We start from the raw sequence: 72,089 nt of genomic DNA, 5'->3' as shown, positions 1-72,089 counted from the left end.
GTTCGCAGACTTCATTTGGAAAGTCGAATATTTTCCTCGATTTGGGATTCAAGATAAATTGGTGACTTGGGACACCAAAACCCAAACCTTTCCCAAGTGGCGACTCTGAATTAAATAAATAATCTCATTTCGAATATTGTCACTTAAATTGGAAAAACTCCCTCGCGCATTTATCCTTTGGGGTAGGCGCGCAAAAAGGAGGTGTGACAATGATTGGTTGGATGGATTAGGCTGATCAGTCCGAAATGCATGTCATGATCATTGGAGCTTGCTGCTTCCCTCAGATAAGTCTTCTTTTTCTCATTCTTCTTCATATAGTCATCTGTGTTCAAAATTTTCCTTTGTTCCTTTTGTCAAAAATCATTTCACTTTGCTCTTTGAGTCTATCGTTATGGGCCTCTTTCGAGTCAGCCCTTGTTAAACAAGCAAGAAAGAATTTCAAAGCCTACTACTAGTTTCTAAATTGCACAAAACGGAGTGTGGCCAGACACATCACAATTGACTTGATTTAGAATAAGCAGTATGGTGATAACTGGGTTCAGACAATCAAGTGAATCTTGAATTTTGAGAAAATACAAGGATTCAGCAACTTTCAAAATAAAAACACAATGCAACAAGTGAGTGTGAGAGATTCAGGTCATGCAGAGGTTTTGTGGTCCAATTCCAATCAAAAGGTCAAACAACTTCTTGCTAGCCCGAAGCAGCTAATCAGAAGGAATCATAGCAGTGGCGGAAGCAGGCACTCAGCAATGATGCCACAAGCTAACCACCACGTTTTCAAATTAACAAGATTTTATTTGTCTGAAACAGGGGCAAGAAAATTTTTTAATCCACAGGGACCTCCCATGGAAAAGCATGATTCAGGGGGCAAGAAATTCTGTTCAGAATCCTCCAAGAAAAGAGCATGGCTCAGGTAAGTGCATTCTCGTCTTTTCAGGACCCTCCTGAATAATGAGATTTAATTTTAAATTTTCAGGACCCTCCTGGATAATGGGATTTAATTTTTTTAAATTTTCAGGACCCTCCTAGATAATGAGATTTAGTTTTGAATTTTTAGGGCCCCCTGGATAATGGGACTTAATTTTAAATTTTCAGGACCTTCCTGGATAATGGGATTTAATTTAAAATTCTCAGGACCCTCCTGGATAATGGGATTTAATTTAAAATTCTCAGGGCCCTCCTGGATAATGGGACTTAATTTTAAATTTTCAGGACCCTCCTGGATAATGGGATTTAATTTAAAATTCTTAGGTCCCTCCTGGATAATGGGATTAAATTTAAATTTTCAGGGCCCCCCTGGATAATGGGATTTAATTTTAATTTTTCAGGACCCTCCTGGATAATGGGATTTAATTTAAAGTCCCCAAGACCCCCCTGGATAATGAGATTTAATTTAAAATTTTCAAGGGCCCCCTGGATAATGGGACTTAATTTTAAATTTTCAGGACCTTCCTGGATAATGAAATTTAATTTAAAATTCTCAGGACACTCCTGGATAATGGGATTTAATTTAAATTTTCAGGGCCTCCCTGGATAATGGGATTTAATTTTAATTTTTCAGGACCCTCCTAGATAATGAGATTTAATTTAAAGTCCTCAGGACCCCCTGGATAATGAGATTTAATTTAAAATTTTCAGGGCCCCCTGGATAATGGGACTTAATTTTAAATTTTCAGGACCCTCCTGGATAATGGGATTTAATTTAAAATTCTCGGGACCCTCCTGGACAATGAGATTTAATCCCAATCTTCAGGGGGCCCCTGGATAATGGGATTTAATTTTAATTTTTCAGGACCTTCCTGGATAATGAGATTTGATTTAAAGTCCTCAGGACCCCCTGGATAATGAGATTTAATTTAAAATTTTTAGGACCCTCCTGGATAATGAGACTTAATTTTAAGTTTTCAGGACCCTCTTGGATAATGAGATTTAATTTAAAATTCTCAGGACCCTCCTGGATAATGGGATTTAATTTAATTTTTCAGGACCCTCCTGGATAATGAGATTTAATTTAAAGTCCTCAGGACCCCCTGGATAATGACATTTAATTTAAAATTTTTAGGACCCTCCTGGATAATGGGATTTAATTTTTTAAATTTTCAGAACTCTCCTGGATAATGGGAGTTAATTTAAAATTTTCAAGACCCTCCTGAATAATGAGATTTAATTTTAAAAGTTCTCAGGACCCTCCTGGATAATGTGATTTAATTTAAAATTTTCAAGACCCTCCTGGATAATAAGATTTAGTTTTAAGTTTTCAGGACCTTCCTAGATAATGGACTTAGTTTTAAGTTTTAGCATTAGTTCTACCTTTAGGAAATATAATTTAGCTTTAAAGTTATCACTCTTAAGATGAGATTTAATTTAAAGTTTTCAAGGCCCTCTGGATAATGGGATTTAACTTTTAAATTTTTAGAGCTCCTTTAGGTAACTTGATTTCATTAACACTCACAGATGTGCCCAGATACCAAACTGGGGCAGAAAAGTTTCTTTTGTTTTGTCTGTTTTGTTGCAATGGCAGGCGCCCACCTGGATAACGAGGGAATACAGTTTCAAGTTTTAGCAATCAGGCGCTCACCTGGATAACGAGGGAATACAATTTAAACTTGAAACTGTATTCCCTCATTATCCATGTGGGCGCCTGATTGCTAAAACTTGAAATTGTATTCCCTCGTTATCCAGGTGGGTGCCTGATTGCCAGAAACTTAAATTGTATTCCATCATTATCCAGGTGGGTTCCTAGATAACGAGGGAATACAGTTTCAAGTTTTGGCAATCAGGCGCCCACCTGGATAACGAGGGAATACAGTTTCAAGTTTTAGCAATTAGGCGCCCACCTGAACAACGAGGGAATACAATTCAAGTTTTTAGCAAGCAGGCGCCCACCTGGATAACGAGGGAATACAGTTTCAAGTTTTAGCAATCAGGCACCCACCTGGATAACGAGGGAATACAGTCTCAAGTTTTAGCAATCAAGCGCCCACCTGGATAACAAGGGAACACAGTTTCAAGTTTTAGCAATCAGCCGCCCACCGGGATAACGAGGGAATCCATTTCAGAATTATTGTAATTTTCAGGCGCCCACCTGGAAAACGAGGGAATTCATGTTAGAGTTACTTCAATTCGCAAATTCAAGAAGCATCAGGAGCTCGCCTGAGGAACAGGGACCATTTCTCTATTGCATATTGAAGATCAAGTAGAGATTCACGGAAGATTCAAGACAAGAAGTAGATAGGATATTTTATTTTTCTTTTACTTTTGTTGTAATTTTTCCTTTTTATTTTTGATGTAATGGCAGGAACCGCAGACCGGAACCTCGACAGCACTTCACTCGACTCTCCACCTCGGTACTCCATCGTCCTTCTCACTTATGAACTACATGTGACCTGATTCCTTTATAGCCAAGGATATGTAGGCATCTCAGATACCAGGGCTCGGTCACATTCTCTTTCTTTTAGTTTGGTCTCTCTAAATAAGGGTCGGGTCAAAAACATGTCTTGTTGTTCTTTGTCTGAAAACTCCGTATTTTCCGTCAAAGAGGGGCAGCTGTAGACATGTAATTTTGACCCGCGCATTAGAATTACCTCTAATAGTCCTAGTATTTTTTAGGACATTTATTTGAGTTTATTTCTATAGGATTTTACTTTATTACTAATTTTAATTCTATTTTTAAGGCACAAAAATAAAAAATAGTTTCATGTTCTATTTTATTCTATTTAGTTTAGGTTATCAATATTTTATATCCATATCTTTTGTTTTTACCATGATTTTTTCACTTTTATTTTGAATATAATAATTTGTATAAAAATGATATTAAAAAAAATGGTTTCATAGTATGATATATTTAATTTAATTTATATAGTATGATATATTAATTTTTTATATATATATATAGTTCAAGAAATTGGGTTTGTTAGTCAATGGACCTTAGGAATTGAAGAAAAACCAAAATTTTGGCCCAATTTCACGCAAGAACATGGCCCAAATCGGGCAGCCCACACCCTCTTGACCCATGACACATCACCCACCCCATTTCACTTAAAATCTCAATTGTCCATCACCTTTAATCCTACGGACGATATTAATTCGCAAACTCCTTGTAAACCCTAAGGTTACTACATCCCAAACGCATCCCCCCCCTCTTCACATGCCTCTGCCCGTCAACAACACCCCAAAACCCGCAGGAAAAGTCATTTTTCCGGCGTTCGACGTAAGCCCTGGTCCCCCTCGCCTCATCCTCCACGTCACTCAACCATAATGACCTCTGACAGCAGAAGATATTCCATTTTTTCCTTTCCCACGCGCTCTTGCTTCTCTGGGATGGAATTCAGATTAATGGTAGACATAGGATTTGAAGACTTTAAATCCTAGTCTTCCATTTGTCTTAGAACCATCCAGAAAGGAGAACAAGAGGGGATTTTCGTTTGGGGGCAGAAGGTTTTCGGATTTGAGGAGGATCCACACAGATTTTTGGGTTTTCTTGGAAGACAATGATAGAAGGTTCTAGGTTGGCATATATATGGGGGTGGTATTTCAGAATTCAGGGGAGGAGAGAAAAGAAATCAGAAAATCGGGAAGGAGAAAGTTCTAGGGTTTTGATTTTGATATCCAGATTTTTCTCTTCTAATTTTTGGTTTTCGTTCTCCATATATATATAAAAAACAAAGATGAGTTCCTTCTAGTTTCAATTTTGTTTTTAAGTCGAAAAATACAAAAAAAACGGTTTTCTTCTTTTGGATTTTTGATTCTTGGTTTTCCTTCTAGACCTCCATTTTAGTTCATTCAAAAATTAGTTCATTTGAATTTGAATTTCACTTCAAAAATCAGAAAACAAAAACTATATAGTGATTAAAAAAGATTCTATTTTCTTCACTTCTATTTCGGATTCGCAATTCAACTATGGAGTTTGATCGAGGTTTGCCGTGGAGTTGAAGCTGTCTTTCGAGGTCAGCTCGTGGTTCCTTTTACGTCTCGGATTTCAGTAGCGGATTTTGCTTTCAATCTCACTGCTTGGTTTTATGTTGATTGTACCATATTCGAACATCGAAGGATAATCGAAATTTCAGTTTTCAGGTTCATACCTCATCCTCTACTGCTTTTATATGGATCCAAGTACTAAGTTAATCTAGTTTGAACGATTTACCTTCTATGCTTTGGATGTTCTTAGATTCCTTTACATGTTGTATCTTTCAAGGTCAGATTTGTTTAGTTTAAGATGACCGAGTCATTGGCTGCATTTTGTAAGTTTATCTCGTTTGCTTGCTAAGTCTAGTTTGAAGCTGATTTGAAGCTCTCTCTCTAGTGGTTATTCATCTTTGTCAAACTGGTTCATCTGTTTGTGAATGGTAATCGAGTTTTATTCTGTTTGGTTTGGTATGCTTTGACCAAGGTCTAGATGATTGTGTTACTGTCAAGTGGATCATGGCCCGCTGATGTGCTTTTCTTGATGTTGGAGCATAACCCTGTCCATGTTTTAGTAGCTTGGAAAGTCAGTGATTCTAGATTGGGTTAATGGTTTTGTTTCTTCTACAGTCACGACTTAATGCAAGGTTAACTCGTGTGCTTGGTGTCACACCTCCTTTTTACCTATATCCCGCAAAGGGACGTAAAGGGAGTTTTTCCAATTAAAGGACAATCGAAAGGGGATTTGTTTATTTATTTCAGAGTCGCCACTTGGGAGATTTATGGTATCCCAAGTCACCAGTTTAATCCCGAATCGAGGAAAAGAATGACTCTGTATTACAGTCTGCGAACCAGAAATCTGGATAAGGAATTCTGTTAATCCGGGAGAAGGTGTTAGGCATTCCCGAGTTCCGTGGTTCTAGCACGGTCGCTCAATTGTCATATTCGGCTTATTTATCTGATTTTTATTCATATTGAACCTATGTGCAAATTTAAACTTTTTACCGCTTTTATTATTGTTATTTTTCAACGAGAATTGCAACGTCGTGAAAACACATCTCGAACCACGTCACATCAATGCACCCGTGGTTAGAGACACATTTCGACTTTGTTGAGATTTGGATTTGGGTCACATAAATGTGCACCCGGGTTTAAGAAGGTAATGTTACTTAAAGTACGCGCCTAAAGAGACTAACGCGTGGTTATTTTGGGAAAAGGCTGTAAAGTTCGCAAAGCGGTCGATCCCGAATTCTAAGTAATTAATACATATATGTGTGAGGGCCCCGCAATCTGTGCGTTTTGCTAGGCGAGTCTCATTTATTTTAAAAGGAAAATCCTAAAGTGACTACATTTTCTATTAAGTTTGTCTCTAAAAGAAAATCTCCAAATTAATTACATGCTTAAAATAGGGACGTAACTTATTAGTTATTAGTCTAAGACAAATGTAAATGGAAAATTATAATTGAGCTTGTACAAAGGGAGATTATTTCGTATCTTATTCTATAAGTGAATATTACCAAAAAATTGAAATTATAAATAGAAATACAGAATTAATGAACAATAATATCAAAAACGAAACTAATTACTCTTTACCCATTTTAGACCCACTTTACTAATTTCAGTTCAATTTATTTAATACAAGTGAAATTCAGGAATTCCAAAACACTTTCATGTTTCAGCTTGCAGCTGGCCTCTAATCTCACAAATTATACTACGAAACAAAACTAAACTAATACGACTATTACATAATCATATTCCGAGATCCAAACAGTCCCAGTCCAGATTAATTTAACAGTCCAACAAGCTCATTTTTAACTACAGGAATCAGTTACCAAATGCTAACATGTTTTAATAAAAAAATCTCTCATACAACTCCGTTTCAGTCCACTTACTACATACTAACAAGGATCTACCTATCATCAGCGACCGAAGAATCTAAATGCACAAGTCATATTGAAACCAAAGCAGAATTTCAACTCTTCACGTATATTCAAACTTCATATTTTCAGCTTACAAATGCCAAAGTTACAGCTGTGTACCTGGTATTGCCAATACAAGAAGCGGAAGGTCGGCAAAGTAGTATGTAACACAGCAACAACAATAATAACCAGCAACAACCAGCAAATGGGACACCCAGTGACAGATTTGAAAACCAACACGATTCCAACACACTCAATGAAACAATATCAATGCAAACCAATGCAGACCAGGAATAACAACTCAAGAAACCACTTAAAAAACCTCAATTAAATGGTAACAAACTGATTCTGATTTTCAGTAGTAAAGAAGACCTCACTTTTCAGTATTTAGCTCTCAACCTATTGAACTCTTTTTTGGGTAAAAACTCAGCTTGTATTTCACTCTTAAACTTTGAATTTTTGATGTCCAAAATCCGTCCCCCCCTTCTTTTTTTTCCTTTTCGAACTTTTTTTTTCTTTTTCAAAATGAATTCTCCCTCTGTATATCCAGTGTATCCAGAGTGTATATCGGGTGTATACTACTCTCTCTTTAGATTTCCAGAATGTTTTTTCTGTTCCGAAAAATCCCCAATTCTCTCTTAATGTTCAGAAAATCCCCCCCCCCTCCCTTTTAACTTGTGTCAACCTCTTCTTATTTATAGCCAAACTTGAAGCACTTAAATTAATCCCACCATCTTCTCCTCATCCACCTTTTGAATCCCACTACTTAATATTTTGTCCCCCAATATATTAAACAAATATATTAGTTCTCACCACCACATGTCTTGTCCCCCACTATATTAAACAATGCATTATTACCCACTACTATATGTCTTGTCCCCCACTACGTATTATTTTAATATTATTAGTGTCTAGTGGACGGAACACTCAAATTAATCATTTTTTAAGACTCATTTCCCATATTACCCCTGAAACCACTGAAATTACCATTCTACCCCCATCCCTTTCAATTTGTACCAAAACCATATCAGCTATAACCAATTCACCTAATCAATTAATCAAACTACAGCAGCTATAACCAAATCAAGCCTGACAATTGACAAATTAAACACATGAAACTAACTCCCAATTCAGTTTATCATGGTCAGATTCATATCAACAAACTTAATAGGATAAACAAGTAGATTCAAATCACTAAACTCAATCATCAGTTGAACTCAAACTAAGTCAAACAACATCATAACAAAGATGAATGGTTCAAACTAAATCAAAAACTAAGGACCAGCACATAAACATACGACATTAAATCACTTGATGAAAAACTAACGAACTTCAAACAAAAAAAGAACATGAATTATCTCTAATACAAACAAAGATCTGGGTTCGAATTCAAACCAACCCATCGGAACACAAACACAATCAGAGAAAGAAGAAAAGGGGCGGAAGATGAATTCGCTGAACGAAAACTAAAAGAAAAGAGAATGGAAACCTACTGGTTTAAAACCCGGGTTCGAATGGCAACCTCGACACGCCTGAACAAACATCACTGTTTTTAACCCATTTTCATTTTTGATGCAGTGACAATCGAGTTCACTGGTTTGTGGTCGTTCGCGGATGAAGCTGGATGTTGGGTGGTCGAAGAACTGATGGAGTCGACGGTGGTAGTTCATGGCTGGACGTAGCAGAAGCGATGGTGGTCGCTCATGTGGAGTGGTCGTTGCTGGTTTTTTCGGTGACTGGAGGAAATGACAAAGGAGATGAAGTTGGTTGTTTCGACGAGCTGCTGGTCGACGACAAGCTGCTGGTGGCGGCGATGGCAGTTGAAGACGAAGCAGTGGACATGGTGGTCGTGGGGCTGCTCCAGGTTGTCGTGACGATGTTGAAGACGAAGAAGAAGAAACAACAAACATGGTTGCTGGAGATGGAGCTCGTTTTGGACTGGAGGTCGACGTAGTCGTTCATGGTGGTTCGTCCATGGCTAGAGTTGAAGACGAAGCAGAAGAAGCAGCAACCCTGGCGACTGGCTGGAGCTCGATGGACTGTGGTTGTTCATGGCCGGAGGTCGACGAACTGGTTGAGCTGGTCGACGGGACGTGAGGGCTGCTGGTTTGGCGATGAAGAAGACGAAGCAAAAAAAAAGGGGGGGTGTTTTTTAGGGTTTCTTTTGTTAGGGATGAGAAGTGAAAAATGAAATGGAAGAAAGGGGGAGTCGTTTGGGTTATGGGGCGGACCGGGTCGGTGGGTTTTTTGGGTTGGATAAGGGGTTATTTGGTTTGGGCCTGTGGTTTAAAATTGAAGAAAAGGCCCGATCCGATTTTCTTCTTCTTTTATTTCCATTTTGCTTCTTTTTCTTTTTTTCTTAAAATTCTAACAATTTTAAATTAACCTATAGAACTAAATTAATTGATAAAAAGTACTAATTAACTCTTAATAACAATTAAGACACAATTACATAACAATTAACGATAAAATCACACAATTTGGACATTAAATGCCAATAAAGTGACGTACATTATTTTTGTGATTTTTCATTTTTGTAAAACAAACTTAATTGCTCCTAATCACAGAACTAAATCCTAAATGCGAATGCGACATATTTTTTGTATTTTTATTTATTTAACAAATAAATATGCACAAACAAATACTAATAATTATCCAAAAATGCCATGAAAATTCTCAAAATTGCACACAAAGGAAAATTATTTTATTTTGAATTTTTGGGAGTAATTCTCACATAGGGCAAAAATCACGTGCTCACACTTGGTTCATTCCTAAATTCTTGAGTTGACACCCACTTAGCTTCACTACTAGGCCACAGAATTTGATGTTCCTATCCACGAAAGTTCTGCCTAGGCAGTCTGGATGCGTCGACGTGAATCCTTCGTTATTATTCTTCAAGTTCGTCGTGTTTAAATATCATTAGAAGGTATCATTGGTGTCATGAAGTTTGAGAGTTTTTGTGTCTTGAAATGAGAACTTAAGTTGAAGTCCTTTTCCTTTATTTTTGTCGACAATCATTAAGTGAAATGCCTTGTGAAGGTTCTGTGATCTTTCTTAACTAACATTTGGATCAGCTAAAGGGCCCCAATGTCTTGTTAAATTGACGAATTGGCAGACTGTTACTTAGGTAAACTCTGTTAATCAGTGAATTTTCTCATGCCTAGTTTTACTTTTATTAGAAGTGTTCTTTGCGTCTAAAAATAGAAAGTTGAGGAATAAGGCAGTGATGTAAGGTCTGTCACATATTGGCTCTTGAATTCATGTGTGCAGGATTTGTTTGAGGTTGGATTAAATTAAAATCAACACTTTAAAACTATCTGGTGTGGATTAGCTTAGTGGGTGGCGTAGGTTTTCAATTGTAGCATGGGTATTGTTATTATTTGATGTGTTCAAGCAAGTTCTGGGAAGTTTAAAAAAGAGAATAAGGGTTAGCTAAACTCTAAATGGCTTTCATCACATTCTGATTCATCTGAACATTCTTGCCCTTTTATGTTATTCTGCCTTGTCAATTGTGATCCCTTTCTTTTCTTCTAGGTGTTTTCTGTGTTGAATACATGAATTATCTTGTATGATTGTTTGGTTGTGGGGATAGGGAAAAGACTAGCCTACTAGTGTTTAAACTTATTTGCATGCTAGGATTGGGCTTGGCCTAGCAAAAGGAAATCAATTGTAAAATATGAGTATGATTTAGAATTTTCTTTTCTTTTATTTGCTTATTTTGTTACATTGTTCGTTAGGAGCATGTTTAGGCCGACCACACTTGGGTAGGCAAGCCTTAGGATTTTTGTTAATTTTGAGGCGAGAGGTCGTTCCCTTAGTTAAATTTATCCGGGGAATGCCCCGAGGGATTTGTATATATTTTATTTCGAGGGTATGCCCCGAAGTGAATGTAATTGGAGGCCATGGCGAACATCGTAGAAGAAATAGTGTAGGATAGAACTTTAATATTTTCTTTTATTTATTTTTATCTTTTTAGGTGGGGACGACCTCGAGCCTCTTTGTGTTTGTTTTCCTTTTCTGTGTTATTACCTCAATTGAATAATTTAAAAGCCAACTAGATCGAGTACGCAACCGTGACCTTCACGGGATTTGGGGAGTGCCTAACACCTTCTCCCCGAGTCAAATGAACCCCCTTACCCAAATCTCTGGTGCGGACTTGGTTTTAGAGTCCAAGTGTTTTAAAAGGAAAATTATTTTTTAAAAAAACGGTGACCTGGCACATCGAAATCAATGTCAGGTGGCGACTCTGAGTAATTTCTTTTTGCACAAAATTTCGTCATTTACTAATTGAAAACCCTTTTCAAGCTTTATAAATTCTTTTTATTTATTTAAGAGGGGTTAGTGAAGTTTGGTTAAAAAAAGGGTGTGACAGCAAGGTTATTGCATATGCTTTGCGGCAGTTGAAGATTCATGAGAAGAATTATCCAGTTCATGATTTGGAGCTAGCAACCATTGTTCATGCGCTGAAGATTTGGAGGTATTATTTATATGGCTTTCGTGTGAGGTGTTCACGAATCATAAGAGTTTGCAGTATTTTGTTCAAGTAGAAGGAGCTCAATTTTAGGTAGAGAAGGTTGTTGGAGCTATCGAAAGATTATGATATCACCATCTTGTATCATCACGGGAAGCCCAATGTGGTGGCCGATGCTTTGAGTAGGAAGCCAGCCAGTATGGGTAGTCTTGCGTACATTCCAGTCGGTGAGTGACCGCTTGCTTTAGAAGTTCAGGCTTTGTCTAATCAATTCGTGAGGCTGAATATTTCCGAGCCCAATCGTGTTTTTTCTTGCACAGTCGCTCGACCCTCCTTGTTTGAGCGTATAAGGGAAAGGCAGTATGATGATCCTCATTTACTTGTCCTTAGGGACACAGTGCGGTACGGTGATGCCAAGCAGGTTATAGTTGGAGATGATAGAATTTTGAGGATGCAAGGTCGTGTTTGTGTGCCTAATGTGGATAGGATTTGTGAGTTTATTCTAGAGGAGGCCCATAGTTCCGGTATCCTATTCATTCGGGCGTCGCTAAGATGTACCAGGACTTGCAGCAACATTATTGGTGGAGGAGGATGAAGAAGGATATTGTTGCATATGTAGCTCGGTGTTTGAATTGTCAGCAGGTAAACTACGAGCATCAGAGACCTAGTGGTTTGCTTTAGAAGATTGAGATTCCTGAGTGGAAGTGGGAGCGTATCACTATGGATTTCGTTGTTGGACTCCCACGAACTCAGAGGAAGTTTGATGCAGTATGGGTTATTGTGGATAGGCTGACTAAGTCAGCACATTTCATTCCTGTGGCAGTTTCCTATTCTTTGGAGCGGTTGGTAGAGATCTATATCCGTGAGATTATCTATCTTCATGGTGTACCCGTGTCTATCATTTCTGACCGAGGTACACAGTTTACCTCGTATTTCTGGAGGGTGTGAGTTGGGTACGCGGGTCGAGTTGAGCACAACATTTCATCCTCGGATGGACGGTCAGTCCGAGCGTACTATTCAAATTTTGGAGGATATGCTCGCGCCTGTGTCATTGACTTTGGAGGTTCTTTGGATCAATTCTTGCCATTAGCGGAGTTTTCCTACAACAACAATTATCAGTCGAGCATCCAAATGGCTCCCTACGAGGCATTATATGGTAAATGGTGTCGATCGCCAATTGGGTGGTTTGAGCCGGGGAGGCTTGGTTGTTGGGTACAATTTTAGTACAGGATGCCTTGGATAAGGTTAAGATCATTCAGGATAGACTTTGTACAGCTCAGTCTAGGGGTGTGCATTCGATTTATCGATTCCATTTTGACCTGTATTGATAATTACTTATCGATTATCGATTTGTACATATGCTTATCGTTATCATTTCAATAAGGTTTCAATTTTTTTGATTTTGATATATCGATTTTTGGGGCTTATCAATTCGGTTATCGATTACACCAATAAGAAAATTTGCGGGATTCCACGGAAAGTATATCGATATAAACACACCTAACTAATATGGACAAAAAGAAGCTAAAATAAGACGAACACCGTTTATAACATAAAAATTGTGTCAACAAGCACATGCAACAAAACTAAAGTAAGGGATCAAATGTATGCTACCAACACTCCAATGGTATAAAAAAATACATCATCACGGCTAATTCTATTTTCCATTAATTTGAACTTCATTCCCTTGAGCTTTAAATATGATCATTCCTTAAATGTGGTAGATGAAATAATAGGGTTAGGGACTTAGGGTAAAGGAAAGGGTATTATAGAATAAGGGTTAAAAAATAATTTTTTTAGTATATCTTATCAGTTTATCGATAAACCGATAACCGAAGAGGACAAAATCGAAATCAAAATCGATAACTCGATAAGGAAAATTTCGAAATCGAAATCGATAAATCGATAAACCGATAACAAATAATCGATTCGATTTATCGATAAACCGATCCGAATGCACACCCATAGCTTAGTCCAGGCAAAAGAGTTATGTCGACCGTAAGGTTCGTGATGTGGTATTCATGGTCGGAGAGCAAGTGTTGCTCCGAGTGTCACCCATGAAGGGCATGATGAGATTTGGGAAGAAGGGAAAGCTAAGCCCTAGGTTCATCGGGCCTTTTGAGATCCTTGATCGAGTGGGAGAGGTGGCTTACAGACTTGCGTTGCTGCTAGGTTTATCAACTGTACATCTAGTGTTTCATATGTTCATGCTTCGGAAGTATCACGGCGATCCATCCCACGTGATAGATTTCAGCACTGTCCAATTGGACAAGGATTTGACCTACGAGGAGGAGTCGGTAGCTATTCTAGACCGGCAGGTTTGACAGTTGAGATCGAAGAGATACCCTTCGGTTCGTGTGCAGTGGAGAGGTCAGCCTATTGAGGCAGCTACCTGAGAGTCCGAGTTCGATATGCGGAGCAGATATCCCCATCTTTTCACTGACTCAGGTACTTTTCTATGTCCGTTCGTCCTCAAACGGTTGTTTTAGAGGTGGAGAATATGATGACCCAAAAGGTCTTCTTCTATTTTAGAATCCGACTTTGTGTTCCGAGGCCTTGAAACCCTCATTTTATCTCTCTTCGATTTGCGTGTGTAGTCCGGGAGCAATTCCGGAAAGCTTTTATGTGAAAATTCGAGAAAATAATAATTTTTACCTTTAAAGTTTATTTTAGTTGACTTCGATCAACATTTTGGGTAAACGGACCCGGACCTGTGTTCCGACAGTTCCGGAGGGTCCGTAGTAAAATATGGGGCCTGGGCGTATGCCCGGAATCGTATTTTGAGGTCCCTAACCCGAGAAATGAATTTTTGAAAGATGAAATTTATAAGACTGAAAATACAATAAAAAAAGATTTGATCTTATTAGTATCAGGCCCGTATTTTGGTTCTGGAGCCTGGTACATGTCTGTTATGATATTTAAACCTTATATGTGAAATTTGGTGAAAAACGGAAGTGATTTGATGTGATTCAGACCTTTGGTTGAGAAAATAAAAGTTTTAAAACTATCTTGAAAATTTCATGTTTTTTGGTATTGAATTCGTAGTTCTATGTGTTATTTTGGTGATTTGATCACGCGAACAAGTTCGTATGATGTTTTAATACTGGTGTGCATGTTTGGTTTGGAGCCCCGAGGACTCGGGTGAGTTTTGGATAGGCTACGGAGTGATTTTGGAACTTAGAGAATTGCTGGTGTGATTGTTATCTGTTGCAGGCCTCGGATCTCGTAATTGCGAGATCAGGCTTCACAAATGCGAGCAAAACAAACATGGCAATTGCGAGGTCTTTATTGCAATTACGAAGAAATCCTGGGACAGCAAAGTTCGCAAATGCGAACATATCTTCGCAATTGCGAAGAGAGTCTAGGAAGGGGTGTGATCGCAGATGTGATCTTTTCATCGCATTTGCGGAGGTTCCTGATCGTAATTGCGATCATTACCTTCGCAATTGCGAAGGCAGCAGAAATGTGGGGAACTTCGCATTTGTTATGGTTCTTTGCATTTGCGAGCTTCGCATTTGCGAGCTTCGCATTTGCGAAGCTCAGGTCTCAATTACTACATCTGCAGCTGAGTAAAAGGGTCTTAGACGGAATTTTCTCTCATTCTTCACATTTTTCAAATCCTAGAACCCTAGAGGCGATTCTCCCAAGACCAAACCTTCCCCAAAATTTTGGTAAGTGATCCTAACCCACTTTCTTTCACTTTCCCATCACATTTCATGAATTTTCAACCAAAAATCTAAGATTTCTATGGTAGAAATTGGGGGTTTGGGTAGAATTAGGGATTTTTATAAATTGGGAATTTAGACCTTGATTTGAGGTCGAATTCTAAAACCAACTGTATATCCGGGCTTGGGGGTATATGGATAATCAGATTTTGGTTCGAATTTCGAGTTTAGACCAAGCGGGTCTGGGGTCAGGTTTTGACTTTTTGGAGAAAATATTGGAAAACCTATAATTATTGATTTCTTTAGCATTTATTAATGTTATTAAGTTAATTATGACTAGATACGAGTGGATTGGTGGAGGAATCGAGAGGTAACACGGTAATTGAGCTTTGAAATACCCGTTTGCTTGGGGTAAGTGTTTGGCCTAACTTCGACTTGAGGGATTAGGGATCCCCGACTTATTTTCTATATGAAATTCCATGTGTGTGGCGTATAGGTGTGGTGACGAGTACCTATACGCCGCTAAATTATCTATTTAGCTTGTTCCCTTCCCCGTTTCCTTATATATTGTTTTTCCTATCTTAACCGCTACTTGCTTATTGATGTTTCCATGTCTAATTGCTTATAGTTAACCGTTGTTGTCTCTATTGAAGGTATTGATTGTTCCGTAGTTTCATTATGCTATATTGTTGGTTTACGTTGGTTTATTGATACTTCATGGTACACTCTGGTTGGTCTCATTGTGTAGTATTAACTGTTGAAGTTTCATAATGATATAAACCTCCCGTTGTGATGATTTGAGGTATAAATGTTGTGGGGGTTTGAGCTAAACTGTGAAATACTTATTTTATTTTTGTGATTGGTACTGATATGATGGGATCGGGTTGCACGCCGCAACAGGAGAAATAAGGGTGAAATGTGATTGTCTGGTGGGATCGGGTTGCCCTCCGCAACAAAGAGTAATAAGGGTGGACATGTGGGATCGGATTGTACGCCGCAACAGGAGGAATAAGGGTGATATATTGAGGAGTAATAAGGGTGGACTGGTGGGATCTGGTTGCATGCCGCAACAAAGAGTAATAAGGGTGAATATTCATATTGTCCTTGATTATATGGTGGGATCGGGGTGCGCGCCGCATCATCTGTTGTTTATGTATTCATCTTCTGTTGAAATTCATTACTGTGGTGTTGAAACTCTCTTGAGGATTGGTTATAAATGAGTATTGGTAGAACGATTGGGTTCCATATTTATTAAATGCAAGTTATTGTCCTATTTCACTCCGTATTTTCTTTTTGCCTTATTATAAACTGTTGCAGTATATTATTTATGCCTCGCCGTAGCCTCGTCATTACTTCGTCGAGGTTAGGCTCGACACTTACCAGTACATGGGGTCGATTGTATTGATACTGCACTCTGCACTTTTTGTGCAGATTTCGAAGCTGGTAGTGGCTGATCGAGAGGTCGGTTGCTGATACTTCACTCAGGAGACCCAAGGTAGTCCTGTAGGCGTCCTTTGGCCCTGGCGTCCGCTCTTATCTTTACTTCATTTCTTTTTTATCTTCTTCGAGACGAATGTATTTTCGTTCAAACCATTACATGTAGTATTCATAGAATGTTCGTGAGTTGTGACATCAATTTTTGGGTGGTATTTATTTCGGCTTTCATTAATAGTATATGAGTAATCATTTAAATCATGTACTTTCGCTTTTATTTTTGCTGATTTAATTTTGTTAAATTTTAATTATAAAAGGATAAAGAAAAAAAGTGAAATATTCTGTAACGTTGGCTTGCCTAGCGAGTGCAATATTAGGCGTCATCACGATCCCGAAGATGAAAAATTCAGATCGTGACATTAGATCATACTTATGGTTTGGTACCTGCTGAAACTCATAATATTTAGCAACCATGTTAGAAATAAAAGAACAGGAAACTCGCAAGTTGCAAAAAATTGAGGCGAAAAATAAAATAAGTACGGCAATCCTAAAAAGTTCAACATCAGTTATTAGGATTATTTATTACCTTTTCTAAATTTTTTATTAAAAATAAATTCTAATAAATATTGTAGTTTATTTTCTATGATTAACTTAACCAAATTTGGTGTATACACCGGGTGTAGGTAAGTTTTTTCCGTAAAGAAGGTGGGCTTTTCCTAGTCTTTCGTTGGGGGAAGTGCACGGTTAATCACTAATAACACATGTATTTACTTTTAAGCCACTGTTTAAAATATCTTTAGTCTTTAGCCACTGCTTTAATAAACTTTTTCTGCCCGGACGAAAACACCCTTCTGCTCATAAAGTTTAGGACTTAGTGTCCTTAACTTTTGAACTTGCAACTCTAAGTTCAGGACTTCGGGACTACATGTCCTTAACGTTTGAACTTGCAACTCTAAGTTCACGACTTCAGGACTACATGTCCTTAACTTTTGAACTTAGAACTCGAAATTCAGGACCACCTGTCCTTAAATTTTGTGCTTGTAACTCTAAGTTAAAGACTACTTGTCCTTAACTTTTGAACTTGTAAGTCTAAGTCCAAGACCTATTGTCCTTAACTTTTGAGCTTGTTAGTCTAAGTTCAGGACATTTTTGAGCTTGTTAGTCTAAGTTCATGATCTATTGTCCTTAACGTTTGGGCTTGTTAGTCTAAGTTTAGGACATATTGTCATTAACTTCTGAGCTTGTTAGTCTAAGTTCAGGACTTCAGGACCTATTGTCCTTAACTTTTGAACTTGTAACTGTAAGTTCAGGACCTATAGTCCTTAACTTTTGAGCTTGTTAGTCTAAGTTCAGGACCAAGTGTCCTTAACTTTTGAACTTGTAATTCTAAGTTCAGAACCAAGTGTCCTTAACTTTTGAAACTGGAACTCGAAGTTAAGGACCAAGTGTCCTTAACTTTTGAACTTAAATACATATATTTTAAATATTTTATCCTTTTTTGATAAATTCACTTTTTTCTTCCGTTTTGACTGAAGGTATACCCAATTTAAAAATCATAACAGGTAAAAGTCAAAAGAGAGGGAGAATTAAAAAGTGATCATGACTTACCACCTAATTCCCTCTTCATAGGATCTCAAGGCACAATAGGTATAGTAGTAGAGCAGTGAAAAAAATACAGTGAATTTCTATTGCTTATATGCAGGAGTATGCCTTGTATTTTTCTTTGACTCAATCTGCCATTCTCCATTAACTACATACTTTGACATAGCTTTTCTGAGATCATAAAAAAGGAGTCACTTTTCAACGACAAAGACAAAGCAAAATATACAAGAAGAAGGCTATAAAGAAAAAGAAAGAAAATGGAGGTTCAGAATGGAAGAAGAATATGTAGAGAGAATAGCCCAGAAAGAATATGCAGAGAGAATAGCCCAGAAAAAGAATCTGAAAATGGCGTATCTATCCAACCTGTAATACCACTGTATTTCCGTTTGGGAAGGAAAGGGTAACAATGTCCTTTCATATTAATTTTAACAATCTAGTGGCTATTTTTGCTCAGCATTAAAAATATTGGATAAAAGGTTAATACCACTTTAAATAGTGGCTACCCATATAATTTTTACTCTTTCGTTTCTGTTGGACACGTGAAGACGACTGGTTGTATCCACAAAATTATTTGGGTTCATAGAACTTGGGCTAAAACTAACGCCTTGCTCTACAATTTTGGAAAGGGCACACGAATTCCGAAGAAGATGATTTCCTCTAATTTTGCGTTTGGTTTGGATTCTAATTACTAGTTATTGTTGGTCTTTTGTTTGTCAATATCCCCAGATATTTTATTCAACAAACCCATTTTTTTTCTTTTTGAAATTTTGTCATTCCATATGTGAGGAGTTAGAGATGGCAACGGGTGCGTGCGGGACAATGCGGGTTTGAGAATTTGCGAGGCAGTGTGGGTTTGAGAGTTTGCGGTTGTGGGGCAAGATTGGGTGAGTTCATTTTTAAAAAAAAATTATGTGGGATAGGGCGGGGCGCGAGTTTGAATAATTTTTTGAACTAACACACGTAAAGGCTAAACGTTAAAACCCTAGTCCCTATTTCACTCTATTGACCTAGTCAAGTGCTCTCTCACTCTCTCGACAGCTCATCTCTCTGCTTTCTTTCGTTGATCAGAGAGAGTTGAGGACGTTCCAAAAAGTAACAAGAATCAATGAGTAGTGTTCACTCCTGATACCATATTTGTTATAATCCAAAACATAATTTTAACCTAATAAATGGCATGAATTCGTCGTTCAAACTATGTTACATCAAATATAAAAACAATCATTTTTCTTAATTGTCATAAAATGATCATCTTGGTTAATACTTTTATTGACGGATGTTTTGTTACACTTATATTTACCCTAAAAAATAAAAATTAATTATATATAATATTTACGTCGCGAACGTCATTATCACTTTTTTCCTAAGTGGGTAGATGAAAACAAATCGGAGTAATAGCTTTGCAGAGAAACTTGCTGGATAACTAAAGTTGGTCAAAAAGATTAAGGTACAGACACGTGAATATCATATGAAAAGTAGTTGGCTTTTTCCCAAATCCTTAATTCATTTCCTTTTGGCCACGTGAAGAGTGGTGTATCCACAAAATTTGGTTCCTATAACTTTGGCTAAAAATTTTATGGCAGACTACCTCAACCTTTTTTTGTTTACGCTTGATGTCCGCTATATGTATTAGAGTTCGATAAAATTCAAATTCATGCTGAAAATTTCAAATTAAAGAAAAAATGTTCCTAAACAAAGATGACTCATACAAAGAGCTCGAACCCGAAATCTCCAGTGACTACTTTAAGCTTTACAAAAGAATGGCATGGTTCTTGAATTTTGAATGTTGGTTCGACTTCTTTTATACAATAATGTATGCAAGAATTTGGACAAATTATATCGATTTATTACTGAAGGGAAGTCTTGACGTAATTGGTAAAATTGTTGTTATGTGACCAGGAGGTCTCGAGTTAGACCTATAAAAACAGTCTCTTGCAGAAATATAGGATAAAGTTGCGTACAATAGACCCTTGTTGTTACACCCTATGTTTTCGTATGTTAGAGTATCCGTAAATCAATTGATGTAAGCTCAGAAATGAGATCAACTTTGAAAGTACGTAAAGTAAGTTAATCCTTTTATAATGGAGGTTACAAATCTTTATGATCATGAATAACGAGTACCAAAAGGGTTGGAAAGCTTAGGCGCTAAATGAATTAAAAAAAATAAGTTTCGTCGAATGTCGACAAGTTTGGAATGTTATAACCTATACTTTTGGGGTGAGACAAGGGTGATTAACATGATTATGAGGTTATGTTATGAGTTAGTTTAGTCGTATGATAGTCGTGTGTTATGTTTTTAAGTCAAGCAAGTTGTGGAACAAAAGTTGGAAAAGGTCATCACAAGTTACATTCAAAAATGAGTTGAAACCTAGGTTAAATGTAGCTGAGCTTTTCTCTTAACATACTTTGAATCAAGGGATGATCTACATATGAAATTTAAGATCTATGAGTCTAGTTTTCAACTCATTAAATCGTTTATCAATACGATCTCGGAGTATAGAGATATTCGCATTTTTGCGAGACCGCGCAGCTAGTAGGTGACAAGTAGGTGCATCACCTACTTGCCAAAAAGAGAGGCCTCAACTAAGTCGGTCAAGAGGGGACTTTTAAGGGATTATAAACTCAGTTATTTCACCTATCTTTCAGACCAAGAAAACCTAATTGAACCCCTGCAACTCCTCCCCAAAAATCCCACACAAACCCTAGGGTATTCCGGGTGTTACGACGCGATTCTAGTGCTGAAAAGTCCGGACAGCTTGCTAGTTTCTCTTTCTCCTTTTTGCAGCCGTGTTGAGGAACTTATTTTTGATGAAAAAGGACCAGGTTTCGTGGGTTATACTCAGTACAATGTAATTTTATGCTTCTCCTTCCATTATCTATGCGTTTGCGAGTTGTAACTCGATCGTAAAGAATAGACCTAGCTAGTTTCGAAAGAATGGTATGTTGTTTGTTATTGTGTAATGGTTGCCTGGTTGTAAACTTATTTTTAAGTTGAATTCATGGCTGGTTTATTGGATAAGAGGTATAATGATGTACTTTTGGTTGTATTTCCCAATTTGAAAGAAAAGACAAGTCGAAACGTGTTTAAGTAAACTGAAAAATTATTTTTGAGTTGATGAACTTGTGGGAATATTTTTGGTCTGTTTCGTGTTGGTATTGGGTTGTCTCTTTTACTAATATTTTTATGGATTTGAGAGGAGGAAGGTTGTGGAGAAACACCACATAATGACAAGGTTGTTTGTTGGTCGTTCGTCGTAACATTTTCGGGTTGGTTGACACTATTATGGTTGTCGTATTGTGTATGAAGTGATTGGGGTATGTTGGGCTGTTTGTGATTGTTTTGACTAGTGTGAAGTCATATATATAGGGGAGGTTCTGTCCATTTCATTGTAAAATATGTTGTGGTCGATACATAATAGTTACGACGCTTAAACGATAACGAGAGTGTCATTTCTCTTATTGTAGACTAAGGAGCCGTGAAATGGCATAGCTTGAGGTTGGGAAGAATATACAAGGTATGTTAAGGCACTTACTTCTTTCTTTTGGCATGATCTAAAGTGACATGAACATAAACGGTACGCTAATTTATAACTGATCTACTCCTAGAAACTAAGGTTGTTCATGTTGTTCTTTCCTTATAAAGTTATTCTAAACAAGTGTGTATGATCCTTAAATCCTACTAAGGTTCATATTGATGGTGGGGATGCCCATAATGACCTTAAGTCACTCTAAAAGGTTTAGAACGTGATTCTATGAGTCTAGCATGCATTATATATAGTATCTATTTTACTCTACCGAGCCGCGCTATAGTCGGTCGGGTATGGCACCTATTGTGCAACCACTGATCAGTTGGGTTTACCGAGCTCCACGTGGCCAGGTACGATTCTACCGAGCCTTATAATGGTCGGGTACGTTTTTACTGAATCCTCTTTGAGGCCGGGTACGATATGATGATGATGATGCCCACAGAGGCGAATGTTTTTAAAAAGTTCATGTATATATATGTATTATGCATTTCATGTCAGTAGCCCCCAGAGGCACTCAGATGTTACAGGTTGTATCTCCTCTATCTCTCTTTACATTACTGTTCTTGTTTATGCTTTCCTGCCTTACATACTCGGTACTTTATTCGTACTGACATCCCTTTTGCTTGGGGATGCTGCGTGTCATGCCCGCAGGTCCCGATTGATAGGTTGACAGTCCTCCTAGTAGGCTATCAGCTCAGCGAAGGTGTTGGTGCACTCCACTTGCTCCGGAGTTGCCTAGTTGGTCAGTATGCTTTGGATATGTATTGATTGGTATGGCGGGGCCCTGTCCCGATCTTTATGATTTTATGTACTCTTAGAGGCTTGTAGACAGATGTCAGGTGTAGGGACACTTGTATGGCCTTGTCGGCCTATGTTTTGAGTTTACAAATGGTCATGTCGGCCTTATAGGCCCGTATGTCACATATATAAGTTTGTATATCATTTTGGGTCTTCATATGTTGAGTATTCCCTTATGTTTTATTCTTGTTATCTCATGACCGGTTTTCTGGCTCATTTACTCATGATAGTATGATAAGAAAGATATGTTATGTTGGTACTCGGTTGAGTAAAGCACCGGGTGCTCGTCGCAGCCCTCTGATTCGGGTCGTGACACTTGTGGTTCGGCCCTTTCCCGAACACCGCACATAACAGGAACTTAATGCACTGGGCTGCCCTTATATCGATTTATTACTATAGTTCAGTTAGTTTAAATTTTAAATTAGATGAACACACCCTTCAACAGTATTAAATAACATAAGAATTTACTTTTTTAAATAAAATAATTTAAATAATTTGACGCGATATTAAAGATTGGAAAAATGACATTGTATAGCCATTCTCAAAATAATAGCCGAATAAATATATAAATTTTTTTATATATATACATTATGTATGTTATATACAAAAATTACAAATTTTATACATTTTCTCACTACCAAATATAATTAGTTTCTGGCATGGGCTAAAAGAGATAATACCCCATTAAAGATTAGTGTATGATAAACCCATATGTGTATCTTGAAATTAGAGCTGTCAAAACGGGTCAGCCCAACCCAAACCTCGCCGGCTTTTAATTTGGAGGGATAGGACGGGCCGGCCCGCCACTTGAACGGGCCTTAAAATGGCCAGCCAAACCCATCCCTAAGAGGGCCGCGGGCTAGGCCGGGCCGACCCTTCAATTTTTTTTAAGAAAAAAAAATTTCTTTAAATCCTTAAATATTTTTTAGTGACATAATCGATTAATCATGTAAATAACTTCTGTTTGCTTAGAGCGTAAAAAAAAGCTTGATATTTGATGAGAAATCTTGTAATTGAAATACAAATTCTATATATCTCTAACTCTTCTTTTTTAAAATTACATGAATAGTTTCTTAATGCTTTTCTTTCATTTTCCTCAGATTCAGGGATTGCTTCAATAAATTTGAATGCTGAGATTTTTAAATTTAGGATTAATATCATTTGCTAATTTTATCATTATAGATCATAAATTTTTTAAAATTCCTGAAATTTACTAGTGGTCAATTTTTTTTGGTGTATTCAAAAATGATTTTTTTCTATACTAAAGAGCAGTTTAAATATTAATAGTATATTAAAGTAATCTAAACTGATCATTGGCCACTTAAAGTAATATTTTCTTTTGAAAATTGATTATTATCGTTAAAACTTTTCGAGTTCGTTATTAATTAAGCAAAAGAAAAACTAATTTTGTCATATTACATGCATGTCAAAAATGTAAATTCTAGTTGATATGGAAGGGTAAATGAGCAATCTAGGGTTGGGGAATGGGGATTATTGTCACGACCCGAATTTTCCACCCTCGGGAGTCGTGATGACGCCTACTAATAAAAGCTAAGCAAAACAACTATTCCGTTTTAATTACCCCTTACAAGTCTCTAAGTCCTTATGATTTCAAAATAACATACCAAAACAGCGAAAATAATAATATCAATAACAAAGCGGAAGACGAAATCTGATAATTTAACTTAATATAAACTGCAGAAGTCTAAATACAACTCTACCCAGAATTTAGTGTCACAATTTCACAGATTGTCTAAGATTACTACAAATAAAGTCTGAATAGAAATACACGAATTTATCTCTGAATAAGTAAAAACGGAAAAGAAATGATAGAAGGAGACACCAAGGCCCGCGGACACCTGCAGGATTATCTCGGGTCGCCTGTTGGACTGAAGGCAGCAACCTCACTGCGGTGCAAACGCTCTGGTACCAGTATATGCACACAATGCAGAGTGTAGTATTCGCACAACCGACCTCATATGCTGGTAAGTGCCTACCCTAACCTCGCCGAAGTAGTGACGAGGCTAGGACCAGACTACCAAATAAACATGTGCAGTTAAATCATATACAACAGAAAATAAAAGCAGATATTCACAGTAAAGATGGAGGGGAAAATATGCTACGGGGAGTATCAGATAACAACAAAGTACCAAAGAGGAATGTAAAGAAACCATAATTTAGTTTCCAACAATAATGAGGAAGACAAACACAATATCCACTTTCATTTCTTTCTTGTTGCAGGCGTGCAATCCGATCCCATTTCATATATCTCGTTGCAGGCGTGCAACCCGCTCCCATTTCATTTATCTCGTTGCAGACATGCAACCCGATCCCATTTCATATATCTCGTTGCAGGCGTGCAACCCGCTCCCATTTCATATATCTTGTTGCAGGCGTGCAGCCCGCTACCATTTCATATATTTCCGTGGCGGCGTGCCACCCGATACCATTTACAACTCAACATCAATCACAAAAGAATCCCGGCAAGGGAACAAGAGTATAACAACAATATCCCCGCAAGGAAAATAATATCGTAAACAATAACATACCGGCAAGGGAGACAATGTCATAAACAATAATATCCCGGCAAGGGAGACAATATTATAAACAATAATATCCCGGCAAGGGAACCAACAATGATAATCAACATATTAAGCATGAATAAATCTCAACGGAGTCGCAACAATTACAACAATAGACCCACGTGCATGCTTGACACCGACGTATAAATACTCGTCACCATGCCTATACGTCGTGCTTCACAATTAACACATAGCAAATTAGACACAACTCCTAATCCATCAAGCTAAGGTTAGGCCAAACACTTACCTCGATGCCACGAACACAATTTAAGCCTCAAACACCACTTTTTCTTTAGAATTCGCCTCCAAATTACTTGTATCTAGCCCAAATTAATTTAAACTACATCAATAAATGCTAAAGAATTCATACCCAATGCTTAATTATAGGTTTTCTATCATTTTCCACAAAAGTTCAAAAATCGCCCCCGGACCCGCTTGGTCGAAACTCGAGGTTCAGGCCAAAATCCAATAACTCATTCACCCACGAGCCCAAATATGCAATTAGTTTCGAAAATCGAACCCAAAACGAGGTCTAAATTTCAGTTATTCAAAAAGCCCTAACTCTACCCAAAATCCCAATTTCTACCATGGAAGAACAATATTTAAGCCTAGAAATCTAATGGGCGTTGATGGAAAAATGAAGGAGATGGGTATAGGAACACATGCCTATGATTTGGTGTTGATTTTACTCTTCAAAAATCGCCTAGGTTCTGATTTTGGGGAAGGAGATGTGAGAAAAATGGTTTATTCCCGTTTCTGTTACTGTTTAAAAGAGTTGGGCGACAATGTTCATCGCGTTCATGAGAACACTGTCTCGCGAAGAGCTGCCAAAAGTGGACTTACGCGATCGCGAGTCCTCCTACGCGATCGCGAGGGGTTGCCCCCTGACCTTCGCGTTCGCGGACCAGTGTACGCGTTAGCGTAGAAGAACGACAACATCCCAGACCAGCCCTCATTTTACACTACGTGTTCACGGGACGAGAGTCTCGTTCGCGTAGAGCAGCACCCCAGTACTCCGCATTCACGTCCCTTACTTCGCGTTCGCATAGAACAAGTTCACCCTAGCCCCTATTTCCCTTTCGCGATCACGTGAAAGGCTTCGCGATCGTGAAACACAGAATGTCTTTGCATTAGAAACAACATTTCTGCAACTCTCCCAAGTATAAAAATCTTCCAACATCTATCCGAAAATCACTGAGCCCTCGGGGCTCCAAACCAAACATGCATACTAATTCAAAAACATCATATGGACTTACTCGTGCGATCAAATCGCCAAATTAACAGCTTTAACAACGAATTTAGCATCAAAATCAAAGGAAAATCTCAAGAACACTTAAGTTTCAAATTTCACAACCGAGGGTCCGATTCACGTCATTTCAAGTCCGTTTCTTACCAAATTTTACAGGCTCAATCCTAACACCATGTAAGACTTGTACCGGGTTCTGAAACCAAGATACGGGCCCGATACCATCAATTTCAAATACATTAAAATTTCCAAAAACTCTTAAAATTTCATTTAAATAATTATCTTCAAAAATTCATTTCTCGGGTTTGGGATCTCGGAATTCAATTTCGGGCATACACCCAAGTCCCATATTTTCTACGGACTCTCATGGATAGTCAAATCACGGATTCGGGTCCATTTACCAAAAATGTTGACCGAGGTCAACTTAAATTAAATTTTAAAGGCCAAATTAATATTTTCATCAAATTTCCACATAAAAGCGTTCCGGGTATACGCCGTGATCGTGCACGCAAATCGAGGTGAGGAAAAGGAGGCTTCTAAGGCCTCGGAATATAGAATTTACTTGCAAATCAAGTGATGACCTTTTGGGTCATCACAATTATAGTTAATAGTTTTTTTAGGGAAAAATTCATAAGTACCCCCTGACCTATACCCGGATTTCCAACTACATATTTTTCTTTGCGGGAATTATATTATCCCCCTAAAATTATTTTAAAATAGAATTATTTGCACCCTTAACGCTAACGTGGCAGAATGTGTGTATTTCATTCTCCCAAAGGAGATGAGAAGCAAGAAAAAATAATTTTCAGATTATTTTTTATTCTTTTTTTTACCATTTTTTCTTACTTTTTTTTCTTTTTCCTTTTCCTTTTTCTTTGTCTTTTTTCTTTTACTTTTTTTTTTCGTTTCTTCTCTAATTCCAGTGGATATTCATTCACCGGCGACTTTGTCTAACCATTTTTCTTCCATTTTTTCTTTTCACACACAAATTAAACTCTTAAAAAGATCTATTCATAAGTAAATCAAAATACACTCAGATTTGGGGGAAAAATTTTTATCATCGGAAAACCTTCTCACGCCGAAAAAAAATAATGTATTGAAATTTTAACTGGAAAAAGTTTTCTCAGCTTATATTCATTTTTATTTCTTTTGCTCTTCCTCCCACTCATAAATTACAATTTCAAAAAAAGAAAAAAAAAATATATATATATATAACACTTAGATCGGGATAAAAATCTGTCGCCAGAAAAAATGATGTTTGTGAAATTACGACGACCACCATTTTATGCCGCCAGTGACCAAAATAAAAAAGAAAGAGAATGAAATAATCAAAAAAAAATGTGAATAATAAGAAATAAGAAAAAGGATAAGAAAAAGAAGAAAGAATAAAAAAAGTACTAAAAATACATGTGCGGGCGCGTGTAGCTCACCACTTGCCAAGAGTTTGGTTGTCTAGTTTTAGGGTGCAGATAACTCCATTTAAAATAAGTTTAGGAGGGTAATAGGATTCCCACAAAGAAAAAGTGTATAGTTGGGAATTCGGGTATAGGTCAGGGGGGTACTTATGCATTTTCCCTTTAGTTTTTACTTTTTTCAATATTAAATATTTAATAGTTAATTAATTTGTTAATTTTTAGCCCACGGGCCGGGCTGGCCCAGGCCCAGCCTCGATCAAACCTCAAGGGCCAGCAGACTGACTTAGGCCGGGCTTGTAAGCCTCAGTTTTAGATAGGCTAAAAAATTCTATTCCCAACCCTACCAAAAATAACGGGCTGGGTTGGACTAGCCTTAGGAGCTAAGCCCATTTTGACGACTCTACGTGAAATGCTTAAAAGATACTACGTAATATCACACGTTTAATTTGTTTATTAAGATATTCAATATGATTTCATAAAATTCTTGAATTACTCTAGAGAGTTCCAAGAACGAGAAGATATTTGTACTCCTTTTTCCTCAATCAAAGATCTCGGATTCAAATTCTAAGTATGAAATCAATCAATCATTTTTGTTAAGGAGCGCTTTACCCTTCAATATAGGGCTTCCCGATAAAATATCGGATTTAGCCAAGCTCCAATGCAGATATCGAATCCCAGTTGAGAATTAAAAAAAAAAAAAGGAAGATATTTGAGAAATCTCCGGAAAGCAGCAGGCCAAGTGGTTAATGATCCTTTTGTAGTCAATGCCTTACTGATGTGAAATTTTGATTAAATCCTTATATTCTTTTTTTTTAATACTCCCTACGGTCCAAAATAAGTGATTTTTTTAGCTGTTTTCATACAGATTAAGAAATATACCTTTTAATATTAATTAACAATAAAATTGACTATATTAACCTTTACTATCTCTTCACATAAATACTCCAACACTATTTACTCCAAGGGCAATGTAGGAAAAAAATAATTAATTCATTCTTGAAATTTAAAAAGATTACTTATTTTGGACCACAAAAAAAGACCAAAAAATCATTTATTTTGGACCGGAAGAAGTAGTGTTACTTGTATTTTAATTTGGTAAAGATGAATTAATCAAAGTTAATGCTTGATTTTTCCAATTGCATGCATACCACAGCTAATCTTTATAACTTCCCAGTTTTCTAATCTCTCTATATATAAATAAAATATACTATAAAAGAGGGACATGTTGTAATAAAAGAGGCACGAAATGTATTAATTCTTCAATTATTTCCATATGTTCAAATTTTAATGGATAAAGTTATTCAGTAGATTTGTTGGTGAGATATAGCAATAATTCCATTAAATTAATTGAAGTACACACAAATCGGCCCAAGCCCCAAGATTATACAAAAACAAATATAACAAACAGATTGACAATTCAGTATATTACTATATAACAGATTGACAGATTGACAAATATAACAATTCAGTATATTTTTAACAAATTTTTGTTGTTTTCGAGATACCATTCACAAAACTGACCCCCCGGAACTCCTCTCCATCTCATTGTCACCATTTAATATTTTTCATGTAAATATATTTTTAAATCTATATTATCTGTGAAGAACTTTAAGAATGTTTCAGTAATTATAATAGAATGTTAATTGCTTATTATCATATTCAGCCTTGTAATCGAGCTTGTCAAATCCAATAAAAGAGGCTCTTGAAAGAGATCAGCTTAGACACAGAACATGATTGTTGACTTTAATTTTCTTTTATTAATTCATACTTATCATGTTATCATATCCATTTAATTAAGTTTGTGAGGCATTGTTCTTTTTGATAAATTAATCTTATAGATTTGTTCATTCTCCTAAGATATTAATTTGCCAATGTCATGAATTTTTATTCTTTTGTATATTAGCTCTATGAACTTCTTATTTATATTTATAATATTGGGGCACATAGTTGATACGCTTTTAACTGATATTGATGTTTGACTAGTCTGCAATTGTTGAATTCACCAAATTAAAAAATTAATTCAGCAAGTCTAGTGGATGAGAAGCAAGTTGATTTTGGTCATATAAATTGCCAAAAATTGTACCAACTTTTGTGTAGGTCAGACCACATAACTTTCTTTTGGATTTTTTTTTTTTAAATTTTACGTATCCGATTTAAGGCTTCAGCCGATCCCAATCCGCGCCGCATGAGGATCATTAAAGGAAAATTCGCCCTTAACGAAATTTAAAAATAGTCAGATTTATAACTGGTCATTCAAAAATAGCCACAGTTTCAAAAGTAATTGAAATTTAGTCACTTTTCATGTAAAGATAAATCTGAGCGAAAATACTGTTCAAAACCCGGAAAATATGTCTGTATATTATACTGGAGTTCCAGCATAAGTATGCTTGAACTCCAGCATATTATACGGGAGTTCCAGGATAACTATGCTGGAACTCCAGCATAATATGTTGGAGTTCCAGCATAAGTACACTAGAACTCCAGCATAATATACGGGAGTTCCAGCAAGTATAAATGTCCAGTATAATATACTGGAGTTTGGAGCACCGGTGCTCCAGTCTCCCGTATATTATACAGGAGTCAGCAAAGTATACCGGTCCAGCATAATATGCTGGAGTTCGTACACAGATATACCGAACTCCCGTATATTATACGGGACCGGTCTCTGTTGCAGCAAAATAATGGCTTTATATATAAAATATTGTTGGGATTTCAAAAACTTCCAGCTGGTCACCTTATTTCTTCGCTGAAGGTGCGATCCCCCGTTCCATATTTTTCATTGATTTCGTAAACGATAGCTATTTTTGATTGACCAATCCGAAAATTGGCTATACCGTACTATTTTGACAGAAATTTTTCATAATCAAGGTTCAAATAAGAGATTACTAGTTAAAGAGTAGAAGATTCTATTCCTTCCACATAACGCTAGTTGGTGGTCAGACTCACTGGTGGCTCTAAAGCATTATATATGAATTTTTGAGAACCCAATAACTTTTGCATAGACTCCTCTATTTTTGTTAAAGAAATAAATAAAATATTTATATAAATATTTGAATTACTGTGAACCCAATTTTTATTGTATATTATTTTGAGATTACAATAGGGATCAAAGGCGAATTCAGGATTTAAACTCTATGAGTTTAAGTTTTAAGGTTTTTAAAATTGAACACATTATATCAATTTTATGTAATGTCCAATCAAATGATGACATGTGTACCTGTTAATCAATTTTAAAATTATTTTTGTAACTTCCACTTGCCCTTAAGAGAGTGTGCACACTCTCTACGCCACGTCAGCGCTTAGGGTGGTGTTTATTACACTTTAAAATAGTTCAGGAGGGTAATAGGACCCCCGAAAAGAAAAAGTGTGTAGTTGATAATATGGTCATAGGTCGGGGAGGATTTTATGCATTATCCCTATTTTTTAAGTTATGGGTTTATATTTACTAATTTTGTAATTTTAATGAATTTTTGAATATAAACTTTTACTTTCGCTTCGAAAGTTATGGATTCAGTTGAACCCATAACTAGCACACTCTACATCCGTCCCTGAAACTCATACACTTCAAATTCTAAAAGGAGAACCTAGGACTTTTGTAGTCCTAGTAAAAGTTTCCGATAAAATGTAAACTTTTTAATTAATTACTTTTAGGTGTTAACCTTATTTTTTAAAGTCAAATTTATATATATATCTTGTGTCCTTCTAGCATAGTGTATACATGCACAAAAAGTATCTCCATTTAAGACCAACCAAATAAGATATATTTCTTTATTCTCTTTATATGAATTATTATAACACTTAGTGGGATGATCAAAGTTTCGCAATATGTAGTAGAAGAATCCTTTGGTACAAATGGATAAAACATTATCTTCTTCTACTTGTTCATTTCTTGATTGGAATCATTGGAATAAAGAATCGAAAAGAAGTGAAAGTTTGAGATAACGATTTTTTCTCCCTCTTTTTGAACCCTAAAGTTGATAGAGACGTGACTTGTATATACTATATTCTCTCTGTCTCAAATTATCTGCCGTATTTCTCTTTTACACGTTCTTTAAGAAAATATTAAATATAATATATTTTGACTATCTTACCCTTATTTATATTTTAAAATATAATTTTTCTTCTTTAATATTTTAGTCATAATTGATCAAGTGTTTGTAATCTTCAAAGATAATTATTATTAATGGTAAAAAAAAAATAATTTTATTTTGAACTTTTAAAATGACAAACAATTCAAGATAACTATTTTTAATAACCACGACCGATGATATGAGGTGGAAGGAGTAGTGATTAATAATGTTATCATTTTATGTACTTAGTCCAAAGTTTTAGAAACAAGAAATAATTTTCTTGTTGCCACTTGGATAAAAGATAGTGAAGAGGGTTGTGGGGGTCATTTTTGGGAAAGACACATCTTCTCTTATATTGAGCGAAGGTTTCTTCTTAGAATAGACACGTAAGAGAGTAGAACAAAGAAATGGGTCCATGGCTTAAATGGGATATATAATTGGTGACAAAATGGACGTGCATGAATTTGAGTTGGAACAATTATATGTACCATCAAGTAGCCCACTGGAATACTATCCGTTTTGGTCTAAGTCTGCACGGATTTAAAAAGTATTACTAAGATCTAAAATTTGTTTACTTATGTATTCACCATATTTTTCGTATTTTGTCAATGTGGAATTCAGCTAAAATATCACATGTTCTAAATAATATCATTTTTTTTCTTTCGTCATTAATTTGGCATTCGAAATTTTCTGATTCAATGACTAATTTGAATTAGTGTGAAAATCTCATGAACATTGATAGAGCTCAGTTAGAAATCATAAGGTTATAAGAGCCCGTTTGGATTAGCTGATTGTAAATAGTTGATAAACTTGAAGTGCTGAAAAATATTTTTAAATATTGAAACTGATTGTTTAAATAAGCATTTACGTGTTTGGATAGACGTGCTGAAACTGATAATAAGCAGTTAGTGTGTTTGGTAGAAAAAAGCTGATAAGTTGTTCTTTTATTAAAATGACTAAAATATCCTTAAAAACTTTACAAAAGATTATAAATTAAAAAGTTTCTTTTGTAAAGAAACAAACAAACAATAAATATGGAATTAAAATAAAGTTAGAAAATTTATTTTGGGAAAAAATATTTTGTGAATTAGAAAATATTATTAAGGGTAAACTAGTAAAAGCCTTGGTCTAATTAAAAGTACTTATAAGCTTAAAACCATAAGTTGGGGGTGACCAACTTATGACTTATGGCGGATTTTAGTTTATAAGCACTTTGGGTGTTTACCACATGCATAGATAAGCCAAAAGGTGCTTATAAGTCAGTTTAACCAGCTTATAAGCTTAGCCAAACACCCTCTAAGTCATGCATGAAATTGTGCTCCGAAATAATCTGAGAATGAGTTAAGTTTTATTCGCTGACAATGTAAACAAAAATTATACCATAGCTTACTTAACAACTAATTATAAGCAATAGTTTTGGGTGGATAACATAAACATAGGATAGATAATATGGTAAAATCATTCAAATTAAATTGATGGTGTAAAGATTCTTTACTATTCTGTTAGGCAAAAGTATGTGCGGAGGGTTAGAGAATTAGAGTCTCTTAATGAAAAGAAAATGGGTCGAGTCCTATTGTTTTGGACTTAGGCAATCTTTCAAGATATAAAAGGATAAACCAAAATTCAAAATAACAATTAAAATGCATAAAATATTTATAATTATTTACAAAAAAATATTATATTGTATATAAATAATTATTAAATTTTGTATATAATTAGTCGGTTTGGTTCGGTTTATTTTTTGATTTTTTAAAATAGAACCAAAATCAAACCAAATATTATCGGTTTTTCAAATTTAAAACCAAAACCAATTCAAATTAAGAAAAATATCGGTTTACTTAAATCGGTTTGGTTCGGTTTTTGGTTTGGATCGGTTTTCCGTGAAACCGTGAACACCCCTACTTATGCTGGAACTCCATTATATTATGCTGGACTTATGCTGGAACTCCAGTATATATAATATACTAGAGTATTTTTCGGATTTTGAACAATGTTTTCGTTCAAATTTGTCTTTACATAAAAATTGACTAAATTTTGATTACTTGTGAAAACGTGGCTGTTTTTGAATAATCACTTATAAATCTAACTATTTTTGAATTTCTCTCCTCAAATTTATAGCTTATGGTCTTAAACCCTAACTCCAATCCAACAATACAAGGGGGGAAATACTTTCTACGAGGGATTTCTTCGTTCTCATGATTCTATATGAGACGTCTAGTTAAAGATAGTGTAAAAATATATCTCATCCATCATACTATACCACTGGACGCTTAGTAATATGTTTAATCGAAATTACATATAAAAATCCGTAAACTGTTAGTGAATTAAATAATATCATTTGCGTATTGATTAATTTGGTGCTAATTCACCACTTCCACTTTTCCTTTTGGTTCTTTGTTTTGATAATACAACGCAATTTCTAGAACATTCCGAAATGACCTTATGTGTATAATCCTCCTAAAATATCTAAAGAAGATTGAGAGAAGGGAATAGAGAGGTGTTCCTCTTGGACTCTTATGTTGATATTTTGTTAAATCCACTAATAACTTTTGGTTATATTGTGGTACATATTAGGCGGGCTAAGATTTAAGTTTATGAGTTCCGAATAAGTATTAAATTTATAGCTCGTCTTCGTTACTGAATTCGTAATAAAAAATTTATAATAAATTTAATGAATTTTTAATATAAATACATGGTCTACGCAAAGGCTAACTGGGTTCATTCGAACCTGTACCCAATTCTCTTTAAGTCAACCGAGCTTCTACTCTAAGAAAAAAGATAAATCATCATATCAGAATTTGGAAAAGCATTATATGAGGCAACTTACTAATTTTTTTCTGTGAAATGGACAATTTTTCAAATTTAAAAAGTTGCAAAAATTTAATAAAAAATCTCAAACATTGAGCAATAATCCAAATGACAAAGATGAGAATACTTCAGCCAATGACACTTTTGCTTAGTGCCATCAAATGTGAGTTTAGCCTAATTTTAATATTTCTATTCTTGTTGTTTGACGAAAAAAAAAGAGCATAACCATACTTAAGTGGAAGATAGTGAGGTAAAAGCTAAGAAGTCTAAAGAGATTATTACTTATAATAAAGAAAGACTATGATTTAGTTGTAAACGTCTATTTAAGAGAGGAAAGCGCTTCCTATAAAAAAATTTCTTTAATTTAGGACTCGAATCTAAAACTTTAGACTCTCATTTATCCTAGGCCACACTCATTATTGATCCCGTATATGAGTTTAAGAATTTGAATAATATTAAATGTAAGTACTTGCTATGTTTCATTTTAAATGATACTGTTAATATGTTTAAAAAGAAAACAAATATTAGTAGCATACACAAAAAAGTATCTATCGAACTTGTGATCTTAAATGTCATAATATTTTTATGATTCGATGAATTAAAATATTATTTTAAAATTGAAGTAAAGGAAAAAAAAAAGATATATTATAATCCATAAAGAAAACATGGAAGGAAGGAAAACGACAAATTAAAGGGCAATTCGGTGCACGAAACATATCGCATTCATGGTGAATTCGAGAAATGACTGCATTCCAAGAGGGGCTGATATAGACAGCCTACCCAAGAGGTGAACCCATGATTTGAAGGTCGGGGTGCACTTTTAAATTCAACCAAAATCTGTTTTATATAGAGGGTTCCCATTACTAATATATCATTATTTTCTAACGATATATATATGTATACATGAAATTTTTGCTGAACTTTATTGGTGCCGATAACCTCTTTCAGTATAATATAGATCCGCCTCTTGCATATCCGAATACAAGTACTCATGACCTAGAACGCCTCTTGCATATCCTAATACAAGTACCCCCGACCTATAAGTTATAATGAGATAACTTTATTGTTGCTCCGTCCAAAACAAGACAATTTGTGGTGTGTATAAATAGGAGAGAGTCATTGGAGGTGAACATCATCAGCTTTATTAACACTGTCCCAGTCCTTTAGGATCCTATGAATCTCTTCTTTCAACTCCACCCTTAAAAAGAACTACTCCTCCCTTAAAGAGAACTACTCCTCTACCAAAATCTTTAAGTCCCTTCTGCTCTTGCAAATTACAATTACAATACATATATAATAACAAACAATTGCTTACTTTTATTTGCAAAACAAGAAGTCAAGTTCTTCTACCTTCTCTACCTATTATATTAGGTACCCTTTTATCTCTTTCTTTTTATTTTTGGTTCACAACCTCTTTACTTATTTAACTGTTGTTTTGAAGAAGAAAAAATGCCTTCTTTTTCACCTAATTATGCTTGAAATTAGTATGATTTGTAATCAGATCTCAAAAATTTCAAGATTTTTTTATAAATCTTCTGTTTCTGCTCATTTTTCACCTGATTATGCTTTCATTTGATGTTGGGTTCTCCTTTTTTTTTTTAAAAAAAAAAAATCCTTCTACATGATATAAATGATATTTCTTGGAACTTGGAAATGGTTAATTTTATCTTGGATCTTTATATTTTGTTCAATAATAATATGTGTCTTCTTTGATTGTCTCACTGTTTTTGACCTGCAAATTTTTCTTTGTATTATATAACTTATTATTATGTTGCTTCTTTGTTCTGTGCAAATTCAGTACATTGAGCTCTTCCAAAAGTTTCTGAAGAAATAATCATCATTTTAACATTAGGTAAACTTTTGTGTCAATTACTTAACTTTTGATTATAAGGAGATAATATTACTTGACTTGATTATATGTTGTCTGGTTTTCTCTTTGATTACATAACTTGATGTGTTTAAGGCTCTAAATTATGGACAATTTTGAAAAGAATTTAACTTATATCGGTGTTAATTTACTTGTCGTAGTTCGTTACGTGCTGTATTTTCTAGGTTACTAATTCAATTAATTATAGGCAATTACCTGTAGTTATCTTTTAAGTGATTGATAGTGTAAAAGATCTTTTGTCAGTAGAAATTCTAGTTAAATCTGGAGTATTTCTTCTACCTATATAAATATGGTGTTTCCCAATGGGGCTACACTATTATTCCCTCCGTTCAATCTATGTGGTGTAACTTTATTCGGCAGAGAGTTTAAGAAAAAAAAGAAACATTTGAAACTTGTGCTTTAAAAAGCTTAAAGCGTAAAAGCTTTTGTGGGACCTTCAATTTGTGTTATTATAAAAGCTTTCTCATTAAGGGTAAATTAGGTAAAATAAAAAAGTTTTGTTTTCAAATATAGAAATGTATCATTCTTTTTTAAACAGATTTATAAGGAAAATATGTCAGATAAATTGAAACGGAAGGATTATATCTTTTGTCGTGGACCAATTTAGTCTTCCTTGTTTCTGTTTTAGTGGTTGATGTATTCATTCATTGACTAGGTTCCAGTCCAATATGGGCCTCTCACAATATCCAGCTCCAGCAGATGCAGGAGTACTGTGTGTGATTCTTGTAAACACAGCCATATCTATTTCCATTGTCAAGGAGATAGTCCGATCGATCCTTCACGTTATTGGCATCCATATCGCATCATGGGAAGATTATTCTTTTGAAGGATCATTTGAATGCCGCGGAAGCCCATCAGAGTCATACATGGAGGAGTTTAGAAGCCGAACACCTGCATTTCGTTATGACTCGGTGTGTATCTCTAACCACCCTGAGCAAGAATGCTCTGTGTGCCTGACTAAATTCGAGCCTGACACAGAGATAAACCGTCTCTCCTGTGGCCATGTTTTCCATAAGCTGTGTCTAGAGAAGTGGCTCAAGTATTGGCATGTAACTTGCCCTCTTTGCAGGAAACACATGATGCCTCACGAGCAAGAGGACGATACATGTCCAATGTGAGATTAAGTGTTTTATGATGCCACTTCATCCTTTTGAGGATGTTCTTATGTACAGCTTAGTAGTGTGTACAAGCTGAGTATGTGGATGCTTGATCTTTGGCGCAATGTAGTCCTATAGCTTGTTATATTTTGTGATGCTTTGCGTCCTCTCTGAGTGACGGGTCTCTTTGTTGTGACCAAAAACTTATACATTGTTGTACATAATGTAGTCCTATAGCTGGTTATATTTGTGATGCTTCGCGTCCTCTCTGAGTGACGGGTCTCTTTGGTGTGACCAAGAACTTATACATTGTTGTACATATATTACCGAAGCTGTCTCTTATGTTCAATCTTCTACAACCAAACTAAGGCAATTGTATCTCTCAATTTGCTAGATAGAGTGAAATCTCACATGATTCTGATAGTTTCTTTGTATGAAAATCACCAGAAAAAGGTGAACAAAGAAGGTTGAAAAGGAATTTTCAGGTTCAAGTAAAATGCATCTTCTTGATATATTTGTTTTTGGTTTAAGCTTGATTTGCTTCTCTTTTAACTTTCTTTTTAATGCACTAACAAAGTTAAAAAAGGCAGCCCGCTGCACTAAGCTCTCGCTATGTGCGAAATCTGGGGAAGGGCCGGACCACAAGTCTATTGTACGCGTACAGCCTTATCCTCCATTTCTACAAGAGGTTGTTTCCACGGCTCGAACCCGTAACATCCTGGTCACATGGCAACAACTTTACCAGTTACACCAATGCACTAACAAAGTTGCTTCATATTTTCTTCCTTTTGACTGCAGCAACCAAGAAAAGAGGTAAAACACTCCTTTTTCTTTTTTGGTTATCTTAAAGGTGGGGGTTTATGAATTGTATAAAAGAAACATGTGCAACCATTTAACTAAGAATCAACCACGATATAGATACACAACCTATCATTCTTCATCAATTTACAATCTCAGTTATCAATTAACACAGTTCTTAATGAGTAAGTAAAAAAGATAAAATATTATGAAAGGACAGCTACAAAGCAAATTATTAGATGCTTAATGCTTTTCATCTGTGAGAGAGCCTTAATTGGTGAAGCTACCCTGTGCTGAACATGCTATGAGTAGGTCATTTTCCAGCTATGTTGCGCGAACTCTCCAAAATGCTACCGCATTTATGTTGGATCCTCCAAAAATGCACTACTTTTGGAGGATCCGACATGTGCCTGATGACATTTTCGGAGAATCTGAGCAACATTGCTTTCCAGTAGCCAACTCAGAGAGTTTCGAGCCAACTGACATGCTAGTGCGAGTCAACGCAGGGTTCCTGTGGTATCTGCACCTGAAAGAACCTGCATGTGTAGTTGGTGAGCACAAGCAGCTGTACCTTACACTTGATGTCTTTCGCAATGCTGACGGTGAAGAAGGCGTCGAGGATGGTAATGGTGGTGAGTTCTTCACTGCCTCGAGGCATATATGTGGTAGATTTAACTTCTTCTTCTTAGTTTGTTCAATATTGTGAACTGATTGTTCAGCCATAGTTGGTTGTGGTTGTTCAGCCATCCTTCAGCAGATTCTGCAGAAGAAATTAATAGATATGAACAAGAAATTCTGGATTGACTATGAGGTAGAGTAGGGTGGGGTCATGTTATGCATGAATATTCTTATGTGTCATGTGAAATCTTGATTCCTGAATTAAACATCCTAGTTCACGGGTTCGAGCCATGGAACCAGACACTAAAGCTTGCATTAGGATAGGCTGTCTATATCACATCCCTAGGGGCGCGGCCCTTCCCCAATCCCGCGTAAATGCGAGATGTTTTATGCATCGGGCTGCACCTTTTAGTTCAATGTGTATGACATTGATGCACAAACAAAAATTAGTCCCTGTCTCAAAATAAGAGATTGATGTTTTATTTTGTAGATGTCATTCCTTCTTCTTTTTTCTTTCGTTTGTACCGGAATGATTGAAATTCATTAGAAATAGCCCCTTTATCTCCGAGAGGCAGGGTAAAGTTTGCGTACATACTACCCTCCAAACACCACTATGTGAGATTACACTGAATTTGTCGTTGTTGTTGATTAAAATTCATTAGATAAATCTTACTGGAAGCATCGAATTCAGTAGATACTAAATCCTATCTTGAAAATGTGTTTTCTTCTCTTTGATTTTCTTACCGATCTTCTCCAGTTTGACAGAAAAATATGAAAAGTATGGTAAAAGAGTTAAAATTATCTGATGGAGTATCCATGCATTTTTTAAGGATCCGAGTCAGCACACCATATAATCTTATAATGTTGCCATCAAGAAAATTTCTCATAACACTTCAGAAGGAAAGGGAAGAGATTGTAAGAATACAAATCCCATCTTCAGAATATTGCCAAGAAAAATAAGGAACATGAAAAGTACGCCTCCCTTTTAAACAAGTTAGAATTGGCTATATGAATTTTCACAATCTATATACTCCATTTAAGCCCGTCTCACAAGGGAATTATAAGACGGAAAAAATAACAAAGAAATTAAAAGGACCAAGAGATATAAAAATCAAAACAAGAATAAATAAACAAAAAATAGAACTGGAATATTGAAAAGTTAATTTAATACCTGGAAAATACAAAGGCTGGAGAATGTGAGATGCAAAAAGGGGTTAATTAGATGAAAATATTATACTCCTATATGAAAGGAAATTGAAGAAGAAAAGAGAGAGAGAAGAGGAATGTTTTGTATTGTTTAATTAGGACTCTTTTAGTTAATCAAAAACTAATTCCTTTCCGTATTTGACTCTTTCTTAGTTTGAGATTTGAGGTTTTCTCCAGATCCTTGCCTCACTCTGAGGTTGATCTCTTTTCTTTTTTCTACACCACTATTTTTCTATTTTAAATAAATCTTGTATTATAATTGTATGGATTTAACTTATACACGCTAAAAGTTTTAAGAATATTATCAGTATATTTTAACTTTTTATAGCAGTTACATAGTACATTATTTTTCAGGTTCCTAATCCCACTTTTTACGGACCGTTAATTATAATTATTTTTTAGGTGATATGGAATTGTAAAAATTCTTCTCCGTGCATTATACATGTTTTACATCAAATTTAGGAATCTTTATTTTCATTATTTCATATATTTCTTTGAATGCATATCAAGTATTTTTCTAAATTTTCTTAATTATTATTCCAGTAATGCCAGATTTATGTATTCAGTCAATAAGATCCTATTAATCTCACTCAAAAAGACACTGATTGCGAAATTCTATATTTGATTAGAATTTGCAAATTTTATTGAGAAAAACAAAAGTGAATTATTTTGTTAAGGAACTCCTCATTTTGCATATTTGTCATTATAGATGCAAACTAGAAATGATTTTAAGATAGTGGAAAGTTGCTAAAGCTATAAAAATTATTCCTCTTTTTCTCTTTATCAATTTTCTACTATTAGTTGTCACTATATCATTAGCCAAAAGAAGAAAATTTCCATGGATAAAAAGAAAGAAGAAATTTTTTTATGCATTTTTCACTTTACGTCCTCGTCTTCCTATATTTACTTCGAGAATAAATGGCCATTTTCCTTTATTTGACGTCAACTTATATATACTTTGAGAATAAATGGTCCTTTTCCTTTATTTGACGTGGATTGTAGTAGGTTGACGGCCGACATAAAACTAGTTAATTTATGATAAATCTTCACAATATAAAATGTGTTGGGATGTGCTCACCTAACTATACTTAACACATAAAATGAACAGCGAGAATTGATATAATAAATTCCAATTTGGGATTGAGGCGTCGCCATTGTATAATAAGGTAGGAAGGAATAGCTTGTCAGGTGAGGGGAGTAGTATGGGAAAAGAATTGAATTCGGATTAATCAGACCAGTAGATTTCAGATAATTCCTACCACATCTATTAGCCTGTCCTATACAAAAAATCTCACATACACAAATTGTCAAAAATAGAATAAAATGACATTTCAGACACAAATGATTTGGACGTTAATTTACCTTATCAAAAAAGAAAAGGGGAGGGGGGGGGGGTGTTTGCAAATTCTCAAGTGATTGGATTCATCACTCAATATACTGGTTCTTTGCAATACAAATAGGTAACTAGGCCTCATTTTTATCCTTTCTTATCTCAAGTTCAAGATAAAGGCTATAACTACTCGGAATTCCACAGAAAACCATCAAAGTTCCAAAAACTGCAGATTTTATCAAATATTTTTCTTTGATGCAAAGGCGAACCTTGGAGCAACGGAGAAGTATTGGCATTTCTACAGGTGACAAGAGTTCGTATATTGGAAGCAGCCTCTCCAATAAGGAAGTAATGCAGTCTATATTTGCCTTTCCCCGAGCCAACCTGGACAAGAGCGCCTTCTGTCGCTGGACAGTGGCGTAGCCACATAGAGGGAAGGATGGTCAGTTGAACACCCTTCATTCGAAAATTATACTGTGCAAATAGAAAATTGTATTATGTATATAGGTCAAAAGTTACTTCTTGTACATATACATTAAACATCGAACACCTTTAGCAAAATTTCTAGTTTCGTCACTGTTGTTGGAGTCCGCCATATGCTGCTCTTTCGCATGATAAAGAAGTTGATGTATGAGATATTGAGTTTGTCATTAAAAGCCATAGCACATAGTTATTAATAGGATTTCTCATGTCTTCTTTTATCTTCAGCCAAAGGTCTATCGGAAACAGCCTCTCTACCCCCACCAGGGGAGAGGGGAGGGGTAAGGTCTGTGTACACACTACCCTCCCCAGACCCCACTTGTGAGATTATACTGGGTTGTTGTTGTCGTCGTCGTCTCATGTCTTCTTTTAGCACAATAAAAGATGGGTAACTACTTCCTGTTATTTTCAGCTACAGCTTCAAATCCACCTCTTCAGAGAGTTTATAATGTACTGAGAGACAAATGCCAATAATTACAATGGATTCTAATTCCTTAAGAAATGAGAAGATGCACTTTAGACAATCTGCCCATCTTAATAACACAGCAAAAGTAAGAACTTCATTTTCCTTTTGCATGATCCTCTTTATGTTAACAACTTGAATAATAGCATTACTTTATTGAAGGTAGGGTGTACGCAGACCTTACCCCTACCCTGGAAGGGTAGAGAGGTTATTTCCATTAGACCCACGGCTAAAAAAAAAAAGATGAAAAGAAGCAGCGGCAACAAGCAATAGCAACAATAAGATATTAACAAGACCGAAGCGAAAAGATAGCAATCAAACAGTAGGTAGGGACAGCGATCCAAGATAGGAACACAAATAACATTTTGATTACCAAATGAAGGATGTGCAAGTGTGAATCAGACGTCTATAACAAAACTGAAGAGGTACAAACTAATGTAACAATTTTTACTTTTCAGAAAAGAAACTAATACCAAAATTTTCCTAAAACATAGAGACGTACATACATGGATTAGCTGGAAGAAGTGCATGTATTGATCCCATCCTTGCAATCTTTAGTGAGATCGTTAAACGTCTCAATCTGTTTTTTACCCCTCAAGAAAACTTCTGTATCTACTGAAACCCTCATGTAACCATCAAATTCGACAGGACTCCCACCATTAAGCTTTGCTGTCTCCGCGTACCATTCACTGTTTTCGTCCCAGAGATCTCTATAGTCATTGAGGAAATGTGTGGAATATTTATCCTTTAAAGGATTAAAAAAGGATGTATCGGGCTCATTTGTCGCGATATACAGGTTCCTTCCATCGTCAACCTTGTCTTGCAAGCTAGAGAGAAGAGCCTCCGGAGCAGTGTCTTCAGCAAGATGTGGCCATAATTCCCTGTTCCTCGCCTTCTCCCCTCTCACAACGTGAACTGAGTCGTAATCCCAATTCAACCTTGAAGCAATAGCCGAAACAATATCCATCAGTCGCCTTGACTTCCATACCAGATGCCACGGCCGTTGAACAACGGATTCAGTCTCACCTTCACATACCCTGTACCAGTAATTATCTGGTTCCACGTTACCGAACTTCCTCATGATTAAGGTATCCTTCAGTCCAGATAACTTCATGGGTGTAACTCTAAAATCTTCTACGAGATGGAGAGTTAATCCATCTTTTTGGTGCCATTTTTCCCAATCAGACCAAAACTGTTCCTGATCAAGAACTGATGCCGAATCCTTTAAATGCTCAAAGTCAAAGTAAAACCTGAAATCCTTTCCTTCCTCATCTACACCTGATGAAGTGTATATCTTGGATAAACAAATGCTCAAGTCCATTATCAACGTCCTGTTCAAATATTGTGCCTCGCCTAACGCACACATAAAGCTCCAGAGATAATGGTTCATGCTCTTGCACCTATCCCCACCTCCATGATAAATTAAATACTTCCCACGACTGAACGAACTCTCCGATTCCACCACAGGAAGTGAGTCATTCACAGCTTCACCGACCTCGGGAAGAACAATATTTTGTCCCCCTACCTTGGCCGCTGCCTTCTCAAATCCCTCATCTAACTTACCTGAAGTTTTGTCCTTATTCTTTCGCTTCCTTTTCCGAGCATTCCCACCAGAATGATAATCACCAATGCTAACCACACTAAGCGTACAGTTCTCCGACCTAGAAACCACAAACTCGCGGTAATCCTTGTAAAATGCAGCAGTCTTTCCCTCCTTAGGCCTAAATCGCCAAGCCATGTGGCAGGAACTATCATTCGATCCACGGACCGACTTCCCAAATCTATAAAAATGTATATCCTTAAATTTCTCAATGGCAGCCTTCATTAACAAATGAAACACATCCGGGTCAGTGCAATCAATGGGTTCATCAGTTTTTCCCTGACAATCAAGATTACCTTCAATGCCACTATCAGTGGCGGGGAGCGAAACGTCGACATCTGTTAGGTTTATAAAGGTAGCAAATGCTGTCTGATTTGCACCAATAAAGTCCTCACCAGTCTTCATAACAGTGTCATCAGCTTTGAATGTGGCATCGGATTTAGATGTAAGGAAATTAGTGATTTTTGTCGAAGGGTGGAATAAAGGGTCTTCAGGCTCATAAGTTGCGGCAATTATAGTGAAAATCAAAACCCCAACTACAAATATAGTGAAACAGAGATTCCCTATCATTGCCAATGCATTTTGCCCCAGATTTTCAGGCCTAAAACTTCCACTACGGGACAGCAAACTTGGCGACCGCCCCGCCATATTACACTCTTTCCAATCACAATCACCAGAAAGAAGTTCACAAAAATCTCTAAGGCCTAAAAAACAAAGACATTAAGAACAGAACTTCACAAATAGAAGTAAAGGGTGCTCGAAAAATGTAAACTTTGACAAATTAAAGCCAGGAGTTCATATAATCACACAAAGACATAAAAATCTTTAAAATGCAACATTAAACAACATAACTCCACAAATGGAAGTAAAGGGTGCTCGAAAAATGTTAAATTTGACAAAACAAAGCCAAAAAATCATAAAAACTCTAAAAGGGCAGCCCGGTGCACAACGCATTAGCATTTATGTAGGGTCCGGGAAAGTGTCGCAATGATGTAGATAGCCTAGCCTGATGCAAGCATTAGTGTCTGCAAAATGTGTAACATATAATAATAGAGCTCCACAAATTGAAGTAATGGGTGTTCAAAAGTGAAAACTTTGACAAAATAAAGCCAAGCATTCATAAAAACTTCTAAGGCCTAAAACACAAAGACATTAAAATCTTTAAAATATGCAACATTAAACAACAGAACTCCACAAATAGAAGTAAAGGGTGCTCGAAAAATGTCAAATTTGACAAAACAAAGCCAAAACTTCATAAAAACTCCAAGGCCTAAAGCACAAAGACATAAAAAAAACTTCAAAATATACAACATTAAAGAACAGAACTCCATAAATAAAAGTAAAGGGTGTACAAAAAATGTAAACTTTAACAAAATAAAGCCAAGAATTTATAGATCTGGACAAATCTTGAATTAAGCATTAATGGTGTTAATGGTAAAATGATGAATAAATCAATACATACAGAAGCTTTGTATATAAAATAATAATTGCTTTACCTCATGCAACTTGAAGATTGATTAAGAACCCTTTAGCTCAAAATGGATTTTAGCATTATTTCTAAAAGGTGCTCGATTTGCTAATTTTTTGAGTCAGATGTAAAGTTTCATAATTAGCGGACTACAAGGGTGTTTGCTAAAATGCGCAGGTCATGTTGTGTAATTGAGAATCTGACTTGGACAGGTTGAATCTATTGAATCTTGGTGTTATACACACTAGGCGCATTTTGGTTACTTCACTGAATATTTTAGTGATAGGAAATTAGTGTCATGACACGACACACCGACAAAATCGCTGAGTTATTTGTCTAATTAGGTAATTTTTTGTTTGAGATTGTGATTATTCTGCCCCTTAACATTTCCTTATTAGCCAATTTGTACTAAAAAATATTATTTTGCAAACATTTCCTTATTAGTCAATTGTATTTTTTCTTTTTGTATATTAAGGGAAATGAGTCATAAAAATGAAAAGAAATAGTACCTCTTTGTTTTAATTGATGTGATAATTTAACTCATCACGATTTTTCTTAAAAAAGTTAGCATTTGTCTTAAATATGTCATAATATTTGTGTGATTATAAAATCTTTTCATTTGTAATAAGTGTAACCTGGTAGGTTTCCTTTGTTTTGTACATATTACTGGTGATTAAAAATATTATTTTAATTCTCAAAAAATAGCTTCTCATTAAGGAGAAAATAAGAAATATATAGTTAATTGTTTTCACATTTTTAAAGTGTGTCAATTATTTTGAAACGGGCTAAAAAATGTGTAACATAAGCGGGAACAAGGGAGTACATAAAAGTAAGGAAAAAAGAGAACAAGAAGAGATTAATCTTGAAGATTTTTCAGAAATGACTATTGTTTAGTGGCTATTAACTTGCTATAACTACCATTTACTTAATTAGTTCCTATAGCTATGTTTTCACTTGTTATACAGTGTGTTTGATGTATTCAAGCTACTGTATTCATGAATACGGTAGCAAAACTTGGCAGAAAATAAGAAAGTCCAACTAAACATGGACTGTATTCATACGTATTCGCGAGCTGTATTCGTGTATACAGTAACGGAAATGTGCGAAAAAAGTCTTCAGCTGTTTAAAAACGGTAAGTGAATCAATTAACGCGATAAACTCCTAATATAACTCAACAAACTCAATTATAACACGTAAAATTTGTATTTCCAGTTATAAAAAAGATTCTCAGCCGAAAAACATCCCAAAAACATAGCAATCTTCAGAGATTCAATCCATCCTTTTTTTAGTGGTATCTTTACTAAAATATTTTTTAGTGGTATCTTTACAAATAGATTTATATATTGAAATTATATAATTACATTGAATACGGTTAAATACATAAAAATACATTAAATACATAGCATGTCATCTATAGTGCAAAAACATATGAACATACTACAGATACATTTGAATTCATATATACATCTGAATGCATAAATTATATTAATTAAAAAATATATGAATACATTCAACAATACATTGAATACAGTTAAATATATTGAAAAAGTAGAAAAAATTAAAGATACAATAAAATACATGGAATACAACGAGATACATTGAATACAATGAAATTAAAGGTAACGGATTCTTCAAGTTCCTCAGCCCCAAACTCCGTCCCCAATCCACCGATATCCAGGCCGCCGCCATGTGGGGCGTCGGTGCCTGTACCGGCGCCCTCTGGGTTGTCCAGGTAGTGAATCTCTCATTTCTGCTTTGAAAATTTTGAGATATGCACTTGTATTTATCCATATCTTTGTTTCTCCTTTACCTTTTTCTGTTTCGTTTTATCTTGTTTTCTCCATTCAATTCCGATACCAGTGAAAATCTATCAACTTTAACAATTACCACAACTTTTTGGAGCAAAAAAATTTGAAAATTTTGCGAGACAATGGAAATGAATTAGTGGAGAATCGTGGTTGTATTCATGGAAAAGTTTTGAAATACTGGTTTCAACCGAGATGCACTCCAATAATCCAATCTGCACTCGATGGTAGCCTTATGATGATTACTGAATAGTTAATTTGACGATGCATGTTCAGTCAAGATGTTGGTTCAATTTGACGATCCAATCTGCACTCCAATACAACGATGCTTGTTCAAGAAACTGGTGTTGAAAGGGGGATAGAGAGATCGTGGTTAAGTTGTATACGGAAAGTAGGAGAGAGAAAAATATTACCCAATGTAGTTGTAAATGCCTAATTTTCGCCTTATATATATATATATATATATATATATATATATATATATATATATATATATATATATATATAATATGTATGTGTGTGTGTGTGTTCTTATTTGTGTATGTATAGGTTTTAAGAGTTGAGTAATGGTTTGATAAATGGGGTAGGGTTTGGGCTAGTGTAACTTAATTAAAATTGTGCCAAAATTGGCCCAAAATTTGAGCCCAAAGAGCCCAAACCCGGTCCAAAAGGGTGCTGCCAAGAAGAGTTTAAAACGACGTAGTTTTGTCTTGAAACTACGTCGTTTTGGTTACGTGACAAGATTCAATCTCATCCACCCATCTTGATTTAATCCAACGGTCCTAGTTTGATCTTCATCCTAGGTATTTAAAGCCTAAAATCCCCAAAAATTTGCCCCATTTCCCCATTTTTTCCTCTCTATTCTTTCCTTCTCATCACTCTCTCTTCTCTCTCCCCCAAAGCCGCTACCGCCGCCCCACCGCCGCCGGCCGGAAATCGCCGCCGACGACGGACCACCTCCAAACACCTCCAAATTCACACCATGTAATCTCCACAACTTCCTCTTTCCATATCTCCAAACCAAATCCTTCAAAAATCCCTCAAACTCCTTGAATCTTAGATCTAGGAAACTTTTCTGTCACTTTTTTGCCCAAATTATTGAAGCTCCAACCACTACCACCCCACAATACCTACATCAATGGATAGAGCTCCTCAAGACCTAGCTATTGATGCCAATTTCACCCTGAAAATTCGGCGACCAAAATCCGGTCAAATTCCGGCGACCTCCCCGAACACCCTCTTTTGGCATACCTCCATTTTTTCGGCCACTTAAATTGTAAAATGGTAAAATCCTATTCTTTTTCATGGTTGATTTTTATTTTTAAGATTTTATTTTGTCTATTATTAATTATTTTAGCATTAGTTTTTGAAGTTTGAAATGTTAAATTTTCTGTGTTTGCTCTTGTTGAAGTAGTAAAATAGTTTTGTATTGATAAAAGTGAGGTAATGAAAAATACTTAAGAGTATATGGTACTTGTTGGGTTGTTTATTTGCTGCTGAAGGCTCTTTGAGTACAACACTCGAAAGTCAAATTGTTTGGTAAGAAAATGTAGATCTTTGGACAGTGTTTGAATAAAAGTCTGTCTTTGAATAATGGAGAGCATATTTGTTTGAAATACTTGACAAGATTTGAACCAAAAAGTCTGGCCTTTTGAATTTAAGAGCAGATTTTGTAGAAAAATCTGTCAAAAAGATTGATTTTTAATTTTTTGAAATAGCTGTTTGTTTTGATATATAGGGGGGACTCCATCACACTTCGAGGGGGCATTTTTTATAATTGCTTTGTCATAAAAATAAAAAAAATTCAGCAGTTGAACACATGAAAAGTAACCTGAAATGGTGAGCTTTGAGAGTGGATCTTAGAGTGCAAACTTTTAAAAAATTATAAGTCCTCTTTAGAGTTCGTTTCTGGGTTCCCTCTCTAAGTTTTCGGGTTGTTTTAACACGGATTTGTTGCTGGTTTTGCTGTTGTTTTGCTGCTGTTTTTATGCTGCTTTAGTTGTTGAACTCTTTCTAAAAAAAAATTCTTTCTTCTTTTGAATCCTTTCTTTCTACCAAAAAAAAATCCAAAATTATTTTCCTTGTTAGGAGCTTTCGTGGAGTTATTTGTATATGAGTAAAAAACGAGAGTTAGTTTGTGTACTTTATTCTTGATTTTTTATGAACTACGTAATGATCTGATTCATGTGGCGTCATGATACGTAGGCAATCGCCATCGGATTCGATCATAACCATAGAATTAACTGAGGAAAAAATAAACTAAAAAAAAAGAAAGAAAATAAAAAAAGAGAGAGAAGAAAAAGAGAGTGACAAAAATAAAAGAGTGGCCAAAAAAAAAGGAGAATGCCAAAATATAAAAAGCGACAAAGATGAAAAAAAATCAAGAGTGATTAAATAGAGGTAGAAATAAAAGAAAAGAGGTACATACTTAAAGAGTTAGTTAAGGCCGGGATGAAACATGTAACCGTTCAAACACATGGTAGAAATATTTAACTATTAGGTGCATTACATCCCCAACGTGCGATTTCCTATGTGTTAAATATCTCAAAACTAACGAGGTTGTGGTGTGAGCAAATTAGTCAGGTTCTGTTCAGATGGTTGGTTTTGTTGGTATGCAGTGATGAACGCGCAACCTTGCACGCGGCCACAACATTATACACAAAACCGAGCTCCACCTCCCAGAAATGCACATCCTTACACAGCTCCATATAATCCCCAACCAAATGATCTCCGATACAATCCTCGCCCAAGAGAGCCTTTAAGAAAGAATCAGTTCACCCCTATTGGTGAATCGTATTCAAGCTTGTTCCAAAAGCTAGTCAGGCTAGATCTATTGCAGCCAGTGGCCCCGAAATGGCCGAACCCCGAGTCCCCCTCGCACCGAGCTGATGTTAGATGTGAATACCACTCTAGATCAGTGGGACACAGTACAGAGGATCGTTGGACCCTCAAAAGGGTAGTTGAAGATTTGATTGAAACTGAAAGAATCGTTTTTCGGGATGAAGAAGCTTCTGATGTGATGAACAATCTGTTGCCTGCCCACAACATTGGGCCAATGGTCAGAATGATTTGTGAAGCTGAGGAATTTGATCCGGCACCGAAGGCCGTTGCAGCCTTTGCCGAGATAGAAGAAAAGCCAAAAATGGTCGCCAAGCATGAAAGTTCCCCATCAAACGGGAGTCTTAGTGGCCAGTCTTGCTATCCTTTCTGCATCCGGATTATCTCAGGGTGTGATCCAGATGTTTTACCTTATTGTCTTACTTTCTGATGCAAACCCTTCTATCTTCAAAAAAAATTGAAAAAAAAAGTCAAAAATCAAAAAATCAAATGAAATTAATATTTTATTTTCCAGGAATGTCTCTTTTCTTAATCTTGTCATTTTTCTTTCTTATTCTCTTTTTAGTTCTGTTAAATGCAGATTTCAATAACATGACATGCTTGCGGACTTCATGCCCAGATCCTGAAAGCTGTCAGGCCTCGAAATAATGAATCAAGGATTAGATCGCAATGAAGATAAAGTTTAAGGAAATAAAACAAAGAGTTGGAACAACTGAAGGAAAATTGGTTCCCGGATTGGAAAGGTCTGTACGTTGCAACAAGAGTACTACCAAAATAGTGCGTTGCACTTGGGACACATCGAAGGAAATGTCCCTGAAATAACTGTCAATGCAAATGCAGTCAAAAGGTACTATGTCAGATCCTCCATATAGTACTAATATTCTCCAATTGGGATGACGAAGTCTTTCATTCTTGCTAACCAAACACTATCAACCCTTTGCAAACCCTTTGATCTGACTCCCATTCTTTGATCACCCTCTTTGGAAATTGAAAGTGTTATTGAAAAATGAAATGAAAAAAAGAAGAAGAAAAAGAAAAAAAATGTACAAAAAAGAGAGGAAGAAAAGACAAAGAAAAAGAAAAATAAAAGAGGAAAAGGAAAGGAAAAAGAAAGAGCAAACAAAACAAAACAGAAAAACGAAAGAAAAAAAAGTTCCCTGAACTACGTTCGACTTGATTCCGAAAGGATACGTAGGCAATCTCTCTCTGGGGTTCAGTCACACCAAAATAAAAATCCAAATTCCCCCCAAAAGTGAAACTGGGGCAGATGTTGTAATGGTCCGACGATGATCCCGCCTGAATGGTTCCAAAGTTGTAATTCGATCCAAATCATTTTTACCCAAATCCTTTCAAGTCCTTCCGATCAATCGGTGAGAATGTTCAAGGATCAGATAATACGACTACTTGGATCCGATGCAATAAAAATGAGAGAAATAAAATAAGAGAGTCTTATTGGTGAAAACCCACACGGGCACCATGAGGCGATGATAAGAAGAGAAATGAAAAATAAGAGAGTCTTTCTAGTGAAAACTCGTAAAGAACACTATAAGGCGAGAAGAAAAATGAGAGAGGTCAGCTCGTGAAAACCCGCAAAGGGCTCCCCTGATCGAAAAGAGGATCCTCATAGCCATCGGCACCGACAAAGTCCTGGCAAGGTTTCTCGGTTTTGAGGAAAAAATTATGATGAATTTCTGAGAGTCGGATGGTTTACACAGATCAGGCATCTAGTCCAAAAGGCATGTCATGTTCATTGAAGTCCGCATGTACTCCAGATAAGTCCTTCTTTCCTTTCCCCGGAAGGGACACATCTTGTTTTAAACTCATTCTCCATTCCATTGTTTGTTTTCTTTGAATCCCTTTCGGTCTAACACTGTTCCGAAACTAAGACAAAGAAAGGATGACAAGACTGATTTATAGGGTTCTCATTTGGTGCGAGCTAATGTGCAGAAAGGCACCCAGCCTCGTACGGGCATCAAGTCGACCCCGACTAGCCATGGCGGTCGATGCTTCGAAATCAAAACTGTTGGAAAGAGAAATCAAATGGAGTGCCTATAAAGGCAAATGAAGTTGAAAAGGTTGAGTCCCACGTGGCTAACCGTCTCGGCAAAGAGTTGAAAAAAGCCAAGGCATCCCAAATGCTTTGAATTTTAAGTTGGGAGAACGAAGCCAGAAAAGAAAGGCCGACGAAGACGAAATAAAATTGGAAAAGGTTAAGTCCCATGCGGCTAGCCGTTGCAGCAAAGTTTGAGGAACCGAAAGTTCCTCAATGTTCCAAAGAAATAAAAGAAAAAAAATGATGAAAAAAAAAATATAAAAAAAAAGAAGAAAAAAATAGAGAAATCAGAAGGAAAAGGCCTACGAAAGCAAGATAAAGTCGAAAAGGTTGAGTTCCACCAACCAATCATCATGACAAAGTCTAGATAAGCTAGAGTTTCTCCAGAGTCAGAAAGGCAATCGATATTCAGGAAGCAACCAGTTTCAGTTGAAAGGGATGAGATCAAGTGATCAAAACAATCAAGGCCACAAAACCAACCACCACTTTGAAAACTCACAAATTATTCTTTGTTTGAAGCAGGAATAAAGCATGCAGAATGGTGATTCTAAAAGAAGGAATGTCACCAAACGTAAGCTCCTTAAAATCTCCATTTTTCTTTTACTTTCGGCATACATCACTATTGTTCACACCTCCTATTTTTATGTAGCTTAACCCAGGTAGAACCGTTTCTCCTAGGGGGATCCAGATTCTAGTTTCTGGGTAGAAGTACTCTTCGCTCAGGTTATTTTTACGTAGCTTAACCCAGGTAGAACCATTTCGCCTAGAGGGATCCAACTCATAGTTCCGAGTAGAAGTACTCTTCGCTCAGGGTGTTTTACGCAGCTTAACCCAGGTAGAACCGTTTCGCCTAGGGGGATCCAGCTCATAGTTTCCGGGTAGAAGTACTCTTTGCTCAGGGTGTTTTACGTATCTTAACCCATGTAGAACCTTTTCGCCTAGGGGGATCCCGCTCATAATTCCGGGTAGAAGTACTCTTCGCTCAGACTATTTTACGCAGCTTAACTCAGGTAGAACCGTTTCGCCTAGGGGGATCAAGTTCATAGTTCCGGGTAGAAGTACTCTTCGCTCAGGTTGTTTTGCGCAGCTTAACTCAGGTAGAACTATTTCGCCTAGGGGGATCCAGCTCATAGTTTCCGGGTAGAAGTACTCTTCGCTCAGGTTGTTTTACATTAGCTTAACCCAGGTAGAACCTTTTCGCCTAGGGGAATCCAGCTCATAGTTTCCGGGTAGAAGTACTTTTTGCTCAGGGTGTTTTACGTAACTTAACCCAGGTAGAACTGTTTTGCCTAGGGGGATCCTGCTCATAGTTCAGGATAGAAGTACTCTTCGCTCAGGTTGTTTTATGCATCTTAACCTAGGTAGAACCTTTTCGCCTAGAGGGATCAAGCTCATAGTTCTGGGGTAGAAGTACTCTTCGCTCAGGTTGTTTTACATTAGCTTAACCTAGGTAGAACATTTTTGCCTAGAGGGATCCAGCTCATAGTTCCGAGTAGAAGTACTCTTCGCTCAGGTTGTTTTTACGAAGCTTAACCCAGGTAGAACCGTTTTGCCTAGGGGGATCAAGCTCATAGTTCAGGGTAGAAGTACTCTTCGCTCAGGTTGTTTTACATTAGCTTAACCCAGGTAGAACATTTTCGCCTAGGGGGATCCAGCTCATAGTTCCGGGTAGAAGTACTCTTCGCTCAGGTTGTTTTTACGTAGCTTAACCCAGGTAGAACATTTTTGCCTAGGGGGATCCAACTCATAGTTCCGAGTAGAAGTACTCTTCGCTCAGGTTGTGTTTTATGCAGCTTAACCTAGGTAGAACCTTTTCGCCTAGGGGGATCAAGCTCATAGTTCCGGGTAGAAGTACTCTTCGCTCAGGTTGTTTTACATTAGCTTAACCCAGGTAGAACATTTTCGCCTAGGGGGATCCAGCTCATAGTTCCGGGTAGAAGTACTCTTCGCTCAGGTTGTTTTTACGTAGCTTAACCCAGGTAGAACCGTTTCACCTAGGGGGATCCAGCTCATAGTTTTCGGTAGAAGTACTCTTCGCTCGAGTTGTTTTACATTAGCTTAACCCAGGTAAAACATTTTCGCCTAGGGGGATCCAACTCATAGTTCCGGGTAGAAGTACTCTTTGCTCAGGTTGTTTTTACGTAGCTTAACCTAGGTAGAACCGTTTCGCCTAGGGGGATCCAGCTCATAGTTTTCGGTAGAAGTACTCTTCGCTCAGGGTGTTTTACATAGCTTAATCCAGGTAGAATCGTTTTGCCTAGGGGGATCTAGCTCATAGTTTCCAGGTAGAAGTACTCTTCGCTCAGGGTGTTTTACGTAGCTTAACCCAGGTAGAACCATTTCGCCTTGGGGGATCTAGTTCGTAGTTCCGGGTAGAAGTAATCTTCGCTCAGGTTGTTTAAATACAGTTTAACTCAGATCGAACCATTTCGCCTAGAGGGATTCAACACTTTATCGATAATACATGGTGCTAACACCCGATTCTATTTCCTTATAGTAAGAGAGGGTACCATCCTATGATTACATTTCCTTTCAGTTGCACAAGGTACCGATCCCTGGTTAAACTATCCTTCGTTACCAAATTTTATCTCTTTCAGCTAGTTTATACTACTGTTTCTATCTGCCTTTTCAATAAATTAGATAATTTACAGATTTCTCTAATAACTCATAGAATTTTCCTAGTGCCAGACCGGGACAGAAAAATTTTGTTCGTTTTTGTTTGTCTTTGATGGCTTTGCAGGCTCTGCCGTATAGCACAAGTGACAATTAAAGCTTGCAGTTTCAGTATCTCATCAGAAGAAAGAAATCCTTTGATCACAAGATAGTCGGAGTTTAGCTTTGATAATGTGTCAGCAACCCAGCTTCTCAAGATTCATCTTCTCAAATTCTGATCCAGAAATCAAGCCATCGAGATTGAGTCATAATCTTTTCTTCAAAAGAATTAAGATCCAATCTAAGGTAACACAAGCGAGCAGGTCAAGAATCAAGATTTGACTCTAGAAGACACATGGATAGAAATTTTTGTACTCTTAGTTTGCAGACAAATGTAGTGCTCTTCTCTTTTTCTTCTGATGTAAGAAGCAGTAACGGTAAGAGTAACAACAACAACAGTCTTAACTCCAGTGTTTGGTAGTCCCACCTACCAAATTTTCCCAAAACTACACTGACCTGATTCCTTTATAGCCAAGGATATGTAGGCAACCTCAGAAGCAAGGTTTGGTCACCACCTTTTTCAAAATGCTTTCACTAGAGTGAATGTGAGCAAAAAATTATCCATGGCATTTATTTGTCTTTGCACGAAAACTCTTCATGTTCTCGAGCAAAGAAGGGCAGCTGTAAATGCCTAATTTTTGCCTTATATATATATATAATATGTATGTGTGTGTGTGTGTGTTTGTTCTTATTTGTGTATGTATAGGTTTTAAGAGTTGAGTAACGGTTTGATAAATGGGGTAGGGTTTGGGCTAGTGTAACTTAATTAAAATTGTGCCAAAATTAGCCCAAAATTTGAGCCCAAAGAGCACAAACCTGGTCCAAAAGGGGGCTGCCAAAAAGAGTTTAAAACGACGTAGTTTTGTCTTGAAACTACGTCGTTTTGGTTAAGTGACAATATTCAATCTCATCCACCCATCTTGATTTAATTCAACGGTCCTAGTTTGATCTTCATCCTAGGTATTTAAATCCTAAAATCCCCAAAAATTTGCCCCATTTCCCCATTATTTCCTCTCTCTTCTTTCCCTCTCATCACTCTCTCTTCTCTCTCCCCCCAAGCCGTTGCCGCCGCCGGCGGCAGACCACCTCCAAACACCTCCAAATTCACACCATGTAATCTCCACAGCTTCCTCTTTCCATATCTCCAAACCAAATCCTTCAAAAATCCCTCAAATTCCTTGAACCTTAGATCTAGGAAACTTTTCCGTCAATTTTTTGCCAAAATTATTGAAGCTCCAACCACTACCACCCCACAATACCTACATCAATGGATAGAGCTCCTCAAGACCTAGCTATTGATGCCAGTTTCACCCTGAAAATCCAGCGACCAAAATCCGGCCAAATTCCGGCGACCTCCCCGAACACCCTCTTTTGGCATACCACCATTTTTTCGGCCACTTAAATTGTAAAATGGTAATCCTATTCTTTTTCATGGCTGATTTTTTATTTTTATTTTTATTTTTAAGATTTTATTTTGTCTATTATTAATTATTTTAGCATTAGTTTTTGAAGTTTGAAATGTTAAATTTTCTGTGTTTGCTCTTGTTGAAGTAGTAAAATAGTTTTGTATTGATAAAAGTGAGGTAATGAAAAATACTTAAGAGTATATGGTACTTGTTGGGTTGTTTATTTGCTGCTGAAGGCTCTTTGAGTACAACACTCGAAAGTCAAATTGTTTGGTAAGAAAATGTAGATCTTTGGACAGTGTTTGAATAAAAGTCTGTCTTTGAATAATGGAGAGCATATTTGTTTGAAATACTTGACAAGATTTGAACCAAAAAGTCTGGCCTTTTGAATTTAAGAGCAGATTTTGTAGAAAAATCTGTCAAAAAGATTGATTTTTAATTTTTTGAAATAGCTGTTTGTTTTGATATATAGGGGGGACTCCATCACACTTCGAGGGGGCATTTTTTATAATTGCTTTGTCATAAAAACAAAAAAAATTCAGCAGTTGAACACATGAAAAGTAACCTGAAATGGTGAGCTTTGGGAGTGGACCTTAGAGTGCAAACTTTTAAAAAAGTATAAGTCCTCTTTAGAGTTCGTTTCTAGGTTCCCTCTCTAAGTTTTCGGGTTGTTTTAACACGGATTTGTTGCTGGTTTTGTTGTTGTTTTGCTGCTGTTTTTATGCTGTTTTAGTTGCTGAACTACTGTTTATTCTTTTGCTACCAGGTAATCCTTTAAGACTCGTAATGTACGTATTTTCAGCAATGGGAACAACTTGAACATGCTGCACCATATAAATGTGTTTGATGTGATGAATAGTTTGACGACAAAAGAGCTTGTATGTTATTGTTATGTATCAAGCATGTGATAATGTGAATATATTCCTTCATAATACTTGAATATTGAGTTGTCAGTTTTCGAATGTGATATGTAAGTCGTTTATGGATATTTTAAGCATGTTTTCAAGCTATTATATCCGAGTAACAATGCTAAGTATGCAATGAATGACTTTAGGTGTATAACACATAGCATGAGTTCGTTTTAGTTGCTGAAATTTCACTGCCAACATATGCTTCTAGGAATGCTGTGACAATATCTTTGTGAATCTGGCCATTTTGCCGGATTTGCAAAAATGGCTATTTTGTAAAGTGGGTGTTTATACAATTGTGACTATGTAGTTAATGGTCATGAACTCAAACTAAGTAAAGAGCTAAGATTGTATCAACTTTGGGCCTTATTGGATCAAAGATAAAAGTTGGCCCATTTACCTTTAAACAACAAAATTACCCCTTTTCTTCTATATAGCATTGGGCCAATTGAAATTCATTTCTTGGCCCATTTTAATAATAAATTCCAGCAGTCCAAAAGCTCCATACAAGCTGGCCCATTTTTTTTTTAACAAGAAGTTGGCTCATTTCTTTTGAAATAGATAAAGTTGGTCCAACATTTATTTGCATAATTTTTCCCAACTATAAAGTTCGAAAAAATAATAATAATATCAGATTTTTCTACTATTTTAATTAACTAGTTTCCCTTTAATTAATTTAAACGTTAGGCAAATAGTATGTGCGCTTTAACTTCACGGACTCACTTGTGTAGCGTGACGCTTAACTTTTAATAAGTTAATTCATCAATTTCATGTCATATTCAATAGTTTTAATTAATTTATAAATCTTTTGTCATAATCACGGATTCGCTTGCGTAGTGTGGTAGTGACATTTAATAAATTTTCTGAAAAAAGAGGGTTAATGTTTCCTCCAACACAATTGCAGCAATTTTTCAAAAGTAAATAATGTGCTAACAATCGTCTGTCATGACTGCGGATTCGCTTGCGTAGCGCCGTTATGACTAAATAATAAATTTTGTCGATCACGCATTCGCTTGCGTAGTGTGGTTATGACACCTTATTATTTAAAAATATTCTTTAATTTTTTCTAATAATCAAGAGATAAAAGAGGATAGGTAAAACATGAAAATAATATAAATCACAGTTTGTCCAAAATTAATTCAAGCCAAGTTTAAGTCAATAAAGCGACTGTGCTAGAACCACGAGACTCGAGGAATGCCTTATACCTTCTCCCCGGTCAACAGAATTCCTTACCCGAACGTTGCTTTCGCGGACCGATTAAAATAGAGTCAAACCTTCCTTTGACTAGGGATCCAAATAAATGGTGACTTGGAACACCGAAAAAATCAATTCTAAGTGGCGACTCTGAACAATAAAATAATCCCAATTCAAATTTTGTCACTTTAATTGGAAAAACTTTTTGGCCCATACACATATTATTATTATTTTGAGGGGTAGAAAAGGGGTGTGACATATTTAATGGCTAAATAGTAGGAAGTGACCATAAATACATATTTTGCTATAAAACCTAAAAAGTAGCTATAAAAAATAATATTTTAAAAGAATATTTATTTATAATAAATAAGGTGTAAAGCTTTGCTACGAGAGGTAAAGTTTCCATTAATCTTCCATCAATACTAAACCTGTTGTTTCTTGTTATGCTACTGAATGTAAGGAAAAGGCTCACATATGCAACTTATAAAAGGGGGTGAGATGAGAGGAGCTGGTAAGTAATAAAGTATTTAGATAATACTACGTGGCAAAATTTGGTACTAACTAGATAAGTTCGAGTTTCATTAGTAAGTAATGGTAACAATCAGGGCATATTCAAGACCAACCATTAAAGATCGGCATGTGTGAGCCATTTCCTTAAGTTTTGTAGCATATTTGAGCCTTTTCCTTATATATACTTAATACCGTTGTAAGAATTCATAAATTTTAAATTTTTAATCCGCTTTTTCTACCTGTTGCAAGTAAAAAGATCGTCGCATAAGCTCTTCTAATTAGTTGGTCATCTCGCCTTTCAAATATCGGAAGGAATCTGGCTTGGACTATGTATAATCATTTCCAATGGCCCCTACTTTCTTTTGTTTTATAAAACAAATCATATAATAAACATAGTTATATAAGATTTTATAAAACTAATTTAATGTGATAAATTCAATATAAGTGTCAAAATCTTATTTGTGAGACTTGCTAAAAATCGATATTAATATGGATACAACACACTCTTTACATATATTATATTAATCATATCACGTAAAGATCGTTGAGTATATTATAGTATTATATTGTCAAAATTATTTTCGTCGGATATATAAAATTATCTTTCTAAATGAACAATATAATTAATGGTTTTAGTTTTTATCTTCTGCCCGTTCAAGTAGCTTACTTGTTTTACTTTTACCTTTACCTTTAAATGGCTCTTCTATGCGATCCTTGTATTTTCTCATTGATTCTATAAATTCTTTCTCTAACTCCTTCTGAAACCTATTAGATTTGATTCGGTCGAAGAAGTCCCTATTAATACGGGTGATTCAGAAATTTATGTTTCTTTAGAAGACACCAAAACCCCCAAATATTAATTAATTGCTCTTTGGTAAGAAAAAATCTCTCTTGCTTCTTCCAGAAAACTTTTCATTGAACCAATTATTTTGTTCCAAGAGGGGTTAATGCAAGTGGCAAGATACTGTTGATGAAGTTCAAGTTCCTGCCCCTCTTCAATGGGGTGCACGTGGGCTTCGAACTCCTAGGTTCCTTGTGGATGATGTTGATGTGGCCGCTAGGGCTGGTGTAATCGTTGGGCTGGTGTGGCTGCTGGGGATGGTAAGGCTGGTGAGACTGGTGAGGCAGCTGGGGCCGCTGTGGCCGGTGGAGCTGGGTCTGATACAGACATTGAGTCTGTGGCATCGCTACCGGATGACAAAATTGGTGATCCTGATTATCAATCTTGACACTATGCACATGTTACTCTTGGTATAAAGCTAGTTTGTTTGTCTTGCTTAAGTTTTGTAGTTGTACTTATTATGTCCGTACTATTTTTCCGCTCTGGTTACCGGTCCATTGTTTTGCGTATTTATAATGCCTTTGATAGCTGTACTTATTTTGTTCGTACTGTTTTTCTGCTCCGATTGCCAAGTACCAGAACATTGTTATGAGTATATAAAAAAATATGAAATGAAGTGATGATGTGTTTACAAGTAGTTCCTGGATTTTGCATCTTCAACTCAGAAAATTTCAGGGGAGTAATGTAATAGTGAATAAAAGGAGGGTATTAAGAAGAAATAAAAAAAAGATAGAACACTTAAACCACGATAGACAGAATTCAACATTGACAAATACATATCAAGTTTTTCCTTTGGGATGTTTATAATTCTTAGCTTTCCCAACATCTTTATGATATAATCGTTTTGTAGCTCTAATTCTACATAATACCTTCGTGTTCAAGATAAACTTCACATGGAGTGGAAAACCTTCATTTCAACGTGAAATGAGGTCCAAAGTATATATCACCATTAGGGTGCTCATCCACAATCTTGGTTGTTTTGGTAAATAGCTAAATCATCCGCAAGAAATAGCTTCTCTTCTTTATTTCTTCCCCATTCTTCTAATATTAATTGAACTTCATTCCCATCCAATATTGCCCCCCCCCCCCTCACTTTAAGGGTATCATAAGGGTTTTGGAAAGAGAGGTTTTGGGTTTAAACAAAGGGAAGGTTTTGAAGATGAAATGGGACAGTTCATTAGTACGGACTTGTTTATGTAATATTTTCTTAGTATTATATGCTACTAGTATTAGTACCTGTACAATGTGCGGATACTATTGTAATCCCATAAAATTTATAAAATTTATATACATAAATGAATAACTATTGGCAGAAACTCAAATATTATAACCTCACATATATGGAGTAATAATTAAAAAACATATTTGTAATATCTTAATTTAAATTATAAAAGATTATATTCTATTGTTGTCGCAACATAAGTACCTCTCACAACAACATCAACTTCTACCAACCTAAGTCACACAATTTATTACCTTTAAGGTTCGTACGATAAAAAGTATAAGAATAATGTTGAATAGGATGTATTAGTAATACTGAGATTAGTTATGCTGACATTATTTCTTATCCACTGTTTGGTTTGGTATACTAAACTATTGCATAATTTTTTTAAAAAAATTGATTATTTACAAAAATACCTTTCACATTTTTTAACCTTGTACACTATTTATATTTACATTTTTATTACCCTCCGCATTCTTTACTCTCTCTAAAGCCATCTTCTTTTACATGAGAGCAAAATTAAAATAGAACACTAAATGAAATATTGGAGTTAAAAGAGAAGAAAAATTTAATTGCTATGACATATAATACAACATAGCAATTATTAAAAAAATGGGTAGATTTTAACAAATAAAAAAGAACTTCAGTTTATACTTTGAACGAATTCAAAATCAAATGTAGAATTACATATGATATTATTTTGATTATAGTAGAATACTCAAGAAATTGATTATAGTAGAATACTAAAGAAAAAAATTAATTAAAAGATCACAATATAAAAATTATACAAAGGATTTGGAGGGGTAATTATGTCTTTAACCATGTTTATGCAAGTATAAAATCCTTGCATTGCTAATATCATGGTTTGTTATAGGGGTGTACATAGGTCGGGTTGGTTCGGATTTTATAATTACCAAACCAAACCAATTGTGTCGAGTTATTAAAATCTAAATACCAAACCAAACCAATAAAACTCGGGGTTTTCAATCTCGGATTAGTAGCTTCATTTTTTAAAATATTATTCCCACAAAATACATTGGTGCATAGCTTGATATCAGTTCCTCTTGTTCTTATGTACATTATAATTGATTTTAACTTCCTTCCAACATTATTGGAGTTACTTTATAATTGATCGAATCAAATTACTTGCCCATGACCATTCTCTTTTTTGAGAATAACTTTAAAATTGTTCGAATCCATACTACATCCATCTCACATCTTGATTCTAAAAACTGAATGGTAATTGATCAAGAGAATCAAACTGCATGCCCAATGACTTTTAGTTTCTATTGAAATTATCTACATAAACATTTAAAATATATCTTTATATTTTTTATTTATTTCTTGAAATTATGTCAAATGTCCACATATTTTGTTTTAGTTTTATTTATCATAATATTTTTAAATACGTGTATCTTATCCATATAGTATGACTTCTCTCATTATTATTTGAAAAACTTTCTTTTCTCAAAAATCAAACAAGTCTTATTCTTCTATATATATCGATACTGAAATTATTTATTTGCATAACTTTTTCATTTTTTTTATTCTTTGCCATGTTATTGCATTATCATAACTTAAAATTATCCATATCGTGTCTGCTACTCCCTTAGTAATATATTATAGATGAATTTAGTTTTTTTCTTGTAATAAATTTTTTATTTGCTTTTATTCTTTTATTCTACTGCTCAGATTATTGTCTAAATTGATCAATAATATTTTAGTATTATTTATTTAATATATTAATTTTATTATAAACTTAATTCAAAGTATAAAACTTACACTCTCTATTTTCCTTTTTTTATATATTATATTTCCTACTATAAAACTTTTATATAATCATTTTATTTGGTGTTTAATATAATAATAGATTAAAAATAGAAGTGCATATAATAATAATATATTATTATTATTATTATTATTTATGGATCGATTTAAGTTTAATTCATTTGAATAGATAAAATCACATTACCGCTTGGTTTGTCGCCGATAAAAATAATTTATTTAATCATGATTCCTCCTCACAATCAACGTAATGTTATTATTTAATCAAAAATAAAATTATTTGTATTTAAAGTATTGGATAAATTCTAATAGATATAGATGGTTAATCAAATATCAATTTAAAAAGATACGCACTTGCAAGATACCATATTCAAAGTAAATCAAACTTGTATCATATAAGAGTCAAAATCTATCTCAACCTTCCTTTCAACTGATAATATTCACTGTAATGAAGGAACCTAAACAGAATTGAAATAATTAAAGATCCATCACAAAATTAAAATTAAAATTGCCATATAAGATTCAAAACATAATTGAATAATAAAAGATTTAATTTAGGAAATGGAATTGCATATATAGTTCTTAACAAATTTTTCCTTATTTGACAAATCAAGTGATATATGCTCAATTCAGGTCTTACTATCTCTAGATTTGACCCTTTAATTGGGGTTATCAATTTCTTGAATTCACCGTTGCTAGCCAAGTTTTCCTAAACCTAGTCTCTCTTTCTTAAGCAAAGACTAGGTCAAAAAGGCATGAATCAATATTTGCAACCATTAATTCTAGAATTTAAGCATAAACAAGGCTAGATATCACTAACCCAATCACAAACAAGCCCTAAAATTAAATACCCATTAAGTATCCACATTAGGGTTGAGCCACAACCCTAGCTAAATATTTAGCTACTCATGAAAAATAAATAAATACAAGAAGAAATTAAGGTAGAATGCATAACCATAGATTAAACAAAGAAAAACTATTTTTAAGAAGTCAATCTAATGCAAATTTACTCAAAGAAGTAAAGAAAAACATTTAGGCGCACTTCTGCAGACAAAACTTAACCTAAAAATAACAAAAAGTTATATTTATACTAAGCTGAAAATATCTGACAAAAATACCCCTACGAAGGTTATGTGGCCGCATAATTCTGATACGGACCGCAAAATGGGCTTCTGTAGCCGCACAATTCTAGTGCGCTCCGCAGTCTTGGGAAATATGGCTTGAACTCTTCAGGCTTCTGCGGTCCGCATAAAAGTAGGTGCGACCGCACTAAGGATTATGCGGCCGTACAAAAGTTATGCGGTCCGCATTCCTTCTCTTTCCAACTCTCTGAACCTTCAGTCCTGTGGTCCGCATAAAAGTGGATGCAGCCGCACTTGATCTCCTGCGGCATAACAATTCCAGTGCGGACCGCACTCCTTGAGCTGACCAAAACATACTTTTTGAATATCCTTCTGCAGCCACACTGCTATCTCATTTGCCCTGTTTTGGTTCTTGTTCACTTTAGACTCCTTTATGAGTTGATTTTTGCCTTCTTTGGCTCGTTTCCCAATATTCCTGCAAGTAAGCACATTTTGTTAGTTTCCGAGAATACCTTTGAACATATTTGAGCTAAAACGCAAGTAAAAGAGAGCAAATAAACGGTCAAAATCCCTACTTATCACTCACCACTCCTACTACCATCAAACTCAACCATAACCACATGCTCATCCACCTCAATTACCACAACCAATCACCCCATCACCATCAATAATTATAGCTGACACTATCTACCATTATAAACTACCACCACCCTCCTCAATCACTATCACCATCCACCATTATTAACTATTACTATCCACCACCACCATCCTCAATCATAATCTCTATCGCTACCAATCACCACTAGCTACTACCTAGAACCACCACTATTTAAATTTTATGTTTATTAATTTTTAAATAAAGATAAACTTTATATTTTCAACTATTAAAAAAACAAACAATATTAATTATTTAGTATTCAGATCTTAATACACATCTTAATATTTAGAAGTGTATTCAGATTAAGATGTCTTAATCTTAATACACATCTTCATATCCAGATATGTATTCAGATTCAGATGTCTTAATCTTAAAAAAAACAAATGAGGCCAAGTTAGTTAAATTTATGCTTTTCGAATATTTGGCTAGATCTACATACTGCCTTCCTCTCTCTCTCTCTCTCTGTCACGACCTAAGTTCTCCCTCCCTGAACTGTCGTGACGGCACTTAGTATCTATGACTAGGTAAGCCTAACAATTTGCGGAAAAGGAATTTAAAAGTACAAACTAAACATCTAACAGGTATATATATAGATAAAGTGTTTAAGATGTCACTCGGCATATACAATAATAATACTCTCGACCAATAACAACACTCCCAAAACCCGGAATCTCATAAATCACAAGCTAAAGAAAATTACATAAGGTTTCTAACTCCAGAAATCTAATAACAAATGAAATACAGGGAAAGGGCTATAACTGAAGGGAGAATAGAGAGGGACTTCTAGGTCTACGGACGCGGCAGATATACTTTGAAGTCTCTGAATCGCCTCGCCTCACGGATAGTATGGCTAAGCAGAAGAACCTGGATTTGCACACGAAAAACATATGCAGAAAAGGGCATGAGTACACCACAGGGTACCCATTAAGTGCCAAGCCTAACTTCGATCGAGTAGTGACGAGGAAGGTCAGGGCCCTACTGGTTATATATATATATATATAAAATATGATAGTATAATTAAAATACTAACAGTCGATAAAGAATAAAATCATAGAAAGAAATAACTCAGTACACAGAGACAGCAATAGGGGATCTCCCAAGATAACGTTCCATAGTCCCAAACGTAAATGTGCAGAGGATCTCCCGGGATATTGTACCGTAGTCCAAATCGTAAATATGTAAGGAAATCTCCCGGAATATCGATCCGTAGTCCCAAGGTAAATATCCAGTACTAGGGGATCTCCCGTAGTCCCAATTATAAATGTGCAGGGGGATCTCCCGGAATACCGATCCATAGTCCCAAAGTAAATACACAACAGTCTCACGAAAGAATCCTACAATTCTATTCAAGTTCGTATCAGGAAAACAGGAATTTCTACTCTAAACATGCTACACAAAATCCAAGTAAGCAGTTAAAGCAGGTAAGATAGTTAAGTCACATAAGCATGCTTTCCTAAGCTAAACAGGAGGCTTCATATACTAAGGTTGCTCAGTTAAAAGAAAACATAGATATTTACTTAATGAAAACGGGGTTTTTCAATAATTAGTACATGTACGCACTCGTCAACTCACGTACACATCATTCATATAATAATAGTACCAAAATCCTAAGGGGAGTTCCTCCACACAAGGTTAGGCAAGCCACTTACCTCGAACCAGCTCAAAAATCAACCTGATATCATGCTCTTGCCATGAGTATCCAACTCCGAGTGGACCAAATCTAATCAAATCAATATCATAACGTAAATACAACTACAAATAACTAATTTAGCAAATGAAATCGAAGCTAAGGCAAGAAAATAGAAAAACGCCCAAAAATCCTCCCCGGGCCCACGTCTCGGAATCGGGTAAAAGTCATAAATTATGAATACTCATTCACTCACGAGTCTACCCATACCAAATTCATCAAATCTAATACCAAAATCTCGATTAAAATCCCAAAATTAGGCCTAAGAACTTTTCTAAATTTTCCCCAAATTTTTACTTTAAATCCGAAACTAGATGATGAATTCATGTTTAGATTAATAGGATATAATCAAAAAGGAGTTAGGAATCATTTCCCACAAATTTCCTCTGAAAATATCTTTAAATTTCGCCTCCTACCGAGCTCTCAATCCAATTTTTGAGTTATGAACTCAAACCCTCGATTTTGGAATTTAAATTCTGCCCAGATGCGCCCTTCATCGCGAATGCGTCCACCTCCTTGCATTCGCGTAGAACAAAACTCCACTGCTCACTTTTTCCTCTTTCACGAATGCGAGCTCCTTCTCACGAATGCGAAGCTTCAGCTGCTAGAGCCTTCACAAACACGACCCCTCCTACGCGAACGCAATAAGCAAACTCCTGGGGTCCCAGCTGCTCCAACTTCCCTATGTGAACGCGACGCCACTCATGCGTTCGCGATTCACTGAAGTCCAAACCTACGCAAACATGTCCCCTGACTAGCGAACGCGAAGAGCATTTTCTCTTCTGACTAAGCTCTTCTTCGCGAAAGCGGGACCATCTTCGCGAATGCGAAGAACAAACCTTCTGCAATAAAATACCAGCAAAATATGCCATCTTTTTAAGTCCAAAAATGATCCGTTGAGCATCTGAAATCCACCCGAGGCCCTCAAAATCTCAACCAAACATACCAACCAATCCTAAAACACCATATAAACTTATTCGAGCCCTCAAATCACCTCAAACAACGCAAAAATCATGAATCACCTTCCAATCCAAACTTAGTCGAGGGCTAAGACCTCTTAGGGAACCCTCGAATTTTAAAGGCCACGACCATACCCACTTAGGGACTGTTATCTTAGGCAAGCCTGGATAACTCGGGAAAGCGAGCTCACTGGGCTACACCCGAACTAAAAGGCTATGGCCAACTTAGCACGGTTCATAGACGTCCGAAATCCGTAACAAAAATAGGCCTTCGAATAAGAAAAAATTCTGTCACAACCAGTTCTAAAGGCTACCCTCGGTAAAATCTTAGAACTTAAGATATTTTCGGGAAAAACTTCGATAACATCGAACCACTATAACGCCTTAACCTAGAAAGGAAATAAAGGCAAGGTTTTGTTCGAATCGTTAAACACAACTTCATTATTTCGTGCTAAGGCATTACAATCTTTGTGAAAAAGAATGACAAAGCAAAGGAAAGAAAATTAAAGTTGAAAAGGGTAAAAAGCCTTATATATATATTTAAACGATCATTCTACAAAGGCCAGATCGGCCACAAATAAAGGCCTAAGGGCTACTTTCACTTCGAGTTCGGGATATCACTCTCACTCGACTACTAAGCCTAAGGGCTACTACAACTCGAGTTCGAATAAATTCTCACTCGGGGACCGTCTTTAGAGCTTGAAGGCCACCTGATTTCGAGTTCGAGATACCACTCTCACTCGGCTATCAAGCTCAAGGATTACCTTATTCCGAGTCCAAATAAATGATCTCACTTGGCACCTATTTATCGAAAACCGCCTCAGGTCAAGTTCGAATGTTTGATTTGTGGTTGTTGAATACAACTATATAACTTTATACTAAGGTACTTTGACACTTGCATAAAATAACAAAAGGACAATGGATTCGGAAGTCATGGAAGGGAAAAAGTTTTTACATATCAAAGTTTTTTTTAACAAGGGCCATATGGCCCGATCAAAAATTCTCTACAAAGGCCGATCGGCCTTAAAATAAAAGCAAAAATTACTAAGCCTAAGCAGCACAGTCCTTATCGGAGGAAGCATCTTTGCCCTCGGAATCTTGTCCACCGCCAGATTCGCTCAAATTCTTGGAATCTTCCTCGAAAAATGCTAGCTTCCGAGCCTTTGCTTCCTCTGCCTTGGCGATCTCGAGTTTAACAAATACATCGAAACTTCGAGCAAAGGACCCCCTCGAGAGACTCTCTTCGAGCCTGCCACCTCGAATGATCCACCATGCTCTTGGCCTACGCTATGGTAGTTTCGACATTGACCTTGTATTGGGTCGCATTAGCTTGGGCCTTAGTGTTGGCTGCAACCACCTTAGATTTGGCAACCTCAAGCTATTTGGACAAGTTAGCTAAATTGGATTGAAGCTCCTCAATTTTCCTTGCTTGCACCGAGACCTTCTCCCTTGCAACCCGAAGCTGAGATTCGGTCGACTCTGGCTCAGCTTGGATGACCTCTTTTTTTTAGGCTAAGATATCCATACAACCCTTGAACTTTTCAGCCTCGGCTCGTACTTCATCTATTTGCCTTTGGAGGTCCTTGATCTGTTCGAGCCTCTAACGAACCTGCAAAACCGGATCGTTAGTTCTTATTTCCAACTCATCTTCACTATCGTGAAGCACTCGAAATACCTGCCCGGTCATCTCAGCATACTCATCTCAAGCCATCACCAAATCTGCCTCAAGCTTCTCACTAAGAAGCTTGTAGGTATCACATTTCTCAGTAAGGCCCTGAACCTCAGCCTTGCGCTCCTCTCGAATGCGAAGGAAGGACACATGATGAAACATCGAAGCCTACAAATAAGGAAGAAAATGTTAGAACTATCAACGACTCAAAGTCTTAAAAAGATAATAGAACGACCCTCAAACTTACCCAATTCAGAGCATGCTGGGCCTCATTGAACTAACAATCAACTTCCACCTCGTCCATCTTGGCTTGGTCCTCTTCGGTAACCAAGCATCAGAGATATCTGGCCACCCATACGGGGGCAAAAAGTACCTGAGCATCCTCCGGGACCGAGATGACAAATGATCTCTTATGCCCGGGATCGACACTGGGGGACAAAACCTAATTGGTCAGTTTAAAGCTCGGGGAAGCTTCACTCGAGCACTTCCTCGGTATATCCAGGTCACCCAGACCGGTAGCATCTTGCACTCTAACAAAATAGCCACGGAAAGGGTCTTTTGCTTCATGCACTCCTTCATCGTGGCAAATCTCCATCGCATGAGAGTCCTTGATCGTCGAATTAGAGAACGAAGGCAATAAGGGGGAATCTCTAATCTCTATTGCCCCAAGTAATTCTTTTGGGGATCCGCCTTCATCTCGAGAAGCCTCGAGCATGGTCTCTATACCAGCTTGAGGTGAAGCGTCTTCAGCTCTTTCTGGCTCGGGGACTTCGTCAAAATGAGGCAAAGTAGCTTCAGCTCCCGCCGGCTCAATTCTTCCTTGAATTTCGGTGCCACTTCGCACACGAGCCACTAACCCAGAGTCTTCTTATTCTTCTTCAGCCTCATCCCTTAGCCATTGAACCGACTCCATAGTAAGGCAGATGATGTTCCCTTAGGTTTACGGGGCTTCCTCGCCTGTTTTTTCTTTTTCGGGCCCGGAGATCTCGGAGCCCCTTTTCTTTTCTTCTCTTTGGCCTGCTTCAAAGCAGGAGGAGGGAAAATCGCCTCTTCTTTAGCAGAGGGGGGCCTCATTGCTACGTATTTTCTGAGGCTTACAAAAGGGAAAAGATGAGTAATTTCAATGCAAAGCCCGAATGGAAATTGTTCTATGAAAAGAAGATTACCATGATTACGGGCCTCCCACTGGCCCTTCAATATTTCCATCCAAGCATGCTCGTAGTATGACCTCTGCGACACTATTCCCTTGACCCACTTCTCGAGATCGAGGATCACTTACGACACGTGGGCCACAGCTATAACACAAAAACTTAGATGAGGAAAGAAGATAATAAGTAAAACGGCAAAGATTGATATTCAAGGCGAAGCAATACTTATGATTCATGTTCCATTTTTCAGGAAATGACATATCCTTGGCAAGAATCAGGTCCGAGGTCTTCACTCGGACAAACTGGACCATCCAACCTCGGTCTCGGGTCTCATCTATGCTCAATAGTGGGGGTTTGGTGGCTCGGCGGTAAAGCTTGATCAATCCTCCTCGATACAGTTGTAGAGACGCATGAGATGATCGAGGTTAAAAGGATGCCCCTCGATCTTATTTACAAAAAATCGGAAGAGGATCACGATCCTCCGGAATGATGGATGGATTTGGCCAAGAGTGACATCGTACCTCTTGCAAAAGGTGACGATGATGGGGTCTAAGAGACCTATCGTGAATGGGTAAGTATTGACACTTAGATACCCCTCCATATGAGTGGTGATAAATTCCTCGGGGGTAGGAACTATTACGTCTTTGCCTACCCGGTTTCACTCTTCTTTCACCTTCTAGAGGAGATTGTCGGTAATTGTACATATGTATCTCGACATCGGTTTGCATCGACCCGGCATCGAGGGTGTATTCTCCACATTAAAATCGGCAACAATGGGGCACTTTGTCGGAACGAAGTCCTCAAGGGGAGGTTCCACCGCGGCACCGTCGCCAACGGGCCTTGATGAAGAAGCACTTTCCTTTTGTGGAATGATTTTTGAAGTTTTAGCCATTTAATTATTATAGATGAAGAGGAGTAGAAGCTGAAAAGAAACACTTAGTACTTTGATGAAGCAGGTGAAGAAACACCAAAGATCTGAAATTGCAAAGCTTTGAAGAAAGATAGAGGGTTTTTTAAGATTAGAGTGAAAAAAGAAGTTGAAGGTAAAGTTTGAAAGAATGAAGAAGGTGGTTATTTAGTGGTTTCACAATGACGATTCAAAGCTGGTAGTGGCCGACCTTCAGCTGACGCGTATTAAATGCCTAAAAAACTGTACCGACGGGATATTTCGGTCACCTCTCCCTCTTGTATCATGATGCTTACGTCAGGTAAACCAAGGGGAAGTTCGAAGACTCAATTCGTTTCTTGTCATTGCACTCCAAAACACAAGGGGACTATCTTTATACGGTCAAAATCGGGCTTTCCTGATTTTGTATGGCTAATCGAAACCAGGGTGGCGGACCAAGGCTCGGCCTCGCATTGTATCGAACCATGGCACAAAGATGGATTGCTAAGCTCATGAATCAATGACCGATCAAGATCGAGACCAGCCGTGATCGAGACCGAAGCGGGATAGAGATCGAGCGAGATCGAAGAAAGCCTGCTAAGTTGAATAACAGAAAGCCGAGATATCCGTGATTGGGCAAGGATCGTGGCAGAATATCAAGATCGGTTATTTAGCCAATCATGGGATTTTCTTCTGTATTTAAAATTGTACCATAAGTAGAATTCGTTTACTATATAAAGGGGGTTCTAATCATTTTGTAATCATCAGATTCACGCATAACAAAGCAATACATCAGATTTTCTCTCTTAAGCTCTATTGTTCAGTTCATACTTTTTTATTAGCAAACTCTATTGATTCAAGGGCGATCTAGCTCGAAGGCCACAACCGCTCATTATATTAGTTTGCTTTATTTTACAGTTAATTTCTAACATTAATTCTCGTATTTCTCTGTTTGTGCCAAGTGAAATTACATATCCTTAAAACCACTTATAAGTTTAATTGTTATCTAGTTTTAAGAGTAAACAATACACGTACTACACAACTCAATATATTTTCTTTTTTGATTTTTTCTTCTTTTATATTAGGTCTCATCTTCGGGAGAAACACCAAACAATATTGTTAACATCAAAGTTTGAGAACACATACTAAGCCGCCTATTTTTATTTGTTGAGAAACTTTTACAACTATAATTCTTTATGCTAGTCTGTTAGGATTTATAGTATTAAAATCCTATTTGATTTTAAATTCCTATTAATATAGTTAGTAAATCTATCATATAAGGGAAGATTTAGTAAGAGAAATTTTAGTTGATTTTAAAATTTTAAATATAAGAGAAATAATT

General features: G+C 36.3%; 1 protein-coding gene, 1 long non-coding RNA gene and 1 other non-coding gene across 5 annotated transcripts; 2 read left to right on the top strand and 1 right to left on the bottom strand.

Moving 5' to 3' along the window:
* The first annotated feature begins 20,584 nt into the window (after positions 1-20,584).
* LOC142162607 (uncharacterized) lies at positions 20,585-22,574 on the top strand. The gene is made up of 3 exons (XR_012693834.1): positions 20,585-20,839; positions 21,456-21,505; positions 22,169-22,574. It is a non-coding gene; the product is annotated as an uncharacterized LOC142162607 (long non-coding RNA).
* A 12,867-nt stretch (positions 22,575-35,441) lies between these two features.
* LOC107822042 (uncharacterized) lies at positions 35,442-37,770 on the top strand. Its single transcript, XR_012694396.1, has 2 exons — positions 35,442-35,807; positions 36,980-37,770. It is a non-coding gene; the product is annotated as an uncharacterized LOC107822042 (transcript).
* Positions 37,771-41,439: 3,669 nt separating this feature from the next.
* LOC107822043 (uncharacterized) lies at positions 41,440-45,636 on the bottom strand. 3 transcript variants are annotated; one of them, XM_075220015.1, is made up of 3 exons: positions 45,413-45,636; positions 42,823-44,620; positions 41,440-42,306 (listed from the first exon to the last, which is right to left on the bottom strand). In XM_075220015.1, exon 2 carries the CDS (start codon positions 44,562-44,564, stop codon positions 42,828-42,830), a length of 1,737 nt encoding a protein of 578 aa, XP_075076116.1. In that variant the 5' UTR covers positions 44,565-44,620; positions 45,413-45,636; the 3' UTR covers positions 41,440-42,306; positions 42,823-42,827. The 3 variants fall into 3 exon arrangements, with proteins under 3 accessions (XP_075076116.1, XP_075076118.1, XP_075076117.1); XM_075220017.1 differs by having other exon boundaries at positions 41,440-41,847; XM_075220016.1 differs by having other exon boundaries at positions 41,440-41,780.
* Between the last annotated feature and the right edge of the window lie 26,453 nt (positions 45,637-72,089).

This window comes from Nicotiana tabacum, chromosome 8 (genome assembly GCF_000715075.1).
Source record: "Nicotiana tabacum cultivar K326 chromosome 8, ASM71507v2, whole genome shotgun sequence".
NCBI classification, from domain to species: domain Eukaryota; kingdom Viridiplantae; phylum Streptophyta; class Magnoliopsida; order Solanales; family Solanaceae; genus Nicotiana; species Nicotiana tabacum.
Note: the sequence above shows the minus strand (reverse complement) of the source record. Positions and strands in the feature narration are given on the sequence as shown.

Bases quoted from the DNA above. Each gene is read 5' to 3' on its own strand.
- LOC107822043 (XM_075220015.1), bottom strand. From the start codon at position 44,564: ATGGCGGGGCGGTCGCCAAGTTTGCTGTCCCGTAGTGGAAGTTTTAGG.